This window comes from Gossypium hirsutum, chromosome D02 (assembly GCF_007990345.1).
Source record: "Gossypium hirsutum isolate 1008001.06 chromosome D02, Gossypium_hirsutum_v2.1, whole genome shotgun sequence".
NCBI classification, from domain to species: domain Eukaryota; kingdom Viridiplantae; phylum Streptophyta; class Magnoliopsida; order Malvales; family Malvaceae; genus Gossypium; species Gossypium hirsutum.
Genome location: NC_053438.1, coordinates 12020755 through 12092843, shown reverse-complemented (window position 1 = coordinate 12092843; position 72089 = coordinate 12020755). Strand labels below are relative to the sequence as shown.

Genomic DNA, 72089 nt, shown 5'->3' with positions numbered 1-72089 from the left:
GTAAAATAATTATAAATCTAACTTTTGCTTTTTGAAAAATGTCGTGAACCTTTGCTATTTAATTTAAAAGTTCATTTTAATTGAAAAACGTTTTGAAAATTTTAATTTATCAAGCCTTTAAAAATGCTTCCATTTTAAAATACATCCTTTAATATTTTTAATTGTTTGGTTTCGAAAAATAATTTTTAAAAAAATAAAGTTAATAAAATTTAATAAGTTAAAAAATAATTATAAAAGAAAAATAATATGAAAATATGAAAGATGGATATCATTACATTCATAAAAATATGTAAATATTTTTAATAATATAAAATATAAAAATATTGATATTAAATAAAAATTACATTTTAAAGTTATAGAAAATATTTGGTATATCATTAGTGTAGTTTTTAGACTTCACAAGCAGTGTTAGAGGGTTGACAAGTGTCAAGTATAGTAAAATATTAAAAAATAAATATTTATAAAAAGAGATTTGTCAATTTTTCAATATTGCTTGTGGAAAAAAAAATATTACCATTATACCAAATGCATACCAAAAAAATATATAATTTATAAAAAGAGACACATGACAATTTTTTAAGGATGCTTGTGAAATAAAAAAGTACATTGCACATGTACCAAATGCTAGCCAGTTTTTTATTTTACTGTGAGATCACATGTATTAAATGAATGGAATTTTGAAAAACTATCTCTTTAGGTGGAATTTGTATGGGGAATTTGGGTTATTCAAAACCTTTTTTTAGATTTCTTACAAATTTATCATGTTTACCACAAAAATTAAATATATGTTTAGAATATTTTCTAAAACCTTGCAAGACATGAAAGTTTTCTTCCCAATCTCTCACCAAATAGACTTTTAAAAAGTTTAATCAAATATCAAAGAAATGCAAAAGGGGTCTTGCAAAGTTTCAATTGTGCCTTGATGCCATAACATCTATGAGATTAGGATACAAAACTCTATCATATCATGCATTGTTAACCAATCTACTAGAATACTCAAAAAAGGGATTTATGGCTGTTTGAATTCTACAAAAGGATTTGGGTGAAATGTGGATGCACCATAATGAGGCGTGGGTAGAAAGATTTGAAACAAAAGTCATTAACCAATCTTTTAGTGTATTGTCCTAAAGGATTATGCTTCATCAAATCCCCCTTAATGCATTCGACATGATTTTAGATGTCGATACTCTTTGCAATTTGTTTATAGAGATTATGAAAATTTTTGGTTCAAGCAATGTTGTAACACCTCAAACCCGACCTAGACGTTATGGCCGAATCTAGAATATTACGTAAAATAATTATAAATCTAACTTTTGCTTTTTGAAAAATGTTGTGAACCTTTGCTATTTAAAAGTTCGTTTTAATTGAAAAACGTTTGTCATACTTAATAGTTAAAACCGGTGGTTGATTTCATTTCCTAAATTAAATCAAATAAGTTGCAGCGAAAGTTCTTAAAGCATTATATTTTGAAAAGCCGAGTTTGTTTTCTTAAAAACAGTTAATCGCAGAAACATAGCCGTTTTTCAAAAAAAAAATCATTTTATCAAATGTCAAGCAAAAATCCAAAATAAAATCCAAACCAATAACAAACCCAAATGTCCAGAAAGTCTAAAAATTACAAAACTCTAAAATCAAAAATTTTAAATAAGTCAAATTTATTTAAATAAAGTTTTTCAGAATTGTGGACATAAGCGAGCTCCCGTCACACCGACCCGCCTAATTTTGAGGGTTACCTAAAATTATCAGACAAACAAAATGTGAGTTTTTATAACTTAGTGTGTAACTCAAAAGAAAAAAAATTCAAATCTAATCACATAAAAGAACAGATACAATCATATTTCTTATACAGAATCAGAATTGTATAAGAGTAGTACAGGTGCAGATAAATATAATCCTACCCCCATCCTCTACACACCAGCTCCGACCATCCCAGCACACCATGTGGGGTATAAAACACCCACCCATCCATACACACCACTTAGTGTCCTTATGACACTTTTCAGAATAATCGTAGCAGTGCTGCTAGTATAATGGCGAGTTAATGCCTCACACAGAACACTTCCTCCACATAATACATAACCCACCCCATAGCCAGGTATGAACAGAAGACCGAAAATAACAGAAATAAAAGATACTAGACTTTACATATCATGAATGCTCTTATAACAAATATTGAACATGCCTATAAATAACATATCATACATATCACATCACATTCCATGCATTTTTAGGAGTTATTTATGTCAAAATTCATACTAACAAATTAACAGATTTTATGCTTTAAGGCTTATATAAACACAACTTATATAAACACATACCGACCTCTCGAAAGGCCCACAGTTGATTGGGACGACTTATACGACCATTGGAAAAAATCTTAAAGTTGGGCCCATATGACTAAAAACGGCTTGCCTGTGTGGGCCCACAGAACCCAAAATGGCCTAGACCTTGTGTCGCACACGACCACATGGCATCGATAGGCCCTATTTTAGCTTTTGCCGTTCACTGATTTTTGAGTTTCTCGTTACCTATCTGGTTCAATTTCGACGGGAACACAACCATAAGACTCCTAAGACCGAAATACAACAAATAAAACAATTATAATGGTAACGAGGCATAAGGTAATCAAGAATTAAACTTTTCTAACACCAAAACTCTTTCATAGTCTTACCGTTAATCAAACCACAACCATACGAAACTACGATGTTGAAGGAGTACCAAACGTCTTACAACCTTTACCTAAACGTAGAACTAAATAATTAACAACTACAAAACAATAACACCACTAGCATCTCATAACCCCAAAACTAAACGATTAAAGATCCATTAACGTTACCTAAGATAACAAAAGTGAATGAGCCAAACAAGCAGCCACCAATTGCAAGTAATCAAATGTCAATAGGATAGCAAAAAGAAAGATTAAAAATTACCCACTTCCAAAATGACAGTAGCGGAAGAAGAGAGAAAAAGAAAAAAAAAATAAAAACAAGAAAAGAAATAAAGTGGAAATGTGGGTTTGAGGGAAGAAGTTTTATTTGTTTTTTTGAAATAAATTAAAACTTAAAATTTAAACCAACACAACTACCCACCTCTTATCCCTATAATCAAGCAACAAATATCCCCCCACTCCTAGAGTTAAACTTTAACTCAAATTTTACAAGGCAAAACAACAAAAAATTACTTAGCAAAAAAAATCTCTCAAAGACTTGAACTCACGACCCACCCTTTACACCCAAGGCCCTTAACCACTGAAGCAGGCATTTAACTATGACGAATTTTATTAGAGTAAGAATTAAATCTTTGGGAGCATTCTAACCCTACCCCTCTAAAAGAAATTTCGACCTCGAAATTTACCTGACTCAAACAGGTGTGGATATTGCTGACGAATCAAGTCTTTAGGTTCCCAAGTGGCTTCCTCTGCGCAATGATTCCGCCACAGAACCTTAACTAACTGAATAGATTTCCTCTTCAAGACTTTCACATCTCGGTCCAGAATCTGAACCGATTCTTCCTCAAAAGTCACATCTAGTCTAACCTCAATCTCCTCAGTAGAAACAATATTAGATGGGTCTGACCAATACCGCCTCAACATAGGGATGTGAAACACATCATGGATACGGTATAACTCTGGAGGTAGCTCTAACTGATAAATGTCTGATCCCACATATTTTAAAATCCAATACGACCCAATAAACCTAAGGCTCAACTTGCCCTTACATCCAAACCGTAGAACTTTCTTCCATGGAGACACTTTAAGGAACACATAGTCACCCACATAATACTCAATGTCCCTCTTTTCAGACTCACATAGGACTTTTGTCTATTAGAAGCCGCTTTAAGACGATCTCGAATTAGTCTAATTTTTTTCTCAGTCTCAGAAACCAACTCAGGACCTAAAACTCATCGCTCACCTAACTTAGTCTAACATAGAGGAGTAGGACACTTACGATCATATAGAGTCTTGTAAGGTGCCATCTGAATACTAGACTGACAGCTGTTATTGTAGGCGAACTCGACTAACAGTAGAAAATCCTTTCAACTACCTCAGAAATTGATTACACAACTCCGAAGCATATCTCCCAATATCTGAATCACTCTCTCAGATTGACCATCTGTTTGAGGATAGAATGCAATACTGAAGTCCAACCTTGAACCTAGAGCCTCATAAAGTTTCCTTTAAAATCGAGAAATGAAACGAGGATCTCTATCAGAAATAGTTGAGACCAGTACCCCATGAAGTCTCATGATCTCAGAAGCATATAATTTGACCAACTTCTGAAGAGAATAATCTGTCCAAACAGGAATGAAATGGACAAACTTGTATAACCGATCTACGATGACCCACACAAAATCCTTCTTAGTAGGTGTTAGGGGTAACCCACTAATAAAGTCTATAGTCACATGTTCTTATTTCCACATGAGAATCTTAACAGGTTGAAACAAGCCCGAAGGTAACTGGTGCTTAGCCTTAACTTGTTGGCATGTCAGACAACGAAAAATAAAATATGTTACCTCCTGTTTCAAATAGGACACCAGTATAGATCACGAATATCCCGATACATCTTATTTCCACTGGGATGTATAACATAAGGGCTATTATGCGCTTTCCTCAGAATGGACTGCCTCAAATCAGAATCATTAGGTACACAAACCTGTCATCAGAAACACAGAATCCTACCACTATTCAGCCCAAAATCAGACGTACTACCATCCTCTACCTGAAAGAATCGCAAAACCAGAGAATTATCCCCAAACTGTTTATCCCAAATCTGATCAATCCAAGTCACCTTAACTTGCAACTCAACTAACAGACTCCCATCATTAAACAGACTCAGACGAGCAAACATTGCCTTCAAATAAGATATTGCTCTACGACTAAGAGCATTAACCACCACATTGGCCTTACTGGGAGGATACTCAATTGTGCAGTCATAATCCTTAAACAGTTTAATCCATCTACACTGTTTGAGGTTTAACTCATTTTGGGTAAAGAGATAATTAAGACTCTTGTGATCGTTATAAATAATAGACCTCTCACCATTTAAATAGTGCCTCTAAATCTCTAAAGTAAAGACAACAACAGTTAACTCGGGATCATGCATCGAATAATTTTTCTTGTGTGACTTAAGCTATCGAGATGCATAAGCAACTACCCTACCATCTTGCATCAAAACACATCCCAAATCGACGCGTAACGTATCACTGTAAACCACGAACTCCTTACCAGATTCAACATGTATCAAAATAGGAGCCTGAGTGAAAATAGATTTGAGCTTTTCAAAGCTCGATTGTTGCTCATTAATCTATACAAAAGGGGCTTGTTTACACAACAACTTAGTCATAGGAGCTGTAATTAACGAGAATCCCTCGACAAACTTTTGATAATAACCCGCAAGACCTAGGAAACTACGAATCTCAGAAACATTATTGGGCTGTTTTAACTGAAGTACAACCTCAATTTTCTAAGGACCAACTCGGATACCCTCTGCAGAAACCACATGCCCTAGAAAGGTTACTTCCTTCGATTAGAATTCACACTTGTTCAACTTAGTGTAGAGCTGCTTCTTACAAAGTATCTGAATGACTATTTTAAGATGTTCATCATGATCATCTTCGGTCTTAGAGTATACCAGAATGTCATCTATAAAGACCACGATAAACTGATCCAAATACGGTTGAAAAACCCGATTCATAAGGTCCATGAATACAGTTGGAGCATTTGCCAAACCAAAAGGCATAACTAGTAACTCGTAGTGCCCAAAATGGGTCCTAAAAGTAGTCTTATGAACATCAACATCCTTAACCTTAAGTTGATGGTACCCCGAATGGAGATCTATATTTGAAAACATCGAATCTCTACAAAACTAATCAAACAAGTTGTTAACCCTCGGAAATGGGTACTTATTCTTCACCGTTAACTTATTCAATTAATGGTAGTCGATACACATTCTTATAGTACCATCCTTTTTCTTTACAAATAAAGTCGGTACCCCTACGATGACATACTAAGACAAATGAACCCACGATCAAGAAGTTTCTGACACTGAGCTTTTAACTCCATAAGCTCTTTCGGTGCCATACGTTAAGGAACGATAGACATTAGAGTTGTACTTAGCAGAAGATTACTACCGAACTCAACTTTCCAATCTGAAGGTAAACTCGGTAACTGCCCAGGAAAAATATCTAAAAATTATCTAACCATTCGGGTATTCTCAATAGAAGAATCCACATAAGCCGAATCACTTACAAAAGCCAAATACGCTTCACATACTTTCTGAACCAATTTTTCAGCCACAAGAGCAGATATTACATTAGACAAGTAATCACATCGCTCGCCATTCATAAACCTCCATGTCATTTTTAGATATTAGAACTACCCTATTAGTAGCACAATCCAAACTGACTCGATGCTCAACAAGTCAGTCCATACCTAGAATCAAATCAAATTCTTCAAACAGTAGCTCCATCAGGTTAGCCAGAAACATAACCCATTGTATTTCTAACGGTACATTCCTATACAATATATTAACCCAAACGGATTAACCCAACGGACTAAGTACAGAAATCTCACTAGAAGTACTGTCAACAGAAATCCCTAAGTTTATGAAAATAGAGCTAGCTACATAGGAATGTTTTAACTTTATGTTTATCAATGCAAAATATGGAGCATCATAAATAAAGAACGTACGTTAATCACAACAGCGGCGTCTCTATCCTTACGACGTCAAACAGCATAAACCAACACATGTTGTCTCGCTTCAGTCTGATTAGTACCTCTGCCCAATGCTCTCTGCTCGATGCTCTCTCCTGCTACCTATAACATTTTCACCCTTGACAGGACCATGGCCCCTAGGTGGCTACTAAATTTCCCGCTGAGGCTGAAAAAACTCGGAGCTAGAGTTTGCATTTGACCTGAACGCTGTGGGCAATCCTTGATACGGTGCTCCATTGACCCACATCGTAGACACGCTCCCAACCTCCTCCAACACTCGTATGGATGGTGTCTACTATAATCTCTACATGGCTGTGCCACACAAGAGTAACTAGAACCCAAACTCTCGAAGGCCCATCAAATTTGGCTTGTTTCTTTGAATAGAGCTAGAGGGCTCCGAATCCTTCTTATTCTTACCCCTCTCTCGGTCCCTATTCTCGCACTTAGCGCTTTTAACATCTTTAACAATCTTCGTCTTGTCCATTAAGATAACGAATTTCTGCTCCTTCTACAAAGCTATCAAAACTCTCAGATTATCCTTTAAACCCTTTTCAAAGTGGACATATTTCTTATACTCAGTCGTTACCATCCTACGAGCATAACGGCTCAATCTAAAAAATTTAGCCTCATACTAGGCCACAGTCCTATCCCCCTGAGTGAGATTCATAAACTCGCATATACGAATATCCACATAACTAGCATCCACACATTTACTCTGAAAAGTAATCTTAAAATAATCCTAAATAATTCGATTTGGCTGAGTACCCTCTTCAACCGTTAACCACCACTGATACGCCTCATCGTGAAACAGAGATACTGTACCCTTCAACTTTTGCTCAGGGTTGTAGTCCATATCAATGATGATCCTTCCAGTGGCCTCTATCCAGTATTCGGCCGCCGTTGGGGTGACAATGACGGCCTTAAATAGCTCAGCACCATTAGAACAAAGTCATTTAGTTACCGACCCACGACTCTCAGAACCAGAATGGGGCCCAACGACCCTCTCCAACACTTTAAACATGGCTTGGGACAATGCATTGTCCCTAGTCGAGCGACTTTAAAACCCGGTCTCAGCAGTAGGTGTAGCAAGTGTCTCACTCATATCTAAGTTAGCCATATTGCCTATCGAGGACGACTCAGCTCGAGTACCTCTACAGTGCCCGCCGCACCCACGAGTACCACGGCTACGTGTTCCACTATTACTCATCGTATTCACAGTTTTATTTACATTACAAAGTTTTATGTTTTAGTTTCAATATTTGTTAGCAAGTATGTTAAGTTTCAAATTATTATTAGAAGAAATTTTTAGATATTCCAGAAATTTTCAATCTTTAACTAACTTAGTGCAGTTTTAATCGTTTTAGAGTTTTCTAACTAACGTATTTCTAAGTTAGAAGTACTTATAGGATTAGTGCTGGAGACTTGATATTCCACAACTTTCTTTTTAGATTCATTTAAAAGTAAACTTCTCTCAGAAATTAGTTTTTGCAAATAAAATTTTGAAACCCAAAATTCTCACAATCTGACTTTATAAACCTAGCTCTGATACTACTAAATGTAACACCCTAAACTCGGCCTAAACGTTATGGTCAAATTTGGAATATTACGTAAAATAATTATAAATCTAACTTTTGCTTTTTGAAAAATGTCGTGAACCTTTACTATTTAAAAGTTCCTTTTAATTGAAAAACATTTGTCATACTTAATAATTAAAACCGATAGTTGATTTCATTTCCTAAATTAAATCAAATAAGTTGCAATGGAAGCTCTTAAAGCATTATATTTTGAAAATATGAGTTTGTTTTCTTAAAAACAATTAATCGCGGAAACATAGCCGTTTTTTTAAAAAAAATCGTTTTATCAATTGTCAATCAAAAACCCAAAACAAAATCCAAACCAATAACAAACCCAAATGTCTAGAAAGTCTAAAAATTACAAAACTCTCAAATCAAAAATTTTAAATAAGCCAAATTTATTTAAATAAAGTTTTACAAAATTGTGAACATAAACGAGCTCTCGTTGCACCGACCCGCCTAAGTTTGAGGGTGACTTGAAATTATCAGACAAACAAAAAGTGAATTTTTATAACTCAGTATGTAACTCAAAAGAAACAGAAATTTAAATTGAATCACATAACAAAATAGATACAGTCATATTTCTTATACAGAATCAGAATCGTATAAGAGTAGCATAGGTGCAGATAAATATACTCCGATCCGCATCCTCTCCACACCAATTTCGACCATCCTAGCACACAATGTGGGGTATAAAACACCCACCCATCCCTACACACCGCTTAGTGTCATTAGGACACTTTTCAGAATAATTGTAGCAATGTTGCTAGTATAATGGTGAGTTAACGCCTCACACAGAACACTTCCTCTACATAATACGAAAGGCTTACAGTCAATCGAGACGACTTGTACAATCATAGAGAAAAATTTTAAAATTTGGGCCCACATGCCCGTATGGCCCACATAGCCCAAAATAGCCTTGTTCGTGTGGCTCACACACGTCCATGTGGCCCACATGACCCAAAATGGCCTAGACCGTGTGGCGTCAATAGGCTCCAATTTTAGCTTTCATCGTTCGTTGATTTTTGGGTTTCTCGTTATCCACATGGTTCGATTTTGACAGAAACGCAACCACAAGACCTTCAAGACCTTAATACAACAAATAAAAAGGGTTATAACAGTAATGAGGCACTGGGAAATCAAGAATTAAACTCTTCCAATACCAAAATTATTTCATAGCCTTACCGTTAATCAAACCGTAACCACACGAAACTACGATGTTGAATGAGCGCCAAACGTCTTATGACCTTCACCTAAATGTAGAACTAAATAATTAACGACTACAAAACAACAACACCACTAGCATTTTATAACCCTGAAATTAAACAATTAAAGCTCCATTAATGTTACCTAAGATATCAAAAGCGAAGGAGCCAAACAAGCAGCCACCAATTGCAAGTAATCAAATGTTAATAAGATAGAAAAAAGAAATATTAAAAATTACCCACTTTCAAAATGATAGTGGCGCAAGAAGAGAGAAAATGAAAAAAAAAAACAAGAAAAGAAAGAAAGTGGAAACGTGGGTTTTAGGGAAGTAGTTTTGTTTTTTTTAAATAAATTAAAACTTAAAATTTAAACCAACACAACTATCCACCTCCTATCCCTATAATCAAGCAACATATATCCCCCCCACTCTTAGAGTTAAACTTTAACTCAAATTCTACTAAGTAATACAACCAAAAATTCCTTAGCAAAATACTCTCCCAAAAACTTGAACTCACGACCCACCTTCCACACCCAATACCCTTAACCACTAAAGCAGGTATTTAACTATGACAAATTTTATCAGAGCAAGAATTAAATCTTGGGGCGTTACAAATGTGGTCTAAGTAGTTACATATAATGCTGCAAACTATAAAGCCACTAGGAGATTACTTAATGAGAAGTATCCTAACATCTTATGGTCACCATGTATAGCACCTTGCATCAGTTTAGCATGATTCTTCTTTTATAGTTTTTGTGTATAATCACAAATGGACTTTGCATTGGTTGTCATTTTGGTGAGAAATGCTTTGCTACTATTCTTGTTGCTTTAAAGAATTTGTATGATTGTAAGTGCCATTTGCAATTCATGATCACTTTCAAGAATTGTATTGCTTGGAATGGGTCTAAAATAGTAAAGGCAAAGAATGTTCAAAATATTATCTTAGACATCAAATATTGGAGTGATTACTTGTGATCATGAAGATTGTTAGCCAACTTGTTGAAGCTTATCTTTTTTATTTTGGTTGTGATGATTGGGACAATTGGAATGTTAATGAATACTATTGTAATGTATTCTACTTTATTTGTTCCATTTGAGTTTGCAATTTTGAATGATATTGGTATTGGGCTTTGAAGGTTGGAGTTTGGATTATGATGTTTTTATCTTTTTTAATACTTTTCTAATCAAGGGAATGCAATTAATTTTATGGTACATTCATACAATATCCTTTCCTAATGAATTTTCCACCAAATATTTTGTAGGAAAGCTCATCTTTATTTAAAAATGAAAATTAGTTTTTTCTTTTACTGTTTATTTTAAATTTTATTTTTATATTAAAAAGTTAAAAGTAAACATACGTCCAGGGAGCTCGCTATTTTAAAGATCAAGCTAATCAGTTGATCATCAAACATAAAATATTCGATTCAAATCAAATCAACTTCAACTAAAATATTTTTACCAACTATTTTTTGATTTGATTTATGTTTTATTAATTATTTAATGTCATTTACATACTGATTCATCTCATAATTAATATAATAAAAAAATCATGTTAGAACTTAAATCTAGATAATATATACGCTTAATTTAAAACCTAATCAACCTTGATAACTTAAAATATATAATTTTATTATCCCTATTTTCACATCAAATTTATCTGCATTTCAATTATTTTTATTTTTACTTTGTTATATTATAGTATCATGTAAAAAAAATCATAAAATTTATTGCATGCAAAACTAAGTGAAAAGACATAAGTTTTCCACCAATTAATACTTTGTACATGTATGTTTGCTATCAAGTTTTAGAAGTCTATGTCTAAATGTACGAATAGGTTTATAGTATTTTTTAAGTTTTAAATTTTTATTTTATAATTTAATATAAACAAATAATATGAATTGAGAAGTATTCTAATTCCAAAATAATTGCTAAAGTAGGAAGAAATTTATAATATAAAGGTTTTTTTTTTGCTCAATCGAATAAAATAATTCAAGAAAGATGTTGGAACCACCAACTGTTTCAAGAATAGCCAGAATACAACCAGATACAAAAACCTTCACACAACAAGTAAAAGAATGCATTTAACAAATTCACCACGAGGCTTTAAAAAAAGATCTCGATATACTTGCTTACGCGAAAGCATCCTCCATACCATTACTTTGTCGATGAATAACTGTGATCTGAAATTGAGCCAACTGTTTAATGCCATAGTCGATGTCACCAAAAAATTTCTGTAACAACCACAGTCTATAACTCCTATTTTTCAGCCATTCTGAAGCAACAATCGAGCATAATTCAATTAGTAATGGAACATCTACCTTGAGACTTGATCCAATATACATATCCACTGTTGTTTTACTTGCTATTATTTCTGCCATTTTTGTTCCCCTAGCTTCAATCCGCCCTGAGAAAAACCCACAAGCCACTCCTTTATCATCTCTCAAAACCCCACCACAACCCGCTTCATCCTCCAAAACAACGCCAGCCACGTTGAATTTCATCCATCCGGGAGGAGGTGGCTTCCAATGATAAAAAGTAATGTTTGTCATGCTTTTTCAGGAGCTAAAATTCACTAGCCAATACCACCAATAACCTTCCTAAATTTGACATTCTTCATGCACTGCCCTAGCCTACATCAAAGCTCTCATTTTAGAGTGGTACAATATTGTATCTAGATTCGTCGATGTCCTGTCGAACACTTTATCATTCCGAGTAAACCACACAATCCAACATGAAGTCAAAATCGCAATCCACCATAATATTTTTTGTACTCCTATCCAATTCACATTACAAAACATGGTGAAATTTTTAACAAAATTCTCGATTGGTTTCCATTTGATACCCCCACCAATTGAAGATTCTTAACCAAAACCCATGCACATATTTGCAAGCAAAGAAAAAGTGATTTACACTTTCCATTTCCCTCTCGCACCATGGGCAGCCATTGCTTAATGTATCCAAATTCACTCCCCGACTAATCAGAAAATCCTTCGTTGCAAGATTCTTAATAAATAATATCCACAGGAAGTTTTAGACTCTTGGTGGTACCTTCAATTTTCAAATCGTTTCAAATGGGAAATCAATAGCTCCCATTCCATCATAAGACAACAATTGAGACAACTACCTAACTATAAACTCTTCGGCACTATCGTGAATCCAAATGATATGATCCTCCACTTTAGGATCTAGTTCAAAACTCCTTATCAAATTCTTCAACATAATTACCTCTCTACCCAGCAACTTCTTTGAGAAAATGTCCCCCCAATATACCTCCTCAAACCTATTATTCCGTGCTACATCTTTGACCATTATTCTTCATAATAGCAAGTTTGAACAATCTAGGAAACTCCACCTTCAGAGGGCAATTACCACACCAAATATCCTCCCAAAAGATGAACGATTTCCCATTCCCAATCGCCCACCTAAAAGATTCTGTCCCAATCAATTTTGACACTTCCTCTAATTTTGAATTTTCCACAATATTGCGCTATAAAACCAATATCTCTTTTGGTTTGGATGTCTTAAGTCCCCAATATTGCAGAGGCGAGCCATACTTCGAATGGATAACTTTTCTCCATAGAGCATTATTTTTCGTAGCGTATTTCTATCCCCAATTTGCCATAAGAGCCCGATTCTATTTTTAAGATTTACCACATCAACCCCTTCCAATTTTTTTAGTAAACACACTTTGTACAAGCCCAATTTTAGCCCGGTCTTAAGACTCAATTACAAAATCCAATTAAACCCCAAACCCGGAGCCCAAAATGAGGCCTAACTAGCCTAACCCAAACCAAGGCCCAATCCCAAAACCAAAGTCAGCCTAGGGTTTCAGAAACTGAAACCCTAAGCGCCGCATCTAGGGTCTTTAAACCCTTGGCCTTCTGGTGCCATCAACTGTAAGACACGCAAAGAACAGTAGCAACCAGAGAAAAATATAGTAAAAATAATATGTCATTTGGGCTATAAAAAGCTGAAGATTATCACTGCAAGGGGTTCCCCTTTTCTAAAGAACACTTTCAGAAATAAAAAGAAAAGCAAACAAAAAAACTTTGAAGCTGATTTTGCCTTTATTTCTCTGTGTTTTTTTTTTATTTTTCATATTTTTTTCTATTTATTTCGAACTCTCATCTTTAAGATCTAAAAAAAACGAAAAGGAGGTACCTTTTTACTTGTGGCGAGCTATCGTCGGCGATTCCCTCCGTGTGCCAAGGCCGTAGAAACCCTTTGGGGTTTTGTTTAGGCCGCGCTAAAAGGGGAAACGAGTTAAGGAGGGGAGATTTGATTTTGTTTTTTTTTAATTTTTCCGGCACGACGAAGTTGCAGCGAGGCTATGGCGAAGCCACCGCGCGAGCAAACCGGCGCCATGGCCGGACTCTAAAGGGGGAGGGGACTTCGGTTTTTTTAGAAACAGAGAGAAAAGAAACTTTTTTTGAGTGTTTTTTTTATTTTCAACTACTAAATGAATGTTTGCTAAAAAACTTTTAGTTTAAATAAATTATCAAAACGGCGCCGTTTTGCTATTGAGGGTCAAGAGCCAAAACGATGTCGTTTTGGCCCTAACCCGTGCGGTGACCCGACCTTGGGGGAGGATTCCTGTGTTTTCTTAAAAGGGGATAATTGCGCGCGCAGTCACTCCGACTTTGCAACGCGTTGCAATTTGGCCCTTTTTCGTTATTTTTTTAATTTTAAATTAGCTGCATGGTACTTTTGTTTCATTTTAGTCCATTGCAGCGTCGCGTTTTCGGTCTTTGGTTTATTTACTATTTTGGTCCCTCTCTTTTGGCCCGTGTTGCAATTTAATCCTTTTTAAATTTTTATTTATTTCGAATTCGCCTAGCATTTTCGTTTTTATTTCGATTTAGTCTGTCTTTTCAGCGATTTTATTATTTAGTTAATTATTTTAATGTTATTATCATTGCCATCATCATTATTATTATTATTATTATTATTATTAATTTTATTTTCCTTTATTTAGTCGTTACAATTATGTTAATATACTAATTAGTTTTTTATTATTTTAGCTTTATTTTCATAATATATATGTATATATACATATGTATATTTTTATATATATGCGTACACATATATGTTTTTATATTTTATAATATTTATACATACCTAAATACATATCTATATATATATTTCATTTTCGTAAATGTATATATATGTATATATATATATTTACATATTCTTTATACTTCTAAAATATATATCTTGTATATATTTTTTATATTTTGTGATTCATATATACCTACATATATATACTTTTATATATTTGATGATGGTTCTATACGTATACATGTATGTGCATATATACTTACATATATTTTCATGTATAATAGCTTCAAAAATGTGTACATGCATATGTTTTTCATATTTTCATAATTTTATACATATATATATGTATATATATCTTTTATATTTCTATAATTTTGTTAATTTTGTTCAGTTATTTATTTACATGTCTGTTATTATTATTTTTCTTGCTTTAGTTTTTATCTATTTCTTATTTGTTATTGCGCCTGCACGATTGTATTTATATTAGTCTTATTATTTATTTATATTTTATTTTACTTGTGTTATTTTACTTACATTATCACCATTACCATTATTTTGCATTCATTTTTACTCAGATTTATCAAAAACGGAAAATTTTAAAATAAAAGCAATACTCGGTATTTGGGCTCTTCGAGAGAATTGAACCCTAACGTATTGGGTTCCAATTTTCTTCGTTGGATCTAAATAATCGATGGTGCTCTTTAAAACAAAAAACATAAATAAAAAGCTCATTATCGAGAATTCAATACGTTGTGTCCTAACGCATTGGATATGACATGTTATTTTCTCGAGACGAGGATTTTTCAAAATAAATGCAATATTCAATGTTTAATATTTTGAGAAATTGTGCCCTAACGTATTGGGTTGCAATTTTTCACATGACTTGAACAATTGAATAACCTTTAAAATTTTATTGTGCAAGTTTTTAGACAAGCTCATTTCTGAAGAGATAAAATATCGTGCCTTAACGCATTGGGCATGACGTTTTCTCTTTCTGAAATGAGAGGGTCTTAACGAGTAACTTGATTTATATAAGTTTTCTTTTTAAAAAATTAAGGATCGTATTTTTTAAATTCTTCAAAGTTTTCAATTTTCGACTTTAAGACATTAGCTAATCAACTAGGTACCAATTTTTAGGCGTTACGAGGGTGCTAATCCTTCATCGTACGTAACCGACTCCCGAACCCATTTTTCTGAATTTCATGGACCAAACTCATTGTTTTAATAAAATTAAATCGTTTATTAAAAACAACCACTTTTCAAGGTGATCCGATCACACCTTATCAAAAAGGATTGGTGGCAACTCCTATTTTTATTTTTATTTTTAAAATCCAAGTTGACGTTTTCATCAAAAAAATGGTGTCAACAGCTTGTCGACTCCACTGGGGAGCCAAAATAAGTGAGTCGAGCCATGAGTTGATTACTTTTTGTCTTTTTGTTGAAAATTGAAAACTCGATTTAAATATAAGATCCTTTCATTGCATTTTATTCGTCTTTATTACAATTTTCATTGTTGTGGTTTATAATTGCTGGGTTGGTTTAAATTTTGGTATCTTTCTGCACATTGCATTGGATGACCTTTGGTTACACCCTTTTAAGTGGAAGTAAGAAACTATTTCTTCGTGAGGTTTTTACCTCCGTGCAGGATAGTGGATTGCTTCCGGGATACATCCGTACCTATGTCTTCGTGAGATTTTCATCTCCATGCAGCCATAGGGAAATATATTCCCCTGAACTGAACTCGATCTGTATTAGCCTATAATGGGTGAAGATCGGGGAATCTGCTGGTTCAGGTACCCTTACTTTAGAGCCAAACCTTATGTAGTGAACCTCAGGAACTCACCCTAGGTAGAACTACACCGAACCTTAGAAGATACCCAAATATGTGTATTATTTCTGGATTGTATGTTTATACCTGATACTGACTTTTTGTGTTTTGCTTCGGATGCATGACATTTTCAACTACATGACATTTCATCATAAAAGGCGTTGGTTCATATTCAGTTTCTAGATAGAAAGTTTATCATGGAAATGGGGTTTCTTGATAAGGTGGAAGATAATGCGGCTGTCCGAATTTGGTCGAAAACGACGCAGCAGGAAAAATGTGATAGTTTGGCTGAAGGATATATATCAGAATTATAGGACTTTACCCGTATTAGTGTAACTCAAAACAATTTGCAAGAGTTGAAAGAAATTTGAGACTAGTGGAATGAGGAGGTCAGACAGCTATTCTATTCCAATTATGGGGATTTACCGTACCTGCTAGATATGAAGGTAGACAAGCACATGTTAGATATTCTTATTATTATTAGTTTTATTTTCCTTTATTTAGTCGTTACAATTATGTTAATATACTAACTAGTTTTTTTTAAAATTATTTTAGCTTTATTTTCATAATATATATGTATATATCCATATGTATATTTTTTATATAAATGCGTACACATATATGTTTTTATATTTTATAATATTTATACATACCTACATACATATCTATATATATATTTCATTTTCATAAATGTATATATATATATATTCTTACATATTCTTTATACTTCTAAAATATATATCTTGTATATATTTTTTATATTTTGTGATTCATATATACCTACATATATATACTTTTATATATTTGATGATGGTTCTATACGTATACATGTATGTGCATATATACTTACATATATTTTCATGTATAATAGCTTCAAAAATGTGTACATGCATATGTTTTTCATATTTTTATAATTTTATAAATATATATATGTATATATATATCTTTTATATTTTTATAATTTTGTTAATTTTGTTCAGTTATTTATTTACATGTCTGTTATTATTATTTTTCTTGCTTTAGTTTTTATCTGTTTCTTATTTGTTATTGCGCCTGCACAATTGTATTTATATTAGTCTTATTATTTATTTATATTTTGTTTTGCTCGTGCTATTTTACTTACATTATCATTATTTTGCATTCATTTTTAATCGGATTTATCAAAAACGGAAAATTTCAAAATAAAAGCAATACTCAGTATTTGGGCTCTTCGAGAGAATTGAACCTTAACGTATTGGGTTCCAATTTTCTTCGTTGGATCTAAATAATCGATGGTGCTCTTTAAAACAAAAACATAAATAAAAAGCTCATTATCGAGAATTCAATACGTTTGTCCTAACGCATTGGATATGACATGTTGTTTTTTCGAGACGATGATTTTTCAAAATAAATGCAATATTCAATGTTTAATATTTTGAGAAATTGTGCCCTAGCGTATTGGGTTGCAGTTTTTCACATGACTTAAACAATTGAATACCCTTTAAAATTTTATTGTACAAGTTTTTAGACAAGCTCATTTTTGAAGAGATAAAATATCGTGCCCTAACGCATTGGGCGTGACGTTTTCTCTTTCTGAAATGAGAGGTCTTAACGAGGAACTTGATTTATATAAGTTTTCTTTTTAAAAAAGTTAAGGATCGTATTTTTAAAATTCTTCAAAGTTTTCAATTTTCGACTTTAAGACATTAGCTAATCAACTAGGTACCAATTTTTAGGCGTTACGAGGGTGCTAATCCTTCATCGTACGTAACCGACTCCCGAGCCCATTTTTCTGAATTTCATGGACCAAACTCATTGTTTTAATAAAATTAAATCGTTTATTAAAAACAACTACTTTTCAAGGTGATCCGATCACATCTTATCAAAAAGGATTGGTGGCGACTCCTATTTTTATTTTTATTTTCAAAATCCATGTCGACCCCATTTTCATCAGAAAAAAAAATGGTATCAACACACTTGATTCCATTCAAATCTTGCCATTTTTCTTCTTTCATTTGAACCTCACCATATAAATGTTCTTCTGATTTTATCGATTCTATTTATCACCGTGATAGGGGCTTGAAATAATGACATGAAATATATAGAGGGTTGATAGTAACAAATTAGTTAGTACTACTCTTGTAGCGAAAGAGAGCGACCGACATTTTCAACCAGCTAGTTTCTTTCGAAATTTTTCCACGATTGGCTCCCAAGTAGCTATTTTTCTCGGATCTTATATCGACATAATGCTACCATCAGTAAAAGAAACTCCTCTTCCGTCCCGAATCCCACCAAACATAATTTCTGGAAATTAATACTAAGACCAAAAAAAGATTCGAAACACCTTAAAATATATTTAATATTTTGAACATGCTCTTCCTCAGCTTTCAAAAAAAGGATGATGTCATCTGTAAATTGTAGAAGAGAGAATGATTGATTCGAGATTATATTCTAAATGCTAGCAATTAACCCAATATCTTCAGCCTTTTCAAGCATTAAGTGAAGCACTTTTGTTACTAGAATAAACAGAAACGGAGAAAGCGGATCTCCTGTCTGAGCCCCCTCCTTATTCTGAACTCATTTGTTGTTAAACCGTTGACAAGAATAGTTGCTCTTGTTGTAGATACGCACTTAGATATCCATCCTCTCCATTTCACCTCAAACCCCATATGAAAAAGTACCAAATCCAAAAAGCCTCATCTAACATAATCATAGGCTTTTGAAATATCCAGCTTCAAAATTAAACTACCACTCGAGCTCAAATTTTTCTTAATCGAGTGAATAATTTCATTTGCCACCAGAATTCTGTCAAAAGTTTATCTCCCTTTTATAAATGCACACCGAGTATCACTCACTACACCATCAATCACGTCTTGAATTCGTCTAAACAACACCTTAGCCACTATTTTATACAAAGATCCCACCAAACAAATCGGTTTTGGGAATAAAATCTATGAAGGATGACTTTATACTTTTTTCAAGCTTTCCAAGTCTAAATAACCCCATCATCATGTTGAATAAATCCTCCCTCATCACTTGCTAGCATTTCTTAAAGAAGAACATATTAAACCCATCAGACATTAAAGTTTTAGACTCATTGCAACACCAAACCGCTTCTTTAATCTCCTCCATCGTGAAAGGCATTTCAAGCCTTGAAGCCTCTTCCTCTATTAATCTTTTGAAATTCAGGTCCATCTTCACTTCCCAATTTCTAACTGGACAACTAAAATGGTTGCTAAAGTTCTCGAACATTTCTTTCTTCAGTAGCTTTGTTTCTTTGCACCAATAAGACTTAAATTCGAGCCTTGAATCATTTTTTTAGCTCTAAATTTCACTGCTTTATGAAAGAAAGCAATGTTGGAATCACCTTCTTTTAAACATAACAACCTTGATGTTTGACGCAACACTGATTCATGGAACCTAATTGCATCACACAACTCCATATTCAATCGATTATGTTCTTTCATTTCCTTTTGATTCAAATTTCTGTGGCTGCCAATATCATCCTATTCCGAAAATTTTCTTTCAATCAATTCTATTTATTTTATCTTCATTCCCACTAGATTTTTCATTCCATTCTTTAATAGCCAGTTTCAACCTCTTTAACTTTCCGGACATCCTTATTTTAGTTTCACCCCTCCCTCCCCATAATTCATTAATAAGATTCATGCACTCCTTTTTTGTGATCCGTGCATTAAGAAAATTGAATGGGCGCAGTCCCCAATCCATAGAATCATTATATAGCAGTAACGAAATATGATCAGAAACCGATCTACAAAAGCCTTGTTGAGTAAAGTCTTTAAAGCGAATTAACCATTGTTCATCCAATAAAAATCAATCCAATCTACTCATCTTATTATTCGGCCCGAACTAAGTGAACTTCTTACCCATTAGACGTAATTCCACTACTATACAATCATTAATGAAACTATTAAATGCCTTTAAACCATTCAACAGTCCCACACAATTACTTCTTTCACTCCTTTTTCTTACTGTGTTAAAATCACCCGCATGATTCATGAATAGACAAACGAACCCTTCAACTCTATAATTTTCTCCTATAAAGATTTTTGATCTGAAGTCCCATTAGGTGCATAAACATTAATCAACGTAGCTTCCAAACCTTCTTCTAACCATTTTCCTTCCACTACTACAATATGTTTAGAACATATATAACTACTTACTTGAAACCTGCCTTTATCCTGTACTGTAACTACACCTCCCGAATTCCCTACAGCAGTTGAATTCCCTCCGTAACCTCTTCTAATTTTGATTCCTGAATGAAGCAATCATCTGCTCTAGCTTTAAAGATTACTCTTTTGAGATAACTGTTGGGAAGAAACCGAACAACCGAAACAAAGCGAAAGCACAATCGGTGTTCTTTCTCTCCTTATAACTCCTGTAAAAATTATGGCAAGCACAATAGCACAAGATATGTTCTCTAGCAACCTTAATCAACCACAAATCAACTAATGCAACCACAACAAAAATAAATAGAGACACCAATATTTTTACGTGGAAAACCCCTCTAAATTAAGGGTAAAAACCACGGGACTTTAGAGTCCGATAAAGAGCTCCACTATCATCAAATGTTCAACTACAAGATCACAATATCAAGCCTACAACAAGCATTCAACTCCGACAAGGCTAACAACATGTAATCTTTAGCAAAAGAGAGAAAAATGAGAGAACATCACCAAAAACGTAGCTGCTGAAAAATGGGTATTTCCGACGCTACAAGACTCGGATGAAAAATCCGACCGTACAAAGTCAAGAACACCTTATCACCTAGCTGCTGTCCAAAAATCAGCTCAATCGAACCACGGATGGACCTTCGATCGAAGAGTTGATCACTGCTGCACCAAGCTTGAAAATCTGATTTTTTTCTATTCTCTTTCTCTCTATTTTTTCTTTAGCTCTCTGCAGAAAAATTTCTGCTCACTCCCGTTAATAAGCCAAAAAATTGGCTTTTGACAAAACCAAAAGAAAAAGGAAGGCAAAACATTTGTGCCAGAAAATATGGGTTTCCCACATAGTGGGACCCATACCCAACAAATCTCCCCCTCCAACTATGTGGGGAATGCCTCCATGCCGGAGGTCAAACAACATGCTTCAAACTTTCCTCTTGGTAAGGCCTTCGTCAACATATCAGCACCATTATCATTAGTGTGTATCTTCTCAAGCTCTAACAGCTTAGCTTCAAGAACATCTCGTATCCAATGGTACCTCACATCAATATGCTTAGATCTAGCATGAAAAGTTGAGTTCTTACCAAGATGAATAGCACTCTGGCTATCACAGTACAGGACATACTTCTCCTGAGTAAAACCAAGCTCATGCACAAACTTCTTCATCCAAAGCATCTCCTTACACGCTTCGGTTGCTGCAATGAACTCTGATTCGGTGGTGGACAATGCAACACACTTTTGCAGTCTCGATTGCCATGCCACAGCTCCCCCTGCATAAGTGATTAAGTAACCTGAAGTAGATCTCCTCGAGTCAATGTCTCCGGCCATGTCTGAGTCTGTATACCCAACAAGAACAGGTTTCTCATTGCCGAAACAAAGTTTCATGTTGGAAGTGCCACGAAGATATCTCATAATCCACTTCACTGCATTCCAATGCTCTCTGCCTGGATTAGAAAGAAACCGACTAACTGTACCAACGGCATAAGCCAAGTCTGGTCTCGTGCAAACCATTGCGTACATCAAACTACCCACGGCTGAAGAGTAAGGAATTTTCTGCATCTCTTCCTTCTCCTTTTCTGTGGAAGGACTATGCTTAACACTCAATCTAAAGTGCATAGCAAATGGAGTATTCACCGTTTTAGCTTTGTCCATACTAAACCTTTGAAGTACTTTCTCAATGTACCTCTCTTGTGATAACCATAATTTCTTGGCCTTTCTATCACGTGTCAGTCTTATGCCAAGAATTTGCTTTGCTGGCCCCAAATCCTTCATTGCAAAGGATTTACTCAACTCTTGTTTCAACTTCTCAATTCTAGAAGCATTCTGACCAACAATAAGCATATCATCAACATAGAGCAAAAGAATAATAAAATCATCACCAGAGAATCTCTTAACAAACACACAATGATCAGAAGTAGTCTTCTTGTAGCCTTGCTCCCCCATAACAGACTCAAACTTCTTGTACCATTGCCTTGGAGCTTGCTTCAAACCATACAAGCTCTTCTTCAATCTGCACACATAGTCCTCTTTCCCTTGTGCAACAAAACCCTCTGGCTGCTCCATGTAAAGCTCTTCTTCCAAGTCACCATGAAGAAAAGCAGTTTTCACATCCATTTGTTCAACCTCTAGGTCATAACAAGCTACCAAACTCAGTATAGTTCTGATAGAGGACATCTTCACAACCGGAGAAAATATTTCTTCAAAATCAACCCCCTTTTTCTGAGTATAACCCTTGACGACCAATCTAGCTTTGTATCGTGGAGATGAAGACTTCTCTTCTTGCTTCAACCTGTAAACCCACCGATTCTTCAAAGCTCTTTTGCCCTTAGGCAGTTTCACCAATTCAAAAGTATGGTTCTCATGCAAGGATTGAAGTTCGTCTTTCATCGCTTCAACCCACTGATCTTTGCATTCACTCTCCATAGCCTCTTCATAACATTCAAGTTCTCCCCCGTCAGTCAAAAGAACATATTCATCAGGAGAATACCTGACAGAAGATCGTCGATCTCTAGAAGACCTTCGAAGTGGAACTGCTGGTGGAGCTATAGGTGCTTGTTGTTGATCATTCACAACATCATCCATGGGAGTATCAAAGTCACCTATAGTCTGATGGTCACCACTAACATCACCATGCACATCATCCTGGATAGGATCTGGTGAAGAGTCTAGGGGAACCGGATTCACATCGATCAAGTCACCACTACCTTGTGAATCCACTTTCTCCGTCTTATCAATGTCATCAATGGTCTGATCCTCAATGAAGACAACATCTCTGCTTCTCACGAGTTTCTTCTGAACTGGATCATAGAGTCTATAACCAAACTCACCATCTAGACCATAACCAATAAAAATGCATTGTCGAGCCTTGGCATCCAACTTGGATCTTTCATCCTTTGGAACATGAACAAATGCTTTACAACCGAACACACGTAGGTGATCATATGACACGTCTTTACCAAACCAAACTCTATCTGGCACATCACCTTTCAAAGGAACACTAGGAGACAGATTTATCACATGTGTCACTGTATTCAAAGCTTCAGCCCAAAACGATCTTGGTAACTTTGCATCTGACAACAAACATCTGACTCTCTCAATCAATGTTCGGTTCATTCTTTCAGCTAACCCATTTAACTGTGGAGTCTTTGGTGGTGTTCTCTGATGTCTGATTCCCTGTCGCAGACAATACTCATGAAACGACCCTGTGTACTCGCCACCATTATCAGTACGAATGCACTTCAACTTCTTCCCAGTTTCCCTTTCAACTGATGCTTGAAACTGTTTAAACACCTCAAAGACTTGATTTTTAGACTTCAAAGTGTAAACCCATAGCTTTCTTGAACAATCATCAATGAAAGTCACAAAGTAAAGTGCACCACCATGTGATCTTACTTTTATCGGACCACAAACATCTGAATGGACCAACTCTAGCAACTTTGATTTCCTATGAGGAGGATGGCTTCTAAATGAAACTCTTTTCTGCTTTCCTGCTAGACAATGAGCACAATTCTTCAGTGTAGCATTCTTTAAACCCGAAAGTTGATTCTTCTTCGCTAAACAGCTAAGCCCCTTCTCACTCATGTGACTGAGTCGTTTATGCCACAACTCAGTTGAGTTGTCATTCAGTGTCACATTCACCGTCTCTCGAGAAGTCAAAGCTTGCATCAAGTACAAATTTGAGCTCTTCTTTCCTCGAGCCACAACCAAGGAGCCTTTAGTCAGCTTCCACTGCCCTTCACTGAAAGTGTTACAGAATCCCTCATCATCAAGTTTTCCTGCAGAAATCAAATTCAAACGGACATCCGGTGCATGTCTGACATCCTTGAGAGTTAACTTTGTTCCATTGTTACTTACCAAGCTAACATCTCCCATACCAATAACCGAAACCAAACCATCATTACCCATCTTCAATACCCCAAAATCACCAGGAGTATAAGATGTGAAGAATTCCTTCCTCGACGTGACATGAAGTGATGCACCAGTATCAATCACCCAACTAGTCTCGTCGCATGCTAGGTTGACCAAATTCTGATCACAAATAACTAACAAATCTTCACGAGTAACAGTAGTAACACGCTCGGATTTTTCATCGTCATTCCGGTCGTGTTTATCACCACCACTTTTGTTCTCTTTCTTCCACTTGAAGCAATATTTCTTGATATGGCCTTTCTTACCACAATGATGACACTCAAGATTCTTGTATCTCGATCTTGACTTGCTTCGGCTTTTATCTCTACCCTTTCCATCTTTGTCTCTGTTTCGCCCCCTGTTCTCGATAACCAACACCTCGGACTGTGATGTAGAACCCTGAGATCTTCTTCTAACCTCTTCATTCAACACACCACTCTTAGCCAAATCCAAAGTAATAATACCCTGTGGGGCAGAATTAATGAGTGAGACTCGAAAGGTCTCCCAAGAGTCTGGTAGAGTAGCAAGCAACCAAAGTCCTAAATCTCGTCATCAAATTTGACACCCATACCAAGCAACTGATTCATCATACTCTGAAATTCACTAACATGGTCAGCTATAGACATTCCTTCTTTATATTTCAGCGCCATCATTTTCTTCAGCAAAAATAACTTGTTATTGCCCGACCTCGAAGCATACAAGCTTTCAAGCTTCTCCCACAATGTTCGAGCATGTGTCTCCTGATCAATGTGATTGTAAACATTTTCTTCAACAAATTGCCGAATAAAGCCACACACTTGTTGATGCTCAAATTCCCATTCTTCATCACTTTTCGAATCGGGTTTTTGAGTAGTAAAGACCGGAAGATGCAAAGCCTTCACAAACAACAAGTCCTTCATTTTATTCCGCCAAAGTTGATAATTTGTGCCATTCAACATAATCATCTTGCTCGTATTAATTTCCATAATTATCTAACACAATAACCAAGCTCTGATACCAGTTTGTTGGGAAGAAACCGAACAACCGAAACAAAGCGAAAGCACAATCGGTGTTCTTTCTCTCCTTATAACTCCTGTAAAAATTATGGCAAGCACAATAGCACAAGATATGTTCTCTAGCAACCTTAATCAACCACAAATCAACTAATGCAACCACAACAAAAATAAATAGAGACACCAATATTTTTACGTGGAAAACCCCTCTAAATTAAGGGTAAAAACCACGGGACTTTAGAGTCCGATAAAGAGCTCCACTATCATCAAATGTTCAACTACAAGATCACAATATCAAGCCTACAACAAGCATTCAACTCTGACAAGGCTAACAACATGTAATCTTTAGCAAAAGAGAGAAAAATGAGAGAACATCACCAAAAACGTAGCTGCTGAAAAATGGGTATTTCCGACGCTACAAGACTCGGATGAAAAATCCGACCGTACAAAGTCAAGAACACCTTATCACCTAGCTGCTGTCCAAAAATCAGCTCAATCGAACCACGGATGGACCTTCGATCGAAGAGTTGATCACTGCTGCACCAAGCTTGAAAATCTGATTTTTTTCTATTCTCTTTCTCTCTATTTTTTCTTTAGCTCTCTGCAGAAAAATTTCTGCTCACTCCCGTTAATAAGCCAAAAAATTGGCTTTTGACAAAACCAAAAGAAAAAAGGAAGGCAAAACATTTGTGCCAGAAAATATGGGTTTCCCACATAGTGGGACCCATACCCAACAATAACTTTTTTTCAAATCTGAAGACATACCATTAATGTTCCATTACAAAATCCTCATTCTTCCCCCAAAGAATCTCATTCACAGTAAAAAAAACACGGTTATAATCGATACTAACCTAACTTGTGGCCTATTGACCTCTATGCTTTTCTTTGTTGCTCAGATCTACCTTTCTTCCAATTTCTTAATCTCTTCAACAACATCTCGTTCGTCGCCCCGAATGCTGAACCCAAGATTTTTTCCCCACTTCCATGCGTTCCTTGGCTCCCTAAGAATCACTCTATTTCTATTGCTAATGTTAGAGTTTGAGAGAGAAGCATTAGCAAAAACTTCCTCTCTGCCAGCAATTCCTTTGCCTTTCTGTGTTTTCAACGCCCGATCTCTCTTCTTCTTCTTCTCCATTATTGAGAGAATTCTATTCTACATTTCAAATATCGATCTAATCTTTCTTTCAGTACTTTTTTGTTTCTTCTGTTTAAGAAATTTTTGTTGGAACATTTGGCAGCAGCAACCAAACAATGAAACACTAAGAGCATAAGCTCTTCAAACAGCAAGCAGAAACACAAAGCATCAAGAGCATAAGCTCTCGGTTAACAGGAAGAAAAAAGAAAAAGAAAGAACAATGGCAGCAGCTCTTAGAAAAAGAACAAAACAGAGAACAAAGGAGGAAGAAACAAAAACAATTTACTTGCTCACAAACGTGCAGCAAGGAAGAAATCTGCCTTACAACTGATATGCTTAATTTTTCAATAAGAAAAACAATACATTTATAGCCAACTACATCAGTTATTACTACCTAATACCACTAAGTAGCCTAGTAACTTTAAAAACATTGCTTGTACACATGGATAAGCTGAGCTCAACCAACCCATCAAAACATCAACATCAAAGTTCATTCTCAACCAAACTAAATTAAATTGCAACTAAAACAGAAAATATGTTGCTGCAACATGCACAAATGCTGCAACATGCATACAAGCAGTATGCATTCAACAAAATCATCATAGTACCATGCATTTTAACAAAACATAATAGTAGCATGGTTGGCCATTTTCAACACTCCTCCTTGGACTCCATGCTGCAAATACCAGTCATTCATCAAGTTTTTTGAACTTGGCAGCTCTTAGATGCTTTGATTCAAGCTGACCAATTCATTTTCAACCTTGGCCTCATTCACAAACAACAAATCTGACTTACACACTTGACTATCCCAGTCTTTTGTGCCAAAGATTTGTTCACCAAATGGAGTCTTCTCCTCCTTCACAGCCTTGGTTGACAACTTGTTTCTTCTTGCACAAACAGTTCCTGAGTATAGTTGCTTGCCTTCATTCTGCCATTTTGGCTTGCAACTATACAACACACATTGAGCTTTCACATGTTGCTGAACTCACACCTTTGACAGACTCACATCTTTGCATATTGTCTTCAACAGGTGTCTTCATCAGCTCGCACTTTGCTAAGCTTGCAGCTTTGACATCTTGCTAAGCTTGCACATTTGGAAAGCTCACACCTTTCCTTGAAACTCCCCCTTCAGCTTATTAAAGCTTGTTTGGAGGTCTCATAAGTTTGAGCCGATGTTGAGCAGGGGAAGCAAAATCAATGGTCCCTTAAGACTTGGGCTCATGATACCATTTGTTGGAACATTTGGCAGCAGCAACCAAACAATGAAACACTAAGAGCATAAGCTCTTCAAACAGCAAGCAGAAACACAAAGCATCAAGAGCATAAGCTCTCGGTTAACAGGAAGAAAAAAGAAAAAGAAAGAACAATGGCAGCAGCTCTTAGAAAAAGAACAAAACAGAGAACAAAGGAGGAAGAAACAAAAACAATTTACTTGCTCACAAACGTGCAGCAAGGAAGCAATCTGCCTTACAACTGATATGCTTAATTTTTCAATAAGAAAAACAATACATTTATAGCCAACTACATCAGTTATTACTACCTAATACCACTAAGTAGCATAGTAACTTTAAAAACATTGCTTGTACACATGGATAAGCTGAGCTCAACCAACCCATCAAAACATCAACATCAAAGTTCATTCTCAACCAAACTAAATTAAATTGCAACTAAAACAGAAAATATGTTGCTGCAACATGCACAAATGCTGCAACATGCATACAAGCAGTATGCATTCAACAGAATCATCATAGTACCATGCATTTTAACAAAACATAATAGCAGCATGGTTGGCCATTTTCAACAGCTTTGAATATTCTTCAACTGAAACCTTTTTTTCTCTATCTACTCGTCCCCTCCCAAATCACCCAATTTTTCATTTTGTTTGTTGCAATCTGCTCCCCTCTAACTTATTTGGATTAACTTTCTGTAAGCTCATATCCATCACCAAACCCATGCCTTCATCACTGTTTCATTGCTCATCTTGGACCCCATCCACATTTTACAATCCTAATTCATCTATTGTGAAGCCCATATTACTGACATATTCCCTGGTCCGTTTGTTGCACTCGTTTTTAACCCTTTCCCATAACCTAGTTTTGACCTTAATTCCACTAATAAATTCCTTTTCCAACCTAATCACGTTTTGGGAAATGTTCTGACATCCGCAATTATCATTTGATTTTTTTGAGAATAATCGTATTAATTGGTTCGTTTTCCCAACCTTGTCTTTCCTCTAGATTCTGTTCCAATCCTGATCTCATCTTTGATTCGAATTCTGACACGAAAGTGTCATCCCTCTCTTGTACTGATTCATACTCTTCTCTTCTCTTCACACCAGAGACCTTTCTGTTATCACCTTTAAATTTCGATAATCCCATTTCAATGACTCTTATGGGAAATTTAGTCTTCCCCACCTCTAAATAGATTATCTCGTTTATTCTTTCTGGCTACTTGATGGATACCAATATTGACATTTTATCGAAGCTGTTAACCATTACCGGATTCTCTCCAAGGGATATTAACTCACCCCATGCACTTGTTATTCTTTTGAAGGAAGTATAGTTCCAACAGTGTAGGGGGATACCATATGCTTCAATTCACGACACTTTTTCCTCTACCATTATTGTCCCCGACCAAAGTTATATGTTGATAAAGAACTCTCTTATGTACGCCCAATCGTTGTGCTTCAATACATCAAACAATTCCTCATCTGGTATTTCAATCCAAAAGTACCTTCCTTGAATTCTTCTAATTTTAATTCCCCCGAATCCATTCCTAACTATTCTTTCAAATAAACTCTTCGTATCACACCAGGTTGCTGTTGTACCCACCAAACATCTATGAAGCTTCCAAAGTTGCTCCTCTTCAACATGTCCTTGAACCACTATGCTGGTATTCTTCACCTTGTCGTCCTCCTTTTCTGTCTTATTCGGATCATTATTACTCCTCGAGGAACTTTCTCCTACTTCCGTTTTGCTAAATTCTTGCAACTTTTCGTTCTCCTCCCTTTTGTTTTTTCGTTCTGTCTCTGTTTTGCATTTCTTTCTGTTGAAGATTTTTACCATATTTGTCTCCCCCCTTAAACTTGGCTAAATCCACCAATAATCTATTTCCTAAAATCACATATTCGTTTGATCGACTAATAGCCCTTCTCCCATCCGTCATATTGCTATATCTGACAAAACCAAATCTTTTTCCACTCTTCCTTTTCCACTCTTCCTTTTTTTTCACTGAAATGAATGCGTCAATAACTTCTCCATGATATTATGAACAAAAACTGTTATCGGGGCCATTTTCCCTCAAATATACATCTAAAAACTTAGTTTGTAAACCAAATAAATAAGTTGCTATCACTGGAATAGAGTCAGTCGTCGGAATATTATTTTCAACTCATTTAAAAAAAATTTAATTGCAAAGTGAAATGATAAAACTCATAATATCACGTCAATTTACAAGCTTAATTAAAGATTTAATTACAAAGTGAAATGATAAACTCAAGCTGGAATTAGAAAGCGAATTAGTTATGCTTATATTTCATAAATAAAGAAATGATTGTGCTTATAATGTCACGTTTTAACTTCTTTTTTTTTTTTTCCATTTCTTGATATTATTTCATCATATTATATCTAAAATTAAAAAATCTAATAATATATTTATAAAACGAAAATCAAGACTCAAAGAATAAAAAACACAAAGGAGACTTAAATTTTCCATTAATAAAACCAAAATAAGTGACCTAAAAATTCCATGAATAAAACGAAAAATCATTAGTTAAAATTTCCATTAATAAAAACAAAATCAAGACTTAAAATTTTAATTTAATTTTCCATATATTTTAAATATACATAAAATTTTTTAAATAAATTACATAAATAATCATTTAACTATTAAAATTTTTCAAAATCACTCGTAGTTAATCTTTGTCTTCGCCTTGGCCTTGGACCACCATACTTACCTACTGGCTTTTGCCTTCAAAGTATGCAAAAAGGAGTTTATAACATCCACTTCATGAAATTTTTGTTAAACTAACCAATCAGCTTTAAGTAAACGTCAACCCTTTTATTATTTGTAATAAATAATTACTCCATGTGAAAGTACTGCGTTGTAACTGCATTATCTATCACTTCATATTTGTCTGGAGTAGTAAAAATTGATGTTGCTTTGATTTTTTTTTTAAATATTTATCATTATCATACAAAATCTTGATTTAGGTGGGTAATTTACCAAAAAAAGCCGTTTTTTTTAAAATTTACCGAAATGGGCCGATTTTTTGATTATTTACCGGAATGAGCCATTTTCAGCGAAATCGCGTCCACGTCAGCGCGATGTCAGGGTACGTGTCAGAACATCGCATCCACGTCAGCACGATTTGCTTACGTGGACACAAATCGCGCCTACGAGGATGCGATTTACTGACGTGGATGAACAATTTATGTTTTTAAGCTTGGAAAACTTTGAAAGGCCATAACTTTTCGCTCAGTTGTCCGATTGAGACGATTTTTTTTTATTTCGAATAACTTTTCGAGATCTATACGCTGACAAATAGCCGAAGGCAGTTTTCCGCAGTTTTCATCGAAAAAGAATCTTTTTTGCCCCTAAATTTTGATTTTTTCGGTTTAAAATTAAATTTTGAAACATTCAAATCATTATTTTCCTTATTTATTTGAAGTAAACACCGGATCTTTTTTTACAGAATTGTCTTATATCATCCTGTTATAGGTATAAGTCAGCTCATTCCACTTTTGAGAAGTTCCCTAAAATTTTCCATTTTATTCAATTTAGTCCCTAAAACCTAAATAGTCATATTTTCAAATCTAAGCTTCGTTTTTCAATTCAAATTCAATTTCATCCTTCCATAACATTCAAATATTCTTAAATAAAAAATTTCATGCTAATTTTGAAATAATTACACTTTAGTCCCTATACTCGTAACTAACAAGTTATACTTTACAAATTAGTCCCTATTCATCTCTAAGCAGTTTGTCAGCGCGTAGATCTCGAAAAGTTATTCGAAATAAAAAAAATGTCTCAATCGGACAACCGAGCCAAAAGTTATGGCCTTTCAAAGTTTTCAAGCTAAAAAACATAAACTGTTCATGCCACGTCAGCAAATCGCGTCCTCTAGGGCGAGATTTCTGTCCACGCCAGCAAGTCGCGCTGATGTGGACGCGATTTTCTGGCGCGTACCCTGACATTGTGCTGACGTGGATGAGATTTCGAGGAAAATGGACCATTCCGATAAATAATTAAATAGTTGGCCCATTTCGGTAAATTTTTAAAAAAAAGGGACTTTTATTGGTAAAATACCCGATTTAGGTAGATATGACTTTTCACTAAATTTTTAATTATACTAAAATTTAAAAAATACTAAATTCCTTTTTTTAATAATCACTTAATATCTTTTTTGGAGTAGCAATACTTAATCCGCATGTGTACATTTTTTTTTCTAATACTTAAATATTTATGTCACATATGGAAACTCAAGAATTTTAAAAATTCTTTACCAAATAATTTTTCAATATTTATTTATCTTATACAATTAATGCAAAGTGTTTTTTTCATCTAACATTTAGAACAAGCTTATATCTTCCATAGAAAGCCATCAGATACTAAATATGTATATATATATGATGGAAGCACTAAATATAATTTGACAGAATCAAAGTTAGCATTTCAATTCCAAGAAATTATGGACAGTCCAAAGTCACCATGCGTTATTCAACAGCGAAAGCCAAAGAACAGACAACACTGATATTCCCCACTCGTCTTTTGGGTCACTTTACATCCTCCCTATTGTTAGTATTTAGTAAGGTCAAGCAGGCTTCCCTAACATTTTTTATATGTTTCCGAATTTGTAAATTGAAGCATTGGTATCCCCCAGTCTAGAAAAAACATCCATGGGTTCCATCAGATCACTAGTGCTTATGCAGCTGATAATCTTGCTTAATGTTATATTGACGGTAAAAGCTTCAACACCAGCGGTAGCAAAACCTGGCTGCCGAAGGCGCTGCGGAGATGTTATCATCCCATACCCGTTTGGTACCGGCGGTGATTGCAACATCACTGCAGGCTTTTTCATCAACTGTGACACCAGTTTCATACCCCACAAACCGTTCTTGGGTGACTTCGAAGTCATCAACATATCTACCGATGGTCAGTTGCGCACCCTTTCTAATACAAGCTATGATTGTTACAACACATCATACAGGAATTGGTTATTTTACGACTTCCGATTTTTTGAATTTTCAATAAACAATAACAAGAACAAGTTTACTGCAATCGGTTGCGACACGTATGCTGTCGTGCAAGATTTCTACGGACAATGTTACGCAACTGGTTGTTTGTCGTTCTGTAACAACATCACTGATGTTTCAAACGGGTCTTGCTCTGGGATTGGTTTCTGTCAGACAAGTATCCCAAAGGATGTGAGGAGCTACAACATAAGTCTCGGAAGCTACGGCTACCATACCGATGTGTTGCTCGAAAACCCTTGCAGCTATGCATTTGCTGCAGAGATCGATAATTATACCTTCTCTGCTTCAGATCTTCGTGGTTCTGAGTTTCAACGCAGGCAGTTTCCAATCACTCTTGATTGGAAAATCGGGAATACGAGTTGCAATGAAGCGAAGATGAATGTAAGCAATTTTGCATGCAAAGAGTATAGTAAATGCGTTGATTCAGAAAAACTCTGGATATTTGTGCAAGTGTCTTGAGGGTTTCGTGGGGAACCCTTACCTTCCTAATGGATGTCAAGGTAACTATAGATATATATACCCCAGAGATTTGTAGTTTCTAGCATTAAAGATAATGTTATTTATTACTTGCATACAATCTGCAAATTTCAGATATAAACGAGTGTGAAAGTATGAGCCCTTGCAATGGAACGGCAAGATGTACCAACTTACCTGGGACGTACAATTGTTCATGTCCAGTGGGTTATGAAGGCGATGGTAAGAAAAGTGGAACAGGTTGCAGTTTACCCAACAAGGATCAGTCCAAGACATCTCCTCTTATTGCTGCTCTAGGTTAGTAACCCCAAAATATAAATTAAAATACTCCGTTTGGTTTCAGGGAGTAGACTCCATTTTCATTTCCTTGAAAAATGAAAAACATTCAAGGTTTAGTTCAAATTTTTAAAAATAATTTTTGAAAAATTATGAAAATATGTAAAAATTAGAATAATAATAAAATTTTGTTTTCATTATTTTGACTAAAAAGTCTTTGTAAATAAAAATAGAAAAATTTTGTTTTCATTTTTTCAATTTTCATGTTTCTGTTATAGAAAATCAATCACTAATCATGTTTTCATTATTGAAAACAGAATTTTATTCCTCTTTTATCAACCATGTTTTTTAATTTTTTAAAAATAGAAAATATTTTCAAAAGCTAAATGAAGCTGGAAGATTTTAAACATCAATAAAATTTTGACTCATTATCAAATTTTAAAGACATGAAATTATTATACACTTATCCATATTCAACTTGTTCTCTTGCTCTAGTTAAATTATTTAAAATATAAATAATTAAAATAAAAAAGAGATAAATCTCAAAATTATACATGAACTTTGGTTTAATGTGCAATTGTATACATGAACTTTAATTTGGTGCAGTTATACACATGAAACTCTAATTGTGGTTCAAATGTATATTTGAAATTAATCATACGCATTTAAAGAAATAAATATATCAACTTATTTTTATATTGAATAAATACAACTATTTATGTATACAATACATAATCATGAAATGATGTTATATCAATAATTATATTAATAAATTACAAAAAATGGATCAAACCAAAATTTCACGTATACAATTACATAATAAACCATAATTCATGTATAATTTTGAGATTTATCCTTAAAAAAATCAATAAACTTCTCTGCAGCCTTGACGTGAGTCCATGCTCATCTTTAACCACAATTTTCCATTATGGAATAATTATTTTTTATATCTAACAATAATTTCGGTTATATTTTTATGAAGTAATTGTAAACAAGTGGAACTAAATTCACAAGCAGGACTCATCCTTAACTTACCCAACTCAATCTTGAGTCAATTGGATCTGGTTGACACAAACAATTTCGTTATTTATTACTCTCTATATACAATTTTGTATGACTTTTCACTTTTAGATTACACTACGATGGCTTATGTAACTATTATTATTTTATGCTTTGACCTTAGGGGTTGCCATTGGGTTTCTTGGTCTTCTCTTGGGGATAGTATTGTGGTGTTGGATGCTGAGGCAAAGGCAAATTTCCAAATTAAGAGAAGCTAACTTTCAGCAAAATGGTGGCATTTTGTTGCGGGAACAACTTTCAAAACGACAAGGGTACTGTGAAGATGTTAAAGTATTTACAGCTGAGGAACTGGAGAAGGCAACTAACAATTACAATGAAAGCAGAATTTTAGGACAGGGAGGGCAAGGGACAGTGTACAAGGGAATATTGGCTGATAATCAAATAGTTGGCATCAAAAAGTCAATAATTGGAGATCCTAGCCAAGTTGACCAATTCATTAATGAAATTGTTGGTGCAAGAGGCAGCAGCAAGCTGTTTCTAGTCTTGCTTATGTAGTAAGCCTCGAGGCTTGGTGAAGAAGCAAACTCGGAAGCAGAAAAAACAGAAAGATGAAGCTAGCAAGTGAAAACAGAAAAGAGAGAAAGAGATTGAATGAAAATGAGCTGATATTTTTCATTAACACATGAACAAGGCATTAAGCCATTACATATATCAGTCAATAAGTAAAACAAACAAGTAATCACCTACTAACATACCTAACACCACTAAAATGCCTAGTAACTTGGTAAACTTGATTGAAAAACAAAAAGCTTCTACCTAAGCTTGTCATTCAGCACCTAATTACATCAAAATGCAGCTACCAACTAAGTTTGATCCTAACTAAATACAAAACATTCAATTAAGGAAACCAAATGAATAGCTTCAGCTTGCTGCATCAATTTGCTGTTGAAGCACGTTCCTTGCATGGCCACCTTTGCTGCTACATGGGAGCTGACTTCAACACTCCTCCTCAGCTTCTATGCAGCAGACTCCTAGCTTCCTCTTCAGGCTTAGAAATCTTGATACACCAAGAGGCTTTGTGAAGATATCGGCAATCTGATTTTCAGAACTGCAATGGATTAGCTCGATTTCTAGAGCTTGTTCCATTTCTCTTATCACATGGAGTTTGATGTTGAAGTGTTTTGTCCTGCCATGAAAGACAGGATTTTTAGCAATAGCAACTGCTGACTTGTTGTCACAATGTATCACAGTTGCTTCATTCTGCTGTAGATTCAAGTCACTCAAAATTTTTCTCAGCCACATAGCTTGATTAACAGCATTGGCAGCTGCTACATACTCTGCTTCTGCTGTCGATTGAGCCACCATTGTTTGTTTTCTTGAGCTCCAACAAATCATAGCTGAGCCAAGTGTAAAAGCATAGCCAGAAGTGCTCTTCATGTCATCCTTTGAACCAGCCCAATCGCTATCAGTGTAGCCAATCAGTTTCAACTCTTCAGCCTTTCTAAACTGTATTCCATGGTTTAAGGTACCTTTAATGTATCTTAGCACCCTTTTCCCAGCCTTGTAATGTTGCTGGTTACAGCAGTGCATGAACCTTGATAGCATGCTTACAGCAAACAGAATGTCAGGTCTTGTTGCTGTCAAATACAATAAACACCCAACAAGGCTTCTGTAATCTGTTTCACAGACAGATTCATGTTCCTCCTGGCTCGATAGCTTTATGCCAATAGCCATTGGTGTGCTCACTGGTTTACAATTCTCCATTGAGAATTTAGCCAGCACTTTCAAGGCAAATGTCTTTTGTTTCAAGAAGATTCCTCCTTCTATTTGATTGACTTCCATTCCTAGGAAATATGTCATCAATCCCAGGTCTGACATCTCAAACATTTCCTTCATTCTTGCTTTGAAATCAACCATCATAAACTTGTCTCCTCCAGTCACTAGAAGATCATCAACATATAGTGACACAATAAGCTGTGTTTCAGCTCCATTCCTCTTAACATAGAGTGTTGGCTCACTAGCACTCCTTTCAAATCCCAAACTGACCAAATATGAGTCAATTCGAGTATACCAGGCTCGAGGGGCCTGTTTTAGGCCATACAAGGCCTTTCTTAGCCTATACACCAAATGTTCCTTACCAGGCACTATAAATCCTGGGGGTTGCTCGATGTATATCTCTTCTTCTAGAAATCCATTGACGAATGCAGACTTGACATCCATTTGGTGGATTGTCCACTGGTTCTGAGCAGCAACTGCAATCAGCAATCTGATTGTATCGAGTCTGGCTACTGGAGCAAATGTTTCCATGTAGTCCAGACCATACCTTTGACTGAAGCCCTTTACAACTAGCCTGGCCTTTAGCTTGTTTAAGCTTCCATCTGCATTGTGCTTCACTCGATAGACCCATTTTACACCGATAGTCTTTCTGTTGGCAGGCTTTTCAACCAACTCCCATGTCTGATTCTTTACAATCATGTTGATTTCATCAACCATAGCTTGTTTCCAACCTTCATCTGCCTCAGCCTCTTCAAAACTGCTAGGTTCTGCTGTTGCAACCTGTGCCCTTTCATAAATATCTTCTAGGGGCCTTGTGCCTCTCACAGGCACATCATCAACATCCATTTCAGGTCCTAGCTGCTCAAGTTCAGCTTGATTAGGCACTAGGTCTTCTGAAACTGCTTCTGGCTCATTTTTCTCCCAATTTCAGCAGGCTTTCTCATCAAAGATGACATCTCTGCTCACTTGGACTTTGTTTATCAAGGGATCCAGAACCCTGTAGCCCTTTTTGACTGAGCTGTAGCCTACTAGAACACCTGGTTGAGCCCTTTTAGAGAGCTTGTCTCTCTTTGCTGCTGGTATTTGTGCATAACACAGGCAACCAAACACCTTCAAGTGTGCCAAGGAAGGCTTGAAACCAAACCAAGCCTCGAAAGGTGTCTCGGATGCAAGAGCTTTAGTAGGAAGCCTGTTCTGAAGGTAAACAGCAGTGTTTACTGCCTCAGCCCACATGGTCTTGGGCAGTTTCTTCTCAAACAGCAGACATCTGGCCATATCCATCAGACTTCTATTCTTTCTTTCAGCTACCCCATTCTGCTGAGGTGTGTAGACATTTGTAAGCTGATGTTTGATACCAGCATCATTGCAAATGGCTTGAAACTGAGCTGAAGTGTACTCAGTGCCATTGTCTGTCCTTATCGATTTCAGCTTGCAACCTGTTTCTGTTTCTACAGCATTTTTAAACTTCACAAACACTTGAGCTACCTCAGACTTGTGTTTTAAAAAGAAAATCCAGCAAAACCTTGTAAGATCATCAATGAAGAGGATGAAATACCTGTTTTTGCTGAGTGATTCAGTCCTCATCGGGCCACATACATCAGAGTGCACCAGCTGCAGTCTTTCAGTAGCTCTCCAAGCTGAATTTGTAGGAAATGGCAGTCTTGCCTGTTTCCCCATTTGGCAGACTTCACACACATCATCATGCTCCACTGAGCTGGTGAAGTTCTCTGCCATGCCCTCTTTGGCCAATCGAGCCATTGATCTGAAGTTGGCATGTCCAAGCCTTTGATGCCAAAGCTTGGAGTCTTCAACAGAGGCTGTGTATGTTGAGTTTGAGTCATTTGCCCAGTGAACCTCAAAGCATTTATCAGTCATTGTGACTGTCATAAGGCTTGATCCACTTGGATCAGTAATGTGGCATTGTTTATCCTTGAACACAACAGAATAACCTTTCTCGAGCAGTTGAGCTATGCTGAGAAGGTTTCTGTCAATCTGAGGTACCAACAGCACATTTGGAATGATCTTATTGCCTGGGGGAGTACATATCAGCACTTCTCCTCTTCCTTCAGCCCTTATAAACTGACCATTTCCAACCTTGACCTTGGTCTTATAACTTCTGTCCAAGGTTTTAAACAAGGAGGCATCTGGTGACATGTGGTTAGTGCAACCACTGTCCAGCAACCAGCCTTTGGAGCATTTCTTCTCAGAAGCTACACAAGAAACAGCAAAGACCTGTTCTTCTTGGTCACTACTGTCCTCAGCTACTCGAGCTTCAACCTTTGACTGCTGAAGTTGATTCTGCCTTGGCTTGCTTCTGTTTTTGCAGACCCTTTCAACATGGCCCTTCTTCTTGCAGTGTTGGCATACTGCATCTGGCCTAAACCAGCATCTGTCTTCTGGATGGCCAGGCTTCTTGCAATATCTGCAGGGCTGGTCATTGCTCCTTGCAGCATCAGGCTTAGGCCTGTTCTTCCAAGGCTTTTTGCCTCGTTGAGCATTAGTGCTCGAGGTTTCTCTGGCCTTGGCTTGAAATGCACCTTCTTGGTGATCTTCAGCTCTGCTAGCTCTCCTTTGTTCCTGAGCATAGAAGGTGTTGATTAACTCAGTCAAAGAGATGCTAGCAAGGTCTCTTGAGTCCTCTAGGGAGGATATTTTGGCCTCATATCTCTCAGGCAAAGTGGAGAGGACTTTCTCCACAATTCTTGCCTCATCAAAGTGCTCACCTAGGAGCCTTATGCTGTTAACCACTGCCATAATTCTATCTGAGTACTGCTTCACTGTTTCTTCTTCCTTCATCTTCAAATTCTCGAAATCCCTTCTCAAGTTTAACAGCTGCTGTTGCCTTGTTCTCTCAGTGCCTTGAAACTCCTCCTTAAGCTTATCCCAGGCCTGTTTTAGAGTCTCACAGGCCATGATTCTGGTGAAGATGACATCTGACACACAGTTCTGGATGCAGGACATGGCTTTGTGCCTCTTGGTCCTCTCATCAGCATGTTGCCTAATCTGAGCTACTGTGGGATTAGCCCTCAGTGGTGCTGGCTCAGTATCTGTGTTGACAACTTCCCACAGATCGAAGGCCTGTAGGTAAGTCTTCATCTTGACCAGCCATATGTGAAAGCCTTCTCCATTGAAGACTGGTGGGGCTGCTGGTGAAAAACCTGAAGAAGCCATCAAGTTCCTTGTTTTGAAGCAACAGGTCCACTAAGACAAGAGCTCTCGATACCAATTGTTGGTGCAAGAGGCAGCAGCAAGCTGTTTCTAGTCTTGCTTATGTAGTAAGCCTCGAGGCTTGGTGAAGAAGCAAACTCGGAAGCAGAAAAAACAGAAAGATGAAGCTAGCAAGTGAAAACAGAAAAGAGAGAAAGAGATTGAATGAAAATGAGCTGATATTTTTCATTAACACATGAACAAGGCATTAAGCCATTACATATATCAGTCAATAAGTAAAACAAACAAGTAATCACCTACTAACATACCTAACACCACTAAAATGCCTAGTAACTTGGTAAACTTGATTGAAAAACAAAAAGCTTCTACCTAAGCTTGTCATTCAGCACCTAATTACATCAAAATGCAGCTACCAACTAAGTTTGATCCTAACTAAATACAAAACATTCAATTAAGGAAACCAAATGAATAGCTTCAGCTTGCTGCATCAATTTGCTGTTGAAGCACGTTCCTTGCATGGCCACCTTTGCTGCTACATGGGAGCTGACTTCAACAGAAATAATGGTGCTCTACAAAATCAACCATAGGAATGTTGTCAAACTCCTAGGATGTTGTTTGGAGACACAAGTTCCACTGTTAGTTTATGAATATATCACCAACAGAACCCTTTTTCACCATTTGCATAATGATGATGCTACATCTTATCTTTCATGGGAGACCCGTTTGAGAATAGCCACTGAAACAGCAGAAGCCCTTTCTTATTTGCACTCTGCAGCTTCCATTCCAATCATTCACCGAGACATCAAGTTGGCGAACATACTGTTAGATGACAATTACACCCCAAAAGTTTCTGATTTTGGGGCTTCCAGATTGATCCCATCTGACGAAGCACAAATAACTACAATTGTGCAAGGAACTTTCGGTTTCTTGGATCCTGAATACATGCTTTCAAGCCTTCTTACTGAAAAAAGTGATGTCTACAGCTACGGGGTTGTGCTTATGGAGTTGTTAACAGGACAAAAAGTGGTATGTTTCAAAAGACCGGAAGAAAATCGAGTTTTGCCATTGTACTTCACTTCTTTGATGAAAGAATACCGTTTGCTCGACATTCTCGATCCTCGAGTGCTTAATGATGAAAATGTTGAGCAGCTTATGGAAGTAGCAATTTTAGCTAGGAGATGTGTGAGAGTGAAGGGAGAGGAAAGGCCAACAATGAAGGAAGTTGCCCATGAATTAGCAGGACTGCAAGCAATGGCTAAACATCCTTGGAGTAAAAGTAATTTAGTAAGCGAAGAATCTGAATACTTGCTTGGTAAGTTTCCCAGCACTTACGATGATGGTGTAACAAGCAGCTCGATAGGGATGGGGTATGATAGCATAAATAACAAAATCACATTTGAACTTGAAGGTGCTCGCTAAGTATGTAATCAGATTATCATTTGTACGTAATCATATTTGAACCTAAGGCAGCTCGATGTTGTATGATTTTAAATAATTTGCTTCTAAATTTCCAAGTTTCGAGAGAAATATAGTGTTAAATTACAATAGATGGAGCTTAATCTATATGCGTTGTTTCAATTTATTTCTTGAGATCTTGTTTTATTTTATTTATGCATTTTATAATTATTTATATAAATACTTTGTTTCCTCAAAATCTCTCAAAATGGGGTTCATTCATTGAAGCATGACATAAGTTGCAAGGATGAAGACTCAAGTTTCAAATGATTAAATAATTGAATTGCTTTGGACATGTCTCATTTTGTGAAAATAGGAATTAGTTTTAACTCACGTCAAAGATATTACTGTGTATATTATATTATATATTTATTAGTAGCAATATTTAATGATATAAAATACTTTTATGGTAAAAATACATAAAAGAATTCATATAATTTATAAAATTTCAAACCACTACATATTAAAATAATTTTATCTGTATTGTAAAAAGCTTGAGGCATAATGATAAATTTAACCCCTAATGTGTATCCATTTTGTTACTTTAACCTTATTTTCTTGGATCACCTTGGCCATCAACTTTTAATTTTTTGACATGAAAAACTGGTTGAACTATTAAAATTTTAATGACACTAATTTTGTAACCTACATAATAGTTTACTTGTACTTCATTTTAGAGTATAAATTACTGAAATTTTTAAACTTTATCAAAATTTTAATAATTTTAATTATTTTTTAAATTTTTATGAAGAACATGCAAATTGTCATGTTGATGCCATTAAAATTTTAATAGTTCAACCAATTTTTTCACCAAAAAAGATGCAATTTGACTAAATTTTGAAGGGTAGATGCCAAAGTGGTCCAAAAAAGAAAAGAATTATAACGAAAGTGACAAACCTTTAGGGGTTAATTTTTTATCATTATGCTAAAGTAAAAAAAAATGCTATCATTTCTAGGTTTGAAAGATATTTTAAATCTAAATAATTAATTGACCATATGTTTGAAATAAAAATTTGACATATAATAATGATATACAAAAATAATAATTTAATTGATGTTTATTGTAGCAATCCATTTTTCAATGGTGCTAGAAATGGTGGTTTCAGAACCTCGTTCTCCGATAACCGAGATTATAATATTATATTAAATTTTGGTTTGACAAATTTGTTATTTGAATAGTTAGTTAAAGTACAAGTGTTTCAACCCTTAAGTCAGTGGTGTTGAAAAATGAGGTATTGAGACCTCATTTCTATAAACCGAACCTTTAAATATTTTATTAAATATTTTTGGATTTATTGTATAGGTGAATTAAATATTGGATAGGTAATTTCTTCGATTTGGTGACTAATTAGGTACAAAGACTAAATTGTAAAGCGGTAAAAATTAATTGATATTGAATTTTATTAACTAAAAGGGCTACATAATATTGAACCACAGTTGAAAGTGACAATTAGGCCATTTTTAAATAGTGGTGGATGGTTGGTGTTTTCTTCTAAGTGAATATATGTTAAATATTTTAATTAAAGTATGTTATATATTAAAATTAATTTAAAAAAAAAGCTAAAATTTTTATTCTTCTTCATTCATCATCTTCTTTCTCATGAAAACAAAACGAGAGATAGGGTTTGGCTTCAAAAGACTTTCAGTCCTTGATTGGTAAGCTTAATTTAGTCATTTTCTTGTAATTTTTATGTTTTTAAGGCTTTGGGAGCTACCTGTGTGCCAAATTGCAAAAATGTTAAAGTTTTTAAAAGTTTCTATTGTTGAATCTTGAAACTTTTGGTGTTAAATTGTTAGATTCTAAGCTTAGATATGAAAAAAATGACTAGTTTGTAAAGTGAAAATTGTTAGTTTTGAACATAAGGACTAAAGTGTGAATATTTTCAAATTAACATGAAATTTTTATAAATATAGATATTAGAGGATTGTAGAAAGATGAAATTGAGACTGAGTTTCAAAATCGAGGCTCAAATTGAAAGTTATGACAATTCTGATTTTAGGGACTAAACTGAATAAAATACAAAACTTGAATAGATGAAATTGAATTGATAAATAGTTATAGTAGGTTGTTAAATGATGTTTTGAATTGATATTTGAATTAAATTATGATATAGGCCGAGATTTGAACCAGTCAGAGGATAGTTACGAAAAAGAAAAAATTGTAGAATAGTCCTCGATGTTGTGTTTATTTTCATTTTGCCAGGTAAATTCATATGGTGTAATTATGCTTAGACCCTTATGTATGCTATATTGTGAATACATGTATGTTTTATTGAACTTTGAATTGTTTGCAATTTAGTACTAAAGTGTGAGAGTTGGACTAAATTAAAAAAAAAGAATAAATATGAACTTGCATGATGCAAATTACCCTGACGAAACTTTGTAAATGTATTGTACACATGGTTACAGGTCGATTTTCGATAATTTTAAGAATCCAACATTTGTTGCGGACTTGAACATACATGTGACACAAGTTTAGCTTGGATTGGTAACCTGATTTTGTTTTAAAGGTTAAGCTCGAACGGGTAACCTAATATGTATATGTGATACATGCATGGATGGGGTGAAATTTATTAAATTTCATTCACCAAAACTGTCAACTTTTAAGTTTGGGAAATCAGCATACTTGCGTCGACTTTTTGAATGGAATCACTCGATTTCGAGTCCGGGAGCTCAAATTATGACCATTTTAGTGAAAACTGCGCGAGCAGAATTTTTGGACAAGGTTATGACAGGTATTACGAGTTTTGTGCTTTTAACTCAAGTTTAAATCATATTTGGTTCGGATTTTTAGATTAATTTTTATTATATATGAGTCCAATATTGTATTTATCATCTCTTATTATTTTATTATTACAAATTTTTTATATTTATTACGTATTTTAAGTTATTTAGGAGTTTTATGTTACCAAGAAAGTTGTGTTTAAAACTACTTTTTTATTTAGATTAATTAGAGTTTTAGTATACTTTAGAGTTTTATTTGGATGTACTTAGCTAGCTTATATAAAGGCTTCTTCATTTTTTATTAAGGAGACAATTGTTTTCATTAATAAAGTTTTCAACTCTAGGAGCTTTTTTCTTGTGCAAGAATTTTTTATTGTGATTTTTAGAAGTAGTTTTATTCTTGATTTTCTTCAAGAAGTCGTGGGAATTCATTCTTCACCCTTCAATTCATTCTTCAAGGATTATTTCTTAGAGGGTTGATTAGAGTCATTACTTGAGTTTGTTGGGATTTATATTTCAAAGGGTTCAATTATACATTTATCCTTCTATCCATTATATCTATCGGTTTACTCGTCCATCTTTCATTTTTTATTTCTTATTTATTTATGATTTTTATTTTTTTATTCTCTAATTTCTTCTTTACTATTTTTGATTTCTTTATTACTAAATTTGTAGTTTACCCAACAAGTATCAGTCCAAGACATCTATTATTGTTGTTGCTTTAGGTTAGTAATCCCAAATTTTGCATAATTATAGAAGAATCTTACATCAGTGATCCTAAAAATTAAGACTCCATATAGTTTTAGGGGATAGATAGAGGCCATTTTCATTTTCATTTCCTTAAAATGGAAAACATTCATTTAGTTGAAATTTTAAAAGTAAATTTTCAGATGAAAATATGTAAAAATGAGAAAAATAATAAAAATTTGTTTTTATTATTCATTAAAAATATTTTGTAAAACTCAAAATGATCAAAATAAATTTTTTTTTAACTTTAAATGAGTTATCCTTTATTCAAACCCAAATAAATATAAAAATATTCGGTTATTTTAATTTCAACAATTTTTCATAATTAAATTTAATATCATCATTTAACTCCATATAAATGTATTTTTTTAATTTCCATATTTCTATTATAGAAAAATAGTTATCAACCATGTTTTCAATAATGAAAATAAAATTTTATTTTTATTTATCATATATTTTTTAATTTTTTAAAATAAAAATATTTTCAAAAACCAAACGAAGCCTGAGGATTTTAAGGGTTAGTTTGGTAATGCTTTTGAAAAGTGCTTTTAAAAAGTGTTGTGAAAAAATACTATTGAGAAGTGCTTTTGAAAAGTTTAGTTTAAAATTTGAGTGTTTAGCTTTGCTGTCAAAAAGTGCTTTTAAGAAATAAAATGCCCATTTTAGACATATTATTATCAAGTAACAAATATGCATTTAAATAATATTTAAATTTGTTAATATTATTATTTTTTTTAAGAATATAAAAAAATTATTATAACTTGTGTTGTTAATATTTTAATATATAAAATATAAATTTTAAATAATTTTAAGCAATAAATATTAATTATTTATAAAATTTAATTAGAATATATAAACTATATTTTAAATATTTAAATATAACCATTAAATATTTATAATTAGTATTTTAAAAAATATTTTTATTTTTAATTAATGATTTTAACACATTTGTAATTAAGCACCAAGAAAAAAACAAAAAATGAAAGTACTATGTTATTAGAGGGGTGGAAAAGTAATTAAGAACCAAATTTGCTTTTGGGAGAGGAAAAGTTAAAATTTTTAGCTTTTCCTTCTCAGAAGTCATTTTGAAAAGCACTTCTGAAAAACTAAAAATTTCAGTCAAAAGCAGTTTATTGTTTTGAATTTTCAATAAACAATAACAAGAACAAGTTTACTGCAATCGGGTGCGAGACTTATGCTGTCGTGCAAGATTTCTACGGAAAATGTTACGCAACTGGTTGTTTGTCGATGTGTAACAACATCACTGATGTTTCAAACGGGTCTTGCTCTGGGATTGGCTGCTGTCAGACAAGTATCCCAAAGGATGTGAGGAGCTACAACATAAGTCTCCACAGCTACGCCAACCATACCAATGTGTTGCCCGAAAACCCCTGCAGCTATGCATTTGTTGCAGAGGTCGATAGTTATACCTTCTCTGCTTCAGATCTTCGTGGTTTTGAGTTTCAAAGCAGGCAGTTTCCAATCACTCTTGATTGAAACATCGGGAATACGAGTTGCAACGAAGCGAATATGGATGTAAACAATTTTGCATGCAAAGAGTATAGTAAATGCGTTGATTCAGAAAATAACTCTGGATATTTGTGCAAGTGTCTTGAGGGTTACGTGGGGAACCCTTACCTCCCTAATGGATGTCAAGGTAACTATAGGTATATATACCCCATAGATTTGTAGTTTCTAACATTAAAGATAGTGTTATTTATTACTTGCATACAATCTGCAAATTTCAGATATAAACGAGTGTGAAAGTATGAGCCCTTGCAATGGAACGGCAAGATGTACCAACTTACCTGGGACGTACAAGTGTTCATGTCCGGTGGGTTATGAAGGCGATGGTAAGAAAAGTGGAACAGGTTGTAGCTTACCCAACAAGGATCCGTCGTCCAAGACATCTCTTACTGTTGTTGCTCTAGGTTAGTAATCCCAAAATTTGCAAAATTATAGAAGAATCTTACATCAATGATCCTAAAAATTAAGACTCCATATAGTTTTAGGGGATAGATAGAGGCCATTTTCATTTTCATTTCCTTAAAATGGAAAACATTCATTTAGTTGAAATTTTAAATGTAAATTTTCAGATGAAAATATGTAAAATTAAAAAATAATAAAAAGTTGTTTTCATTATTCACTAAAAATATTTTGTAAAACTCAAAATGATCAAAATAATTTTTTTTTTTAACTTTAAATGAGTTATCCTTAGTTCAAACCTAAATAAATATAAAAATATTCAATTATTTTAATTTCAACAATTTTTCATATATTAAATTCAATACCATCATTTAAATCCATATAAATATATTTTTTTAATTTCCGTATTTTTATTATAGAAAGATAGTTATCAACCATGTTTTCAATAATGAAAACAAAATTTTATTTTTATTTATCATATATTTTTTAATTTTTTAAAAATAGAAAATATTTTCAAAAACCAAACGAAGTAGAAGGATTTTAAGCCTCAATAGGGTCGGCTTGACCCATAAACAATTTTATCGTTCATAATAAGGTCATTTTATTTAATTATATTGTATTACATGAAAAGCTGCATAAAGATTAAGTCAAGTTTACCAGATCTCTCTTTTTGCTGGAGAATAGTTTAACCTATTCATTTAATTGTTAGAAACTAGTATTGGCTTTCTTGCTCTCCTCTTAGGATAGTATTACATTAGAACTTAAAATGGAAAATTTTATTTCAAATCTTAGCTTAAAATGGAGATATTAAGAATGTCAGAAGTTAATCGATGACTGACTTTCATTTTGATCGCAGGTATTTGCTTAGCTGCAGGGTTCTTGTTGTTCCTTGCTGGAGTTTGGTGGCTTTATAGGAAACTAGAGAAAAGGAGAAATATAAAACGCAAGCAAGAGCATTTTAAAAGAAATGGTGGGCTACTGCTTGAGAAAAAGTTGTCTTCTAAAGAAGGTGGTGTGGAGAATATTAAATTCTTCACTTCCAAAGAGTTGCAAACTGCAACCGATCACTATAACGAGAACAGAATCCTGCGTCGTGGTGGCCAAGGCGTGGTTTACAAAGGAATGCTGCATGATGGGAGAATTGTGGCTGTAAAGAAGTCCAAAATAGTAGACCAAGAGCATCTCGACCCATTCATCAATGAGATCGTTATTCTTGCCAAAATTGATCACCGAAATGTTGTCAAATTATTAGGCTGTTGCTTAGAGACCGAAGTCCCTCTACTCGTTTATGAATTCATTCCAAATGGAACCCTTTCTCAGCTAATCCATGACCAAAATGAAGAATACCCAAGATCTTGGGATATACGATTACGCATAGCAGCTGAAGTTTCAAATGCAATTTCTTACTTACACTCGTCTGCTTCTGTCCCCATTTATCACAGAGATATGAAGTCTAGTAACATACTACTAGATGAAAAGTTCCGAGCTAAGGTATCAGATTTCGGAACATCGAGATCAATCGGTATTGATCAAACTCACTTGACAACTCAAGTTCAAGGAACCTTTGGGTATTTAGACCCTGAATACTTTCAGTCAAGTCAATTCACTGAGAAAAGTGATGTTTACAGTTTCGGAGTGGTTCTGGTCGAGCTCTTAACAGCACAAAAGCCAGTCTTAACATCTGGATCGCAAGAAAAGAAAAGCCTAGTCTCCTATTTCATCTCCTCGGTGGACCAAAACCAGTTTCTAGATACACTTGACCCTCAAGTTTTGAAGGATGGCCAAAAGGAAGAACTAGTTGAAGTTGCTTACCTTGCTAAAAGATGCTTAAACTTAGATGGCAAAGATAGACCAACAATGAAAGAAGTGGCCATGGAACTGGAGAGAATTAGAGTTTTGCGAGGTTTTTTTCCGACTCAGCTAAAACAAGCAGAGGTTGTTGTCACAAAACCAACTGAGATCGGGTACTTCACTTCATCCTCAAACGGATTTTACAAGGATTCCATCATTACATCTGTATCAGATGTTCATCCACTTACAATCCTATATTTTATATACATAAAGCAGACTTGTCATCTTCCTGTAATAACTATTACTCTGCCTTTGTTCTCTTCAAGTTTCCGGTGACGTTTCAATGAAATTGCAGGTTCTAGAATGGCCATCTTTGAAAACAAACTGCTATAATGTTTATCATTGTGATTCAGTTTACAAACAAATTATGTGTTGATATTGTGCATACGATTTTGGCTATTCTGTTCAGCAATCGATTTACCATAGCATTATTGAAACTATAAAAGGATAAAACTAATTGATTATTGTGGATCGTACACTGGATCAACGATAAATTTGTGTGGATTTCAAGTTGGTTGACAAGAGGCTCAAGATTCAATTCCTATATTTGTAAACCGTTTCCTCATTTCCCTATTGCAATGTACTTATTCACAAAAAAAAAAAAAGGAAAAAACTAATAGGTTATCATCAAATAACATGGTCCCTGTTTAGTAATTTCCTCCCATAAGTACACTAATTAGAATTTTTTTCAATTCATTTCAATTTATTTTATTTCTTGTTTAAATACTTTACATTTAAAATTTTAAAAATTACATTAATCAAACAATTTAATCATATGTTACACTTAATTTTAATAAATATATTAAACAAGTTTCATAACTCTTAACACTTAATTTTTTTTTATATTTAATTTTTCAAATATCAAACAAGATCATTTTTAATATCCTAACATAAAAGAAAAAAATAATGTTAGAAATGAAGTGATATAGTAACCCAGCATTTAAGAAAACAAACATATCATTCATATATATTAATAATTTTTATAGTTAAAATTTTAAAAAATTAATTTTAATTTCATTATATATAATAACAATAATTAACTTTGAGATGAATTTTTTTAAAATTTCTTTTTACTTTTATATTTTATTTTTTTCCATTAAAGCATTCTAAATAATGGTAATTATTAATTTTACATAAAAATAAATAATTTAATGAATTTATCTCAAAATTAACATATAATTGAATTAAATATAAATTTAAAATACTTAATTCAAGTTGAAGCTAAATATCTAATTAGTTTTTTTTTTTACGGATTTGAAATTACTATCTATTGCGGATGCAGATAGATACTTCGAATGTCCATTATCTAAACCTGCATCGCATATTCAAATAATAGATGTGGATTTTAATATCTGAATTCACTAATTACGAAGTACTTTTAATTTTGATTTTGTGTATATAAAGAATTTTACTAGATTTGATTTAGATTTTTGTGAATTTTGATATTTAAAAATTGATTGAAAATCTTTTATTTTTATTTTTACTTTTTGCAGATTGGATATCTAGTAGATAATAGTATTTAACTAGCTTGTATTCCCGTATCATGTACAGGTCGGTTGTGTATACTAAATTTATAATATTATTTTTTAAAAAATTAATGAATTTATTCAAAATATTTATTAATAAATTGACAAGTAATGTAACTACAAAATATTTTTTAAAATATTCAATTATTTTAGAAACACTTATAATTAATGTTATTTAATTTTAATTTAATATTTAATATTAAAATAATACAAAAACTCATTATGATTCAAATATTAATATTAATATATTATAATTTAAATAATATTTTTAATAATTTATTACAAGTTATTTATTTATATATACGTTGGACAAAACACATTAGCAAATAAAATATTGAAATATAAATAAACACATATTTATTTATGAAATAAAATATAAATAGAATAATTTATATTTAAATTATCAGATACATAAACCAATAAAAACCGTAACAATAAGTTGAAATTGAAAGGAAGAATAGAGATTGACTAAACGTTGAGGCATGGTTAACACGGTTTCCTTAACATAGATTCGGCCGCTCCTACGATACTTGAAGAAATGTTGGTCGAATGTCTCTCAAAATACAACAACATAATGATCAAAGCAGTAGCGTCTCTGCAGCGATCAATGAACAAGTATTTTTTTTTTTAATAATCACCGGAACATTGGAAAATACGGAGAGGAAAAGAAGAATTTTGAGAGCAAAATAAATTCAGCCTAAGAGGATATCAGTGTGGAAAAATTCTTCAGAATCCATATCATTTTATAGGCATTTAGTATGGTGGAATTTTGGAAATATCCACAAAATCTACTATTAAAGGAGCCAACAAATCAATTTAATTAAAAATTAAATACAATTGATTGGAATCAAATAAAATAAGATAAATATCCTTATATAAACAAATTTTATCTGGTGAAGAAAAATAATTTCGTGTTGGGCTAAAATGTTCGCAAGCCCATTTTAAGCCTAGCATTTTGCGTCGCCCACGTTGTGCAAGTGTGCCCCTTCCCCTACCCCGTTGAGTTTGGACCTATAACCACCCTTTCGTGTGAGGCAAGGTTCCAAATTTAGTCATTTAATCAATTTTTAAGAGGGTTCCATATATATACACATCTCACACTTGATATTTAACTAATGTGGGGTCTAAGCTTTTACTTTTCCTCAACAAATATTTTTAAGTAGCTTACTTTGAGCATCAATTTCTCATTCATCACTCAATCATTTTGAATATATGATATACAATTGTAAATGTCTCATAGAGTAGAATATGGAACTATAATTTTATTATTCAACTCTCAACCTTTACTTATTGAGAATATGCCTCAAAATTCCCATAAAATATAATTTTTCCAACAATATATTGTTAAATTAATTTGTTTTAATGTTAAAATTGTTAAATTTTGATATTTTATAATTTTATATTTATCCTTGCTATACTTTAATCATTAATATTATTAACTCTTATTATATTTGAAAATATATTTAATATCAATATGTCTTTTTTTAAAATTATATTTTAAGTTAACCAATTTAATAATCATTAATTTTAATATTATAATATTAAAATATAATTTAATTAAGTAATATCTTAAAATAAAGAAATAATTTATTTAAAATCAACTTAAAATTTAACATATAAAAAAATTTAAAAGAAAAATTAAGAATTAAAAGGTAATGACTAAAATAATAGTTTATTCAAAATGTAAATAAGTGCAAAAAAAATATTTATTATTATTAATTTTTTGTACATTATATTACAATAGTATATATGATCTAGATTTGTATTTAAATAATAATACCCGAATAATAGATTTATGGATTTACATTTATATAATCCAGGAAATACAGATACTTGATTTGTTAAACTTGTCATTTCTAATAAATACGTTATATTTATATTCTAATTTTTTTTTTCACAATATGATAAGATTTATAAGTTTTATTTAAAACTTCTATTTTTAGATAGTCTCACGTTAATTTAACTAATATCAATTGAAAAAAAAAGAGGCGCATTTGGGCATTGTTAGTGTGAACTAAAGGTGCTCATGGGCCGAGCGGCCCGGCCTGGCCTGACGGCCCACTCGAAATATGAGAGGATTCGGGTAAAAATATAGGCCCGAAATATGAGTTTGGGCAAAAAAACGAAGCCCGTTTAGAAAACGAGCTGGGCCTCAGGCACCATTTTTTTGGCCCAGGCCCAGCCCAGCCCGAATATAATAAATATATTTTTTTATTTTTTTATTTTTAAAATATTTTTAAAATATTTTTAAAATACTTTTTTATTTTTTATTTTTAAAATATTTTTAAAATACTTTTTTATTTTTTTAAAAAAATTTGGTGTTTATTAAAAAAATTGGCCGGGCCGGGCCAGGCTCGGGCTTAAGAATTTTTTCCCAGACCGAATCGGGCTCGGGCCTAGGACACGGTCGAAAATTTTTTTGAGCCCGACCCGGCCCATAAGCACCTCTACAACTATGAACTCTAGATGAAAGGGAGAGTGAAACTTGAAAGCGTATATTGGGTGGGTTCGTCAATTCCTTTTTATATATAAATAATTTAATAAATTCTTTCAAAAATCTAAATTGAATAAGTCATTAAAACTTATTAATTCAATTAATTTATTGTTAAAATCAAATTAATTGAATTAAAATTCTTCAATTTGGTTGGATGGAATTTTCGGTTGTTAGTTTTTCTTTTTAAGATTTATTTACCAAATAAAAAATCCATTCGAATTCTAAATAAAATTCTCAAATTAAATTGATATCTGATACCAACAATTAAGTAAAAATTATAAGTAATTAAATAAAAATTAAAAAATAGCAAGGGAGACATGAACTTCTGCTCCCAATAACTGCGTGGAAGACGTTTATAATAAAATAAATCCTAGTTGTTAAATTAATCATCAACATTATCCTGTTTCATGCATTAATGAGATTAGAGGTAATTGTTTTCATTTGCTATCAAAATCTTGCATGAGTTCCAAATTCCAGTTTAATGATTTCAACGGGTTTTATTAGTAAGCTACTATATTTGATTGCTAAGCCTTAGAAAATACCATCAAAATAACTTGATAGCATATTCTTACTTTGGCAAACCAAATATCCCATAACAGTTTTTTTTTAATTGAATATAATTACAAATGTGTATATATATATTGAAAGCGCCGGAGATGACCAACAATTGATGAACTACAAGTTAGACCTGTATTGTATCTGAATGAAAAGTATATTGCTTCATTCTTAAATTACAATAGTAAGATGTTTTATAGCATATGTTCAACTAACTACTAACTAGTAACTAATCTAACTACTACAAAGATCTTTCTATTATTCACCCAATTACCAGTATCTTTAACACCACCCCTCAAGTTGGAGGGTGGTAAAGATCTTTTGACTCCCAACTTGGACAGCAAATACTCATGCTGATGCACACCGAGGGCCTTTGTCATTACGCCTGCTATTTGCTAACTGATGCATATGTGTTGTGTTTTAACCAACCCCACTTTGATTTTCTCCCGAACAAAGTGACAATCAGTTTTTATGTGCTTAGTTCGTTCATGCAATACATTGGCTACTATCTGAAGGGCTACTTGACTATCATAAAACAATTTTGTTGGTTCCAATTTGTCGAGACTAACTTCTCCCAACAGACCACTTAACCAAATTATATTTGCAACTGTCAATGCCATGCTTCGATATTCTGCTTCCGTAGATGACTGAGAGATTGTGTTTTGCTTCTTGTACTTCCACGAAATGAGCGAATCTCTTAGTTTGATGCGGTACCCTGTAATCGACTTTCTAGTCATTAGACATGTTCCCCAATCCGAGTCACAATATGCAACAATCTAGCTTACTCGTTTGTTTAATATGTTTCAAGTGATCGTTAGGCTTAGGACCGGACGGTGTGCAGGAGCTCGGATTGGTTTTCACATAAAATGGTTTGTTTTGGTTGATAAATTAAGATTTTTGGACGACATTTTCGGATTTGTTTTTGTTTTTGGGTTTTGTTTGATTTGTCAATTTTTGGGTGTTCTTAATGTAAACTGCAAAATTATTTGAATTTGACAAATTGGAATTTGGTTTTCAAAACTTAAAAAAACTCTAGAAATACAAGCTACAAAATTAAGCATCGAACTAAATGCTTTTTCGTAAAATGAATAAATTATGCGCATAAGTTTCTAAATAGCAATGTAAGAGTTTTGCCAAAAAAATTAATATTTCCAAATCACATGATTTCCAAAGTTAGATTTTGATTTCTGGAAGTTTCCGCTATTTTTCACAATATATGGTTAAGTGATTAAACTATAAAATATGAGTTTTTCAAACCTAAGATTTTCTAGAACTTGATCCAACGATTTCTAAGCTAGATTTTAAATTTGGTTTTTTAAACGAGTCGATGCAACTCTTCCGGATTCGGCCATAACATCTAGGTTAGGTTTGGAGTGTTACACTTTTAATAGTAGTGGAAAATTGAGTGTTAACCATAACACGAAATTGTTTAAAAGAAACAATAGCATCACTTTTTAATCGTAATAGGTACACCCAAGTCATATGTGAATAATCGTCTACAATAGTTAAGAAAAAATGATGCCCATTATGTGTCGAGACCCTACAAAGACCCCATAGATAAATATGTATAAGGGAAAAAATAGAAGTCTCACGTGTGGAACTTAAAAAAAAAAAAGGCAACCTAGTTTGTTTTGTAAAAGGACATACAATACACCGATGAATAGAATCATTATTAGACCAAGTACAATGAATGTCCATCTTATTCAACCTTAACAAAGGAGCATGGCCGAGTCGCACATACCTGATAAAAGAACTACCGAGAGTTGTATGAAAAGAATTAGCTGTTGAAGAAGGTACATGAGTTGAAGATACTATAGCTAGGAAAGAATGAAGAATATAGAGGCCGCCATGTTCCCTACCAATCCCCTTCATCATGCCACTTGAGAGGTCTTGGAAAATACAAAAGTGTGAGTAAAATGTAACAAAACAATGCAAGTACTTGGTAAGTTTTGAAACAAAAACGAGATTGTATTGAAAATCAGGTATATATAACACATTTTTAAGAGTGGCACCGAGATAGAGGGTATACGATCCTGTATGTGTTATGGGTGAGGAGGAGTCATTTGGTAAACAAACACTTGGTGAATTAGAAGTGCATGCAATAGGAAATTCAAGGTGTTGGAAGCTAGAAAGCATGTGATTAGGAGCACCAGTATCTAAAATCCATTCACAAGATGTACTCATACTTGCTAAATTTGCCCCAATTGCCATATTTGTAGTCGTCTCGACCAAAGATTCTTTGTTCAACAAGCTTAATATTTTCTAATATTGTTCCTGTGTGAACCCAAGAGCTTGAACCACACCAAGAGAGCTTCGAATGTTGTTGTTGGGCACACTACTATCAACCACCGTCCCTTCGTTTGCTACCACGTTGTTTGCACCAGCCCCAGACATAAAACGCTTATTAGTGAACTTGAAATCAGGTGGATATCCAGTTAGTCTATAACAATTTTCTCTCTTATGGCCCTAAAATTTACAATGATCACACACACCATTAAATCGATTTATATATGTATTGACATTTGCTGAATATAAAGAGGTAGGATCAACAACAACTAGACCTGATACATTCTGCCTTTATAACTCTTCTTGCACGAGCATGGAATATCGATTGACTCCAAACAACACTATCAGTTTCATTTGAACCCATCAAAAATTGAAACAAACGCTGCTACGCAATGTGATCAATAACCTGTTTAGTTTGCACACAACCACAAGAAGAAACGAGAACTAGGGAATCATACTCATCCCATCACAACCTATTAGTCTTGTTAAATCGCTTGCTAAGATCCTGCCAAACTGCTGTTGCACTTGAAGCAAAAATGATACCTGTAGAGAGCTCTTTGCTTACCGTGTACAATATCCAAGATAACACGATAGCATTGCATCGCTCCCACTATGAGTACAAATCTTCTGCCAATAAATCTTTGGAACAAGTACCATTAATAAACCCAATTTATTTTTGGCAATCAACGCAATTCGCATAGCACGACTCCAAATATTATAGTTGTAAACTCCAGTGAGCTGATGAGAAATATAAATAATTAAAATCAAAAAGAGATAAATCTCAAAATTATACATGAACTTTGGTTTCATGTACAATTGTATACATGAACTTTAATTTGGTGCAGTTATACACATGAAACTCTAATTGTGGTTCAAATGTATAATTGAAACTTTAATTTTGATTTAATCATATTCATTTAAAGAAATCAATACATCAATTTATTTTTATATTAGATAAATATAACTATTTATGCATACAATATATAATCATAAAATGATGTTATATCAATAACTGTATTAATAAATTGAAAAATTGAATCAAATCAAAATTTCATGTATACAATTACACAATAAACCATAATTCATGTATAATTTTAAAATTTATCCTTAAAAAAAATCAATAAACTTCTTTGCAGCCTTTGCTCATCTTTAACCACAATTTTCCATTATGGAATTATTATTTTTTATATCTAACAATAATTTCGGTTATACTTTTATGAAGTAATTTTTAAACAGGTGGAACTAGATTCACAAGCAGGACTCATCATTAACTTACCCAACTCAATCTCGAGTCAATTGGATCTGCCTGAAGCAAACAATTTCGTTATTTATTACTCTCAATATACAATTTTGCATGATTTTTCACTTTTAGATTACATTACCATGGCTAATGTAACTATTATTATTATTTTATGCTTTGACCTTAAGGGTTGGCATTGGGTTTCTTGGTCTTCTCTTGGGGATAATATTGTTGTGTTGGATGCTGAGGCAAAGGCAAATTTCTAAATTAAGAGAAGCTCACTTTCAGCAAAATGGTGGCATTTTGTTGCGGGAACAACTTTCAAAACGACAAGGGTACCGTGAAGATGTTAAAGTATTTACAGCTGAGGAACTCGACAAGGCAACAAAAAATTACAATGAAAGCAGAATTTTAGGACAGGGAGGGCAAGGGACAGTGTACAAGGGAATATTGGCTGATAATCAAATAGTTGCCATCAAAAAGTCAATAATTGGAGATCCTAGCCAAGTTGAACAATTCATTAATGAAATAATGGTGCTCTACCAAATCAACCATAGGAATGTTGTCAAACTCCTAGGATGTTGTTTGGAGACGCAAGTTCCGCTGTTAGTTTATGAATATATCACCAACAGAACCTTTTTTCACCATTTGCATAATGATGATGCTACCTCTTATCTTTTATGGGAGACCCGTTTGAGAATAGCCACTGAAACAGCAGAAGCCCTTTCTTATTTGCACTCTGCACCTTCCATTCCAATCATTCACCGAGGCATCAAGTTGGCGAACATACTGTTAGATGACAATTACACCGCAAAAGTTTCTGATTTTGGGGCTTCCAGATTGATCCCATTTGACCAAGCACAAATAACTACAATTGTGCAAGGAACTTTCGGTTACTTGGATCCTGAATACATGCTTTCAAGCCTTCTTACTGAAAAAAATGATGTCTACAGCTTCGGGGTTGTGCTTATGGAGTTGTTAACAGGACAAAAAGTGGTATGTTTCAAAAGACCGAAGAATCGAGTTTTGCCAATGTACTTCACTTCTTTGATGAAAGAAGACCGTTTGCTCGACATTCTCGATCCTCGAGTGCTTAATGATGAAAATGTTGAGCAGCTTATGGAAGTAGCAACTTTAGCTAGGAGATGTGTGAGAGTGAAGGGAGAGGAAAGGCCAACAATGAAGGAAGTTGCCCATGAATTAGCAGGACTGCAAGCAATGGCTAAACATCCTTGGAGTAAAAGTAACTTAGTAAGCGAAGAATCTGAATACTTGCTTGGTAAGTTTCCCAGCACTTACGACGATGGTGTAACAAGCAGCTGGATAGGGATGGGGTATGATAGCATAAATAACAAAATCACATTTGAACTTAAAGGTGCTCGATAAGTATGTAATCAGGTTATCATTTGTACATAATCACATTTGAACCTAAAGCAGCTCGATGGTGTATGATTTTAAATAGTTTGCTTCTAAATTTCCTAGTTTCGAGAGAAATATAGTGTTAAATTACAATAGATGGAGCTTAATCTATATGCGTTGTTGCAATTTATTTATTGACATCTTGTTTTATTTTATTTATGCATTTTATAATTATTTCTATAACTACTTTGTTTCCTCAAAATGTCTTGAAGTGGGGTTCATTTATTGAAGCATAACATAAGTTGCAAGGATGAAGACTCAAGTTTCAAATGATTAAATAATTGAATTGCTTTGGACATGTCTCATTTTGAGAAAATTGGAAGTAGTTTTAACTCACCTATGTTGCACGTGAAAGATATTACTGTTTATATTATATAATATATTTATTATTAGCAATATTTAATAATATAAAATAATTTTATGGTAAAAAACATAAAAGAAATTCATATAATTTATAAAATTTTAAATCACTACATATTAAAATAATTTTATCTTTATTTTAAAAAGCTTAAGGCATAATGATAAATTTAACCTCTAATGTGTATCCATTTTGTTACTTTAACCTTATTTTTTTGAATCACCTTGGTCATCAACCTTCAATTTTTAGTCAAATTATTTTTTGTAGATGGAAAATTGGTTGAACTATTAAAATTTTAATGACACTAATGTTGTACCCTACATAATAGTTTACTTGTACTTCTTTTCAGAGTATAAATTATTGAATTTTTTAAACTTTATCAAAATTTTAATAATTTTAATAATTTTTTAAATTTTTATGAAGAACATGCAAATTGTCATGTTGATGCCATTAAAATTTTAATAGTTCAACCAATTTTCTACTTAAAGAAATGCAGTTTGACTAAAATTTGAACGCTACGGGCCAAAGTGATCCAAAAAAGAAAAAGAATAAAAACAAAAGTGACAAAAGGAGTAACTTTTAGGGGTTAATTTTTTATCATTATGCCAAAGTAAAAAATGCTATCATTTGAAAGATATTTTAAATCGAAATAATTAATTGACCATAAGTTTAAAATAAAAATTTGACATAATAATAACTATACATACAAAAAATAATAATTTAATTGATGTTTATTGTAGGAATCCATTTTTTAGTGGTGCTAGAAATGGTGGTTTTAGAACCCCGTCCTCTGATGATCAGGGTTATAATATTATTTTAAATTTTGGTTTGACAAATTTGTTAATTGAATAGTTAGTTAAAGTACAAGTGTTTCAACCCTTAAATCAGTGGTGTTGAAAAATGAGGTATTGGGACCTCATTTCTATAAATCGAACCTTTAAATATTTTTAATTAAATATTTATGGAGTTATTGTATAGGTGAATTGAATTTTGGATAGGTAATTTCACCGATTTGGTGACTAATTAGGTACAAATACTAAATTATAAAGAGGTAAAAATTAATCACTATTGATTTTTATTAATAAAAGGGCTACATAATATTGAACCACAGTTGAAAGTGACAATTAGGCCATTTTTAAATAGTGGTGGATGGTTGGTGTTTTCTTTTAAGTGAATATATGTTAAAATTTTTAATTAAGTTATGTTATATATTAAAATTAATTAAACAAAAGCTAAAATTTTTATTCTTCTTCATTCATCATCTTCTTTCTCATGAAAACGAAACGAGAGATAGGGTTCGGCTTTAAAGGACTTTCGGTCCTTGATTGGTAAGCTTAATTTAGTCATTTTATTGTAATTTTTATGTTTTTGAGGTTTTGGGAGCTACCTATGTACCAATTTGCAAAAATGTTAAGTTTTTAAAAGTTTCTATTGTTGAATCTTGAAACTTTTGGTGTTAAATTGTTAGATTCTAAGCTTAGATATGAAACAAATGACTAGTTTGTAAAGTGAAAATTGTTAGTTTTGAACATAAGGACTAAAGTGTGAATATTTTGAAATTAACATGAAATTTTTTTTGTAAATATAGATATTATAGGACTGTAGAAAGATGAAATCGAAATTGAGTTTCAATTCTAATTTTAGGGACTAAACTGAATAAAATAAAAAACATGGATAGATGAAATTGAATTGATACATAGTTATAGTAGGTTGTTAAATGAAGTTTGGAATTGATATTTGAATTAAATTATGATATAGACCGAGATTTGAACCAGTCGGAGGATAGTTGCGGGGAAGAGAAAATTACAGAATAGTCCTCGATGTTGTGTTTACTGTCATTTTGCCAGGTAAGTTCATATGGTGCAATTATGTTTAGACCCTTATGTATGCAATATTGTGAAGACATGTATGTTTTATTGAACTTTGAATTATTTGCAATTTAGTACTAAAGTGTGAGATTTGGACTAAATTGAAAAAAAAGAATAAATATGAACTTGCATGATGCAAATTACATTTGTTGACACCATTTTTTTTTGATAAAACGGGGTCGACTTGGGTTTTGAAAAATGAAGACAAAAACGGGAGTCGCCACCAATCCTTTTTTAATAAGGTGTGATCGGATCACCTTGAAAAGTGGTTATTTTTAATAAAATGATTTGATTTTATTAAAACAACAAGTTTGGTCCACGAATTCAGAAAAACGGGTTCGGGAGTCGGTTACGCACGAAGAAGGATTAGCACCCTCGATACGCCCAAAATTGGTACCTAATTGATTACATAATGTCTTAATGTCGAAAATAAAAAATTTAAAGAAATTTAAAATACGATCCTTTGTTTTAAAATGACTTGTATAAAATAGGTTGCTTGTATAAAAAAAAAACTCTTACGATAAAAATTAAAAAAGGATATTCAATTATTCGAATTAGATGAGGAAATTGCAACCCAATACGTTAGGGCACAATTTCTCAACATTTCAAACATTGAACATTGCCTTGGTTGTTTTTAAGAAAATCCTCATCTCGAAAAAGCAACATGTCACATCCAATACGTTAGGACACGACATATTGAATTCCCGATAATGAGCTTTTATTTTTTAAAAAAAAAAGTAACCTCGATTATTTAGATTCAGCAAAAGAAAATCGGAACCCAATACGTTAGGGCTTGATTCTCTTGAAGATCCCAAATACCGAGTGTTGCTTTTATTTTGAAAATTTTTTGTTCTTAATAAATTCGAGTAAAATGGATGTAAAATAATAATGGTGATAATGTAAATAAAATGATACAAGCCAAACAATAAATAATAAAAATAATCAGGGCAAGATAACAAATAATTAGGAACTAAAGAAAGAGAACAAACAATAATAGACGTGCAAATAAATCAACAAAATTAACAACATTATGCAAATATGAAAGATATATAAACACATATATATATAAATAAAATAATGAGAATATGAAAAAAATGTGTGTAAGTGTACATGTTTCGGAATTATTATATATTTAAAAGTCATGTAAATGTATGTACATACATATATACATATATAATAATCATTAAATATATAAAAATACATATGTGTAGGTATATATGAGTCATAAAACGTAAAGGATATGTACAAGATATATTTTGGACGTATAAAGTGTATGTAAATGTATATATATAATAAAGGTGTATGAAAGCATATTTTATATACGTGTATTTATAAAATGTATAGAAAATATATATATTGATTTACCAATACATATGGATATATAATTATAGAATATATATAAAAATATTTACATATATACGTTTATGCATATATAAAAATAAGCTATTATAAAAAATGAGCAAGCATAATACATAAATATATATATATATAAAAAATAAAAATGAAGTTGAAAATAATATAAACTACTTAATATATTAATATAATAGTAACAAATTAAATAAACAGAAAATAAAGCCAATAATAATTAATAATAGCAGTAATGATAATAATAATAATATTAATAATAATAATAATGACACTAAAATAATTATTAAACAATAAAATTGCTAAAAAGAGATTAAATTGAAATAAAAACATAAATACTGGGCGATTTCAAAAAAAAATAAACACTAAAAGGATTAAATTGCAACACGCGCCACACATAGAGGGACCAACACAGTAAATAAACCAAAGCCCCAAAACGCAGCGTTGAAGTGGACCAGATTGAAGCAAAAATAAAATTATGGGGCTAAATTAAAAATAACAAAAAAGGCAAAGACGACCGAATGGCAATGCGCTTCAAAGTCGGAGGGACTGCGCGCGAAAATAGACCCTTAAACGAAAACACGCGGATCCTTCGGGTCGGGTCGGGTCGACGCGCGGATTCCCTATTACTCAAAACGGTGCCGTTTTAAAATTACTATAAATACAAAAAACACTAAAATACAATTTTAAAATCATTTTTCAAAAAAAAAAACAAAAACTCTCTCTGTTTTCTCTCCCTCAGGCTCCGGCTCCGGAGATAGCCCGGCCCAGGCTTTCGGCGAGTCTCCACCGCAGAGCCACCGTATGTGGCGGCCGGAGGTCCCAAAATGGACCCTTTCGGTCCCTTTTTTTGAAGTCGATCGTCCCTAGAGTATAGATCTAAGGCCAAAACTCGCGAAAGACGGACCAAAGACGCAAAAATGGGGGCTAAACCATTCGGCTTCCCCTCCTCCGGCGGCACTGGTAAGGTTTTCTTCTTCTTTTATTTTTCGTTTCCCTTTATTTTTATTTATGTATATAAAACAAAAAAAAAGAAGATGAAAAACGAAATAAAAAACGAAAAGAAAAGAAAGAAAAATAAAAGGATTCACCTTAAATCCTTTTTTGTTTCTATATTTCTCTGCTAATATACGTTACAAAGGTCGGAAAAAGAAGAAAAAAAACCCCCTGAAATTGAGTTACAACCGACTTTTATAGCCCATTTTTGTTACTGTTTTTGATATATATTTTTTCCTTGCTTCTTTCTCCTTTGCAGATGCCAGTGGTGATGGGAGCAGGTGGTGGTAGGTGCGGCGCGGAGTGGCGATGGCAGAGACCAAAGGTCAAAGAGGGCGGCGCCTAGGGTTTCAGTCTCTGAAACCCTAGGCAGATTTTTTTATGAAATTGGGCTTGGGTGTTTTGGGCTTCGGGTTTTGGGCTGTATTTGGGTTAGTTTTAGGTTAATTATTGTTTTATTTGTTGGGCCCAAGTTTGGGCAAAATTGGGTTGTACAGCTGCCCCTCTTTGCTCGTTGTCGTGTAACAGGAATGAAGCAAAGACTAAGAAAGACCAATTTTGCCTGGTCTCACCGAGTTTTGACTTCTTTTGACGCTCCTCCTCTTCAAGTAGCTTTATCCTAGTCCACTGTGTCTCATCGCTTGACTCCACTCCACTGCACTTCAAGGAGACCGGACTTGTAGCTTCAATCAACTTCAGGGGGACGAGATTCGTGGTTTTAGTCTATTCCACTGCAACGTCAGGGAGATAAGACTTGCCATGATCTGTTCTATTGCAGTTTCAGAGTGATACAGTTTGCCATCTTCAATCTGTTTAAAATGTCAGGGAAGCGAGATTCGTCATTGTAGCTTCAATCTGTTCCACTGTACCTGCTTAGAAATAAGATTTGCCGTTGTGGCCTCAATCTTTTAATTGCAATGTCAGGGGAGTGAGATTCGCCATTGTAGCTTCAATCTGTTCCGCTGCATTACTTGGAAGTAAGATCTGCCGTCGTGGCCTCAATCTTTTAAATTACAATGTCGAGGGAGTGAGATCCGCCATTGTAGCTTCAATCTGTTCCTCTAGATCGCTTGGAAGTAAGATCCGCCGTCGTGGCCTCAATCTTTTAAATTGCAATGTCGGGGAAGTGAGATTCGCCGTTGTAGCTTCAATCTGTTTCGCTGCATTGCTAAGTAAGTAAGATCCGCCGTCGTGGCCTCAATCTTTTAAATTGCAATGTCGGGGAAGTGAGATTCGCCGTTGTAGCTTCAATCTGTTTCGCTGCATCGCCTGAAAGTAAGATTTGCCATTGTGGCTTCGATCTTTTTAATTGTAATGGGGAAGTGAGACTCGCCGTTGTAGCTTCAATCTGTTCCGCTGCATCGCCTGAAAGTAAGACTCGCCATTGTGGCTTCGATCTTTTTAATTGCAATGTTAGGGAAGTAAGATCCGCTATTGTAGCTTCAATCTGTTCCGTTGCATCGCCAATGATGTGAGACTCGCTATTGTAGCTTCAATCTATTTGACTGCAATGTTGGGGAAGTGAGACTCGCTGTTGTAGCTTCAATATGTTCCGTTGCATCGCCTGGAAGTAAGATTCGCCGTTGTGGCTTCGATCTTTTAAATTGCAATGTTAGGGAAGTGAGACTCGCCGTTGTAGCTTCAATCTGTTCCGCTGCATCGCCTGAAAGTAAGATTCGCCGTTGTGGCTTCGATCTTTTAAATTGCAATGGGGAAGTGAGACTCGTCGTTGTAGCTTCAATTTGTTCCGTTGCATCGCCTGGAAGTAAGATTCACCGTTGTGGCTTCGATCTTTTAAATTGCAATGGGGAAGTGAGACTCGCCATTGTAGCTTCAATCTGTTCTGCTGCATTTCCTGAAAGTAAGATTCGCCGTTGTGGCTTCGATCTTTTAAATTGCAATGGGGAAGTGAGACTCGCCGTTGTAGCTTCAATCTGTTCCGCTGCATCGCCTGAAAGTAAGATTTGCCGTTGTGGCTTCGATCTTTTAAATTGCAATGGGGAAGTGAGACTCGCCGTTGTAGCTTCAATCTGTTTCGATACATCGCCTGAAAGTAAGATTCGCCGTTGTGGCTTCGATCTTTTTAATTGCAATCTATGGTTACTTCGATCTGCTCCTGTCAACTCAGGAAAGTAAGATCTGCCATCTTCATTGATCTGTTCTTTGGGGAACATGACCTATATGAACCTATTTATGCCTAGTGATTATGATAAAAATGAATCAAAATACCCTGGCTAAATGCATATGCATGAATGCAAAATGATCTTTCAATGTTTGAGTTGTTATTGCTCCTTGCTCAATAAGTCCTTATTGCCAACGCGCCCGAATGCTATCTTGTCCGGTTGGTAATGTTCATCTCTTACTTGGTCGGATTGCCCCCACTGTATTCTTCAAAGTTCAACTCATTGTGATTTTCAAGGTTAAGCCCATCGTAATTTGGGACATAAAATTGAAAACCATCCTCCTCCTACTGTAAATTAGGAGTACAGGATCTGAATTTTCCTGGCTACTTACACAATTTCTAGGGCGTCGCACCAAAAGTTTATGCATAATTGCAAAATTTCATTTTCCGAAGAACCTCTTCTTATCATTCGGTAATCATTGAAGCCTTGTCACCAACATGACATCTCCTCATTTTGTTCAATCATTGTTTGGACAACAAAGTTTGAAAGGATAGTCCTGACTTAGACTTTTTCCCTTGTAGGCACTTTGAATTTGGTGTGCTCTAAACAACAGTCCTGTTCCAGGTTCCTTCATCATTTAGAAATTTCTAGAGTAATATGTAAAACTCCATTTGCTTGAACATTCAGTTCATTAATATTTGTTATTTCAAATGTTTGAAAAAGATTATCGTAATGGACAAACAAAATGTTATTGGGAACAAATCTCGAAATGAATAAGTTAATCAAGATAGCAAGTTTTGCTAAGATAAAATGAGAAAAGACGATGGACAAGATGGAATTTTACTAGGAGCAAAGCTTGAGATGAATACATTAATCGAGACAACAAATTTTGCCAAGATTCAAAATGAATAATATGATGACAGGTGCCCAGGATATCGCAGCACGAGTTTCCCTGCATAAGCTTTCTGAAAACCATTCTGAATTTGATATGTGTTTAGGGAATCTACAGGGTTTTGTCGATACCCTAAGATGTCGTCTACCCTTTCCTTGTTGATTCAGGTATATCGAGACCACCACATACCCCAGATCTTGATCAAAATTTGAGCTGCTTCGATCACCTCATGTCTTCTCAAAATTTGAGCCACCTTTTCAGGTTTTCAACTCAAATCCCCTTTGGTCTCAAGGCGCCCTTTACGGGTTTTCACCTTGGCCTCTCCTTTTTTTTTTGAATGCCCTTTACAGGTTTTCACTTTGGTCCTCCTCCTTCAAGTGAAGTATTTCTTGACTGAATCTGAGTTCACAGGATTTGGCAAGTTTTTACCATCCATCTCGCTCAAGATCAAAGCTCCTCCAGAAAAGGCCTTCTTTACAACATAAGGACCTTCCCAATTTGGCATCAATTTTCTTCTAAAATCTTTTTGTAGAGGAAGAATCTTTTTCAACACTAGGTCCCCCTCGTGAAATTCTCTAGGACGAACTTTTTTGTTATAGTCTCGCATCATTCGTTTCTGATACATCTGACCGTGACGAATAACTTTTAGTCTCTTTTCTTCTATCAAGTTCAGCTGATCATATCGAGATTGAACCCATTCGGCCTCATCCAACTTTAGTTCAGTTAATACCTGGAGAGAAGGGATTTCAACTTCTATGGGTAAAACTGCCTCCATCCCGTAGACTAAAGAAAATGGTGTTGCCCCAGTAGAAGTCCTAACAGAGGTACGATACGCCAAGAGAGCGAAAGGTAGTTTCTCGTGCCAGTCCTTGTAGGTTTCAGTCATTTTCCCTACAATCTTCTTGATATTTTTGTTTGCTGCTTCCACGGCCCCATTCATTTTTGGGAGGTATGGTGATGAATTATGGTGTCTGATCTTGAGCTGACTACAAACTTCCGCTATTAAGTTGTTGTTCAAGTTTAGCGCATTGTCAGATATGATCCTTTCTGGCATCCCATACCGACATATAATCTCTTTTTTTAAGAATTTACTAACTGCTGACTTTGTAACATTAGCATATGAAGCAGCCTCCACCCATTTAGTGAAGTAATCAATAACCACAAAGATAAACCGATGCCCATTAGAAGCCTTTGGAGATATTGGCCCGATGACATCCATTCCCCACATGGAAAACGGCCATGGAGAAACCATAACGTGAAGGGGTGAAGGTGGTGCATGCATTTTGTCACCATAAATTTGACATTTATGACACTTTTTGGCATAACTAATGCAATCCCCTTCCATGGTGGACCAATAGTACCCAAATCTCATAATTTGTCTGGCCATTGTGAAGCCGTTGGCATGCGTTCCGCAGATACCTTCATGCACTTCTTCCAAAATTTCTTTTGCCTCGACAGCATCCACACACCTCAACAATACTTGATCTTTTCCCTTTTTATACAAAATTTCCCCATTTAGGACATAGTCAATGGCTAATCTCCTTAATGTCTTCTTATCATTTTCTGTCGCATGATCAGAGTACTCACGACTCTTCACATATCGCAATATGTCATGGTACCAAGGGTGATCATCCTTTTCCTCTTCATTGTCAATGTTGCAACAATGGGCTGGAGCCTCATAGATGCTGATCTGGATAGGCTTCATATCTTCTAATTTGTTCACTTTAAACATGGAGGCTAAAGTGGCCAAAGCATCTGCCAACTGGTTTTCATCTCGTGGGAGGTAACTAAAGGTGACATTATCAAATTCCTCAATCAACTCCATAATCAATTTTCGGTAGCAGACCAACTTCGGGTCTCTTGTTTCCCATGCCCCTTTGAGTTGGTAAATTACTAATGCAGAGTCCCCGTATACCTCTAGCACCTTAATTTTCCGCTCTATGGCTGCCCGGATGCCCATAATGCAAGCTTCATACTCAGCCATGTTATTTGTGCAGTCAAAGTCCAATTTGCTAGTGAAAGGATAATAATCTCCACTAGGAGACACTAGTATTGCCCCAATTCCGTTGCCTATAGCATTTGAAGCTCCATCAAAACTCAACTTCCAAGGACCACCTTCTTGGAAATCTTTCTCTACAGTTGCAACATACATCAAATCCTCATTTGGGAAATCGAAGTTCAATGGCTCATAATCATCTAGGGCCCTACTTGCTAGGAATTCCGCTATTGCACTCCCTTTGACCGCCTTCTGGTTTACATAGACTATGTCAAATTCAGATAGAAGAATTTGCCATCGGGCCATCCTTCCATTCAGAGCGGTTGACTCCATCAAGTATTTCAGAGGGTCTAATTTGGAGATTAACCAGGTCGTATGGTACAACATGTACTGTCTCAGTCTCTGAGTTGTCCAGATTAGGGCACAGCATAATTTCTCGATTGGTGAATATCTTGTTTCGCATTCGGTGAACTTCTTACTAAGATAGTAAATTGCTCTTTCCTTTCGTCCTGATTCATCATGTTGACCCAGCACGCATCCCATGGAATTTTCAAACACTGCCAAATACAGTATGAGCGGTTTGTCTGGGCAGGGTGGAATCAACACTGGGGCGTTGGACAAGTAATACTTAATCTTGTCAAAAGCTTTTTGGCACTCCTTATCCCATACTCCCGAGTTATGTTTCTTAAGGAGACGAAAGATGGGGTCGCATTTCTCCGTTAACTGTGAAATGAACCTGGCAATATAGTTCAATCTTCCTAGGAAACCTCGAACTTCATTCTGAGTGCGCGGAGGAAGCAATTCTTGTATGGCCTTGACTTTATCTGGGTCAATCTCAATCCCTCTGTCACTGACTACAAATCCTAGCAACTTTCCCGATCTAGCTCCGAAAGTACATTTGGCTGGGTTAAGCTTTAGTTGGAACTTTCTTAACCATATAAAGAGTTTTCTTAAGACTTGTATATGCTCCTCATCTGTTCTAGATTTTGCAATTATGTCATCCACATAGATTTCTATTTCTCTATGCATCATATCATGGAAAAGGGTCACCATGGCTCTTTGGTATGTGGCTCTCGCATTTTTCAATCCAAATGGCATCACTTTATAGCAGAAAGTTCCCCATAGGGTTATGAATGTAGTTTTCTTCATATCGTCAGGATGCAGCTTAATTTGGTTATATCCCAAGAAGCCATCCATAAAAGAAAATAGTGAGTGTCCCGCCGTGTTATCTACCAGAGTGTCGATATGAGGCAAGGGAAAATTATCCTTTGGGCTAGCTTTATTTAAGTCTCTGTAATCTACACACATTCATACCTTCCCATCTTTCTTAGGGACGGGTACGATGTTGGCTACCCATTCGGAGTATTTAACTACTTGCAGGAATCCAGCATCGAATTGCTTTTGCACTTCCTCTTTTATTTTTAATACGACATCCGGCCCATTCTTCGAAGTTTTTGGTGAATGGGCTTGCAATCCTCCTTTATAGGAAGACGGTGAACTACGATATCAGTACTTAATCCAGGCATATCTTGGTATGACCATGCAAAGACATCTTTTAACTCTCGAAGCAACTCAATAAGATCTTGTTTTACTTCTTCAGCTATGCATGTGCCAATCTTCACCACCTTTCCCTCTTCCAGGATCATCGTCTCTATCGTCTCTTCGTGAGGTAGGATTTGTTTCTCTTCCTGCTCTACCATCCTCAACAAGTCCGGAGATAGGTTGCAATCTATGTTATCTTCAAAATCTTGAGATTCCTCTAAACACATATCTCGTTCAAAAGGGTTCTCTAAGTTCATAGTAGAGTCATTCATGTCATCGATATCTTGGAACCTGTTATAAGTACCAAAGAATGTACAAGGAATGTATGAATTTAAGGATTCTTATTTAGTATGGCCATGAATGAAAGAATGGTTTGGAATATAAGCATCCAAGATGACTATTCATACGAAAGAATGAAAAGAATTTTAAAAGAATATATACTTAAAAAGAAAATGCGAAGATATATTTCATTGAAGTCACAATGTTCAAATATAAGCTCATTTCAGTTCACAAAAGGTTTTCATTTTCTCTAGGCTTAAAACAATTAGTATGTTTTGAATATTACTCTGGAAAAGCTCTAAAAACTTCAGGTATTTCTTCTGCAGTCCAATTGTTTAAAACACTCCCAGGTTCAAAGGGATAAATGCCTGATGTACTTCCTTCTTCAGATTCTTCTTCAAATATGGCATTGATGTTAAGGTTTCCTAATATTTCCTCTGTGGTCTTCCTTCTTGGAGTCCTTAGTCCAGAATACATGGTTCCTCCAGATACGAAGGTCCTAGATATGTGGGGGAAAGACATAGGTTCCCAATCAACTTCTTCTCCATTCAAACGCGCCTTCCTCCTCTCTTGTCTTTTCTCTAACTCTTTCCTTCTTTGCTTAGCATTTGGTTTAAATCCTAAACCAAAGCGGTCCTGTTTGTCCTTCACCACTGGTGCCTCTATCCTTCCTTGAAGGCATTTTCCCAGTCCTCTTCCAAGCACAGCTCCTTTCCCAACTGTCATTTGTAATCCCATCTTCGTGGCTCTAGACACGCTGGGCATTGGGATCCTCTTTCCCTCAATAACAGAGGTCGCATTTACGAACTCTAAGGATCGAAAGGAACATTCGATTGCCTCCTCATCTATTCCCAAATATGGTGCGTCACTGGTTACCGATGCAATGATGTCTTCCTCAGCGTCGATCATAATTAACCAGCCTTCTGTCACTAATTTCAACTTCTGGTGCAATGATGAAGGCACCGCCCCTGCTGAATGAATCCATGGTCTCCCCAGCAAGCAACTATACGAAGGCTTGATATCCATCACTAAGAAATCCACTTCGTATGTATTCGGGCCAATCAAGAGGGGTATTTCTATTCTTCCCATCACCTTCCTTTCGGTACCATCAAATGCTCTCACTATATTTTGGCATGATTTCATGTGGGAACTATCCACCGGTAACCTATTTAAGGTAGATAGGGGTAAAACATTCAAGGCTGATTCGTTATCAATTAGCACTCCTGCTAACGTATACTCCCCGCAGCGAGCAGTGATATGTAATGCTTTGGTGGCTCCTCTTCCTCCCGGCGGTATTTCATCATCATTAAAGAAAATGAAATTATCGGCACTGATATTGTTAACCAAACGGTCCAACTTATTCACTGAGATATCGCTAGCGACATAAGTTTCATTTAGCACCTTAATCAACGCATTACGATGTACCTCTGAACTTAGAAGCAATTCAAGCACCGAGATACGAGCTGGTTGCTTATGTAATTGTTCTACCACGCTGTACTCGATATGTTTTAAGAATTTTAGAAATTCTTTAGCCTCATTTTCAGTTACCGGCTGGTTGACACGCGTCTCAATTTTGTCTGCTTTTGCTTCTCCCAATTCAACCGCTAAGGCTTTTCCTTTTCCAGATTCCACTCTTGCGTTTGCCGGATCATAGCGTTTTCCACTTCGTGTATAGAATCCTTCATCCTCTCCTGAAGCATTTACCAAGCTCTCCTCTCCTGGCATTGTTACATTGCAGTCGTAATTCCAAGGAACCTTTTTGCTATCCTTGTAGGGAAAGGATACAGGTTTCTGGATTATGACCTTTGGTGCTATTTGTATTCCAGATTCTCTGCTCATTGGTTTTGCAATAATCACCACCGGGTGATTAGCTTTTTGGGCTTTCCCCGTATATCCTTCTTCTGTAGCATAAACCTCTCATTCTTCTAGTCCCTTAATCTCTTCATAAAATTCCAATTCTTTGTTATCCATTAAGTTTTGCACCATGGTTCTGAACTCAGTGCATTCTTGGATGTCATGGCTTTCTTCTGCATGGAATTCACAAAACTTCCTTGCTCCTTCAGGCCTTTCTATTGAACCTTGCTTGATGAGACCTCTTTTCATCATTTGTTTCCAAACCCATTCAAGGGGGGTCTTTATCTCTGCTATGTTGGCTTTGACTCTCCTTCCTTTATACTCAATTATCGCATTTACCCCTTTATTATCATGGTTGGGCAACGGATTCTCTGCTACATTCGGTTCTGATAAGTCACCTATCTTTACGATCCCCAAATTGATAAGTCTTTCAACTAACTTCTTGAATGCAGTGCAATTTTCAATCGAATGCCCCTTGGTCCCCGAGTGATACTCGTATTGGGCGTTTGCATCACACCACTTAGGGTATGGGGGTTGCATTGGTTTCAGGTAATATGGAGATACCACATGTGCATCGAATAAGTTCTGGTACAATTCCCTATATGTCACTGGGATGGGTGTGAATTGAAGTCTCTCTACATTTGGCCTTGGATTAGATTCCTGCTTCAAAGAACCTTGCCGATTAGCGGTTACTGCCCTGGCTTGTCCCACCGTGATTGTGTTAGAATGGTCCTTGTTAAATATGCTTGTATTGTTTATCTCATGCTCTTTTTTTCTTGGTGCTGACCTTTTAGTACTTTCTTCCGTTCTATCTTGCCGCATCTTATGGCATTCTCTATCATTTCTCCAGACACCACTATGTCTGAAAAGCTTTTAGTGGCACTGCCTAACATGTGGCCGAGGAATGGAGCCTTTAAAGTATTGGTAAAAAGCATAGTTATCTCTTTCTCTAACAATGGTGGTTGAACTTGTGCAGCCACTTCCCTCCATCTCTGAGCATATTGCCGGAAACTCTCATTAGGCTTCTTTTCCATGTTTTGCAATACA

At 34.6% G+C, this 72089-nt stretch overlaps 2 protein-coding genes and 1 pseudogene across 2 annotated transcripts; all 3 read left to right on the top strand.

Annotated features, from left to right (window-relative positions):
- The first annotated feature begins 32475 nt into the window (after positions 1-32475).
- Positions 32476-41128, top strand: LOC107908012 (wall-associated receptor kinase 5-like; annotated as a pseudogene).
- Positions 41129-46002: 4874 nt separating this feature from the next.
- LOC121214516 (wall-associated receptor kinase-like 1) lies at positions 46003-48525 on the top strand. Its single transcript, XM_041088285.1, has 3 exons — positions 46003-46129; positions 46221-46403; positions 47255-48525. Exons 1-3 carry the CDS (start codon positions 46003-46005, stop codon positions 48523-48525), a joined length of 1581 nt encoding a protein of 526 aa, XP_040944219.1.
- Positions 48526-54868: 6343 nt separating this feature from the next.
- LOC107952655 (wall-associated receptor kinase 5-like) lies at positions 54869-57736 on the top strand. Its single transcript, XM_016887840.2, has 2 exons — positions 54869-54939; positions 56539-57736. Exons 1-2 carry the CDS (start codon positions 54869-54871, stop codon positions 57734-57736), a joined length of 1269 nt encoding a protein of 422 aa, XP_016743329.2.
- Positions 57737-72089: the final 14353 nt, after the last annotated feature.

Coding starts and splice junctions, on each gene's coding strand:
- LOC121214516 (XM_041088285.1), top strand. CDS start 46,003: ATGGATGTAAACAATTTTGCATGCAAAGAGTATAGTAAATGCGTTGAT. Junction 46,130..46,220: donor CCTCCCTAATGGATGTCAAG/GTAACTATAGGT, acceptor TGCAAATTTCAG/ATATAAACGAGTGTGAAAGT. Junction 46,404..47,254: donor TCTTACTGTTGTTGCTCTAG/GTTAGTAATCCC, acceptor TTTTGATCGCAG/GTATTTGCTTAGCTGCAGGG.
- LOC107952655 (XM_016887840.2), top strand. CDS start 54,869: ATGGGTGAGGAGGAGTCATTTGGTAAACAAACACTTGGTGAATTAGAA. Junction 54,940..56,538: donor CATGCAATAGGAAATTCAAG/GTGTTGGAAGCT, acceptor TTTGACCTTAAG/GGTTGGCATTGGGTTTCTTG.